Source organism: Aethalodelphis obliquidens, unplaced genomic scaffold, assembly GCF_003676395.1.
Source record: "Aethalodelphis obliquidens isolate GAN/ISIS:26980383/991018 unplaced genomic scaffold, ASM367639v1 scaffold3, whole genome shotgun sequence".
Taxonomy (NCBI): Eukaryota; Metazoa; Chordata; class Mammalia; order Artiodactyla; family Delphinidae; genus Aethalodelphis; species Aethalodelphis obliquidens.
Genome location: NW_020837947.1, coordinates 17011165 through 17083253, shown reverse-complemented (window position 1 = coordinate 17083253; position 72089 = coordinate 17011165).

Below are 72089 nucleotides of genomic sequence, written 5' to 3'. Positions count from 1 at the left end.
AACTAAAAATAGAACTGCCGTATGATCCAACAGTCCCACTTCTGGGTATATATCCAGAAAAGATGAAAACTCGAATTCAAAAAGATACACACACCCCAGTGTTCATAGCAGCACTATTTACAACAGCCAAGACATGGAAGCAACCAAAGTGTCCACCAACAGATGAATGGTTAAAAAAAGTAGATAAAGAAGATATATATATATGATGGAATATTACTCAGCCATAAAGAAGAATGAAATAATGCCATTTGCAGCAACATGGGTGGACCTAGAGATTATCATACTAAGTGAAGTAAGTCAGGCAGAGAAAGACAAATATCATATGATTATCACTTATATGTGGAATATAAAAAATAGTACAAATGAACTTATTTACAAAACAGAAACAGACTCACAGACATAGAAAACAAACTTATGGTTACCAAAGAGGAAGGCGTAGGGGATAAACTGGGAGTATGAGATTAACAGATGCACACTACCATATATAAAATAGATAAACAACAAGGATTTACTGTATAGCAAAGGGAACTATATTCAGTATCTTATAATAAGCTATAATGGAAAAGAATTTTTAAGAAAAATATAGATATATACGTATATATGTGTAACCAAATCAGTTTACTGTACACCTGAAACTAACACAATATTGTAAATCAACTATACTTCAGTTTAAAGAAAAAAGGAATTAACTTAGAAGCTGGAAAAAGTACACAGCTTCCAGCCCCTGCCCCTTTGCTCCTGTGTCTGGTAGAGAAGACCAAGATGGTTGAGCTGACTTTCAACAGTGTAAACATGGCCAGTGGTCTCACTCTCACCTTTGGGTAGGTAGGGAGGGATGTAATCAGGCATAGAGTTAGATGGTGTTTCCTTTTCTCTTTTTAAATCATAAAATGCACATTTAGAAGAATGTATAAAATATATTTGTCAAATGTTAAGGAAGACTTGAAAGCAAATACCTGTGTGACTGCTACCCGTTCAAGAACTAGATTCATGCCAACCCCGCCTATGTGCACCTCTTCAGTCCCCCAAAGTGGTTTTCATTAGAAATACTTTCTAGAAGCTTCAAAGGAATGATGACTTAATTCCCCCCTTTTAAACCATGCTCCCACTACAAGTCCTTGCTGAGCTAGAGATAGTATCTAAATGGGGCAGCACTGAGAAAAAATAAAACCATGTATTCTTCCCTTAATGGCAAAAATTCAAAGATTTACTGAGAATTAATCCTTTTAGGAATAGTCTTTGGGAGCAAATCATTGTGAGACCACAGAGAAACCTGGTAAGGTGTATACATAAGGAGTATATTAGAGGAATTCAGACAGAGCTAATGTTTACCAATTCAAATTCCCAGGCAATTATTGAGCACCAGCTGAATGCAAGACAGCATACTAGGTGCTCTGGAACACGTGAGTAGTGGCTATTAAAATAACCACTACTGGCTAATAAGTTTCTGTGGACAAATACATTAAAAAGTCTTTTTCTCAAAGAGAAACTTTCATTTCTAAAAGAGGTACGTTGCATAAAATGATTCCCCAAGTTTTTTGACTGAAGATGGCTTTTTTTGGAGGATGACTCAAAAAGACATGTTTTATAGACACACTTAGATAAATTCTGTCCAAGGATATCAATATAGATTATCAATCAAGTGTTTATAGATCCCCAAACCCAATTTGAAGTAGGCTAGGACATTAGAAATCAGAAAAAGATTTTTCTAAAGTCTGAAGATCTTTTGAGTCATCAAGAGTAATCTGCAGTATGGTTGGGGCATTGCTGCCCCATTAGAACTGGTGGCCTCTTCCTTAATTCAGTGGCATTGGCAGCATACTTGGGTAGAAAGAGCCTTGGCCTGGTAACCTGACATCAAGGTGACCTTGCACAGGTAATCAACCTTTTAGGTCACCAGTTTTCCCATAGGTAAAATAAAGGGTTCAGATGGGATTATCCTAAATTACCTAAATCAATGTCCTTGATTGCCACTCAATATCAGAAAAACAAACAACCCAATCCAAAAATGGGCAGAAGACCTAAATAAACATTTCTCCAAAGAAGACATACAGATTGCCAACAAACACATGAAAGGATGCTCCACATCACTAATCATTAGATAAATGCAAATCAAAACTACAATGAGGTATCACCTCACACCAGTCAGAATGGCCATCATCAAAAAATCTACAAACAATCAATGCTGCAGAGGGTGTGGAGTAAAGGGAACCCTCTTGCATTGTTGGTGGGAATGTAAATTGATACAGCCACTATGGAGAACAGTATGGAGGTTTTAATTTTCTTTTTAACAGCTTTATTGGAGTATAATTGCTTTATAATGATGTGTTAGTTTCTGCTTTATAATAGAGTGAATCAGCTATACAAATATATATATCCCCATATCTCCTCCCTCCTGCGTCTCCCTCCCACCCACCCTATCCCACCCCTCTAGGTGGTCACAAAGCACTGAGCTGATCTCCCTGTGCTATGCAGCTGCTTCCCACTAGCTGTCTATTTTACATTTGGTAGTGTATATACGTCCATGCCACTCTCTTACTTTGCCCAGCTTACCCTTCCCCCTCCCCGTGTCCTCAAGTCCATTCTCTACATCTGTGTCTTTATTCCTGTCCTGCCCCTAGGTTCTTCAGAACCATTTTTTAAATTTTTTAGATTCCATATATATGTGTTAGCATATAGTATTTGTTTTCCTCTTTCTGACTTACTTCACTCTATGACAGGCTCTAGGTCCATCCACCTCACTACAAATAACTCAGTTTCATTTCTTTTTAAGGTTGAGTAATATTCCATTGTATATATGTGCCACATCTTCTTTATCCATTCATCTGTTGATGGGCACTTAGGTTGCTTCCATGTCCTGGCTGTTGTAAACAGAGCTGCAATGAACATTGTGGTACATGACTCTTTTTGAATTATGGTTGTCTCAGGGTATATGCCCAGTAGTGGGATCACTGGGTCGTATGGTAATTCTATTTTTAGTTTTTTAAGGAACCTCCATACTGTTCTCCATAGTGGCTGTATCAGTTTACGTTCCCACCAGCAGTGCAAGAGGGTTCCCTTTTCTCCACACCCTCTGCAGCATTGATTGTAGATTTTTTGGTGATGGCCATTCTGACTGGTGTGAGGTGATACCTCATTGTAGTTTTGATTTGCATTTCTCTAATGATTAGTGATGTGGAGCATCCTTTCAAGTGTTTGTTGACAATCTGTATATCTTCTTTGGAAAAATGTCTATTTAGGTCTTCTTCCCATTTTTGGATTGGGTTGTTTGTTTTCTTGATGTTGAGCTGCATGAGCTTCTTGTAAATTTTTGAGATTAATCCTTTGTCAGTTGCTTCATTTGAAAATATTTTCTCCCATTCTGAGGGTTGTCTTTTCGTCTTGTTTATAGTTTCCTTTGCTGTGAAAAAGCTTTTAAGTTTCATTAGGTCCCATTTGTTTATTTTTGTTTTTATTTTCACTTCTCTAGGAGGTGCGTCAAAAAGGATCTTGCTGTGATTTATGTCATAGAGTGTTCTGCCTATGTTTTCCTCTAGGAGTTTTAGAGTCTCTGGCCTTATATTTAGGTCTTTAATCCATTTTGAGTTTGTTTTTGTGTATGGTGTTAGGGAGTGTCCTAATTTCATTCTTTTACATGTAGCTGTCCAGTTTTCCCAGCACCACTTATTGAAGAGGCTGTCTATCCTCCATTGTATATTCTTGCCTCCTTTATCAAAGATAAGGTGACCATATGTGCGTGGGTTTATCTCTGGGCTTTCTATCCTGTTCCATTGATCAATATTTCTCTTTTTGTGCCAGTACCATACTGTCTTGATTACTGTAGCTTGGTAGTATAGTCTGAAGTCTGGGAGCCTGATTCCCCCAGCTCCGTTTTTTCCCTCAAGATTGGTTTGGCTATTCGGGGTCTTTTGTGTTTCCATACAAATTGTGAAATTTTTTGTTCTAGTTCTGTGAAAAATGGCATTGGTGGTTTGATAGGGATTGCATTGAATATGTAGATTGCTTTGGGTAGTATAGTCATTTTCACAGTGTTGATTCTTCCAATCCAAGAACATGGTATATCTCTCCATCTGTTTGTATCATCTTTATTTTCTTTCATCAGTGTCATAGTTTTCGGCCTACAGGTCTTTTGTCTCCTTAGGTAGGTTTATTCCTAGGTATTTTATTCTTTTTGTTGCAATGGTAAATGGGAGTGTTTCCTTAATTTTTCATTCAGACTTTTCATCATTAGCGTATAGAAATGCAAGAGATTTCTGTCCATTAATTTTGTATCCTGATACTTTACCAAATTCATTGATTAGCTCTAGTATTTTTCTGGTAACATCTTTAGGATTCTCTATCTATAGTATCATGTCATCTAACCAAACCAAAAGAGGTAAGCTTTACTTCTGCTTTTCCAATTTGGATTCCTTCTATTTCTTTTTCTTCTCTCATTGCTGTGGCTAAAACGTCCAAAACTACGTTGAATAATAGTGGTGAGAGTGGACAACCTTGTCTTGTTCCTGATCTTAGAGGAAATGGTTTCAGTTTTTCACCATTCAGAATGATGTTGGCTGTGGGTTTGTCATATATGACCTTTATTATGTTGAGGTAAGTTCCCTCTATGCCTACTTTCTGGAGGACTTTTATCATAAATTGGCATTGAATTTTGTCAAGAGCTTTTCTGCATCTATTGAGATGATCACCTGGTTTTTCTCCTTCAATTTGTTAATATGGTGTATCACATTGATTGATTTGTATATATTGAAGAATGCTTGCATTCCTGGGATAAACCCCACTTGATGATGGTTTATGATCCTTTTAATGTGTTGTTGGATTCTGTTTGGTAGTATTTTGTTGAGGATTTTTGCATCTATGTTCATCAGTGATATTGGCCTGTAGTTTTCTTTCTTTGTGACATCTTTGTCTGGTTTTGATATCAGGGTGATGGTGGCCTCGTAGAATGAGTCTGAGGGTGTTCCTCCCTCTACTATATTTTGGAAGAGTTTGAGAATGATAGGTGTTAGCTCTTCTCTAATTGTTTGATAGAATTTGCCTGTGAAGCCATCTGATCCTGGGCTTTTGTTGTTGGAAGGTTTTTAATCACAGTCTCAATTTCTGTGCTTGTGATTGGTCTGTTTATATTTTCTATTTCTTCCTGGTTCAGTCTCGGAAGATTGCGGTTTTCTAAGAATTTGTCCACTTCTTCCAGGTTGTCCAATTTATTGGCATATAGTTGCTTGTAGTAATCTCTCATGATCCTTTGTCTTTCTGCAGTGTCCGTTGTTACTTCTCCTTTTTCATTTCCAATTCTATTGCTTTGAGTCTTCTCCCTTTTTTTCTTGATGAGTCTGGCTAACAGTTTATCAGTATTTTTATCTTCTGAAAGAACCAGCTTTTAGTATTATTGATCTTTGCTATTGTTTCCTTCATTTCTTTTTCATTTATTTCTGATCTGATCTTTATGATTTCTTTCCTTATGCTACCTTTGGGGGTTTTTTGTTCTTCTTTCTCTAATTACTTTAGGTGTAAGGTTAGGTTGTTTATTTGAGATGTTTCTTGTTTCTTGAGGTAGGATTGTATTGCTATAAACTTCCCTCTTAGAACTGCTTTTGCTGCATCTCATAGGTTTTCAGTCATCGTGCTTTCGTTGTCATTTGTTTCTAGGTATTTTTTTATTTCCTCTTTGATTTCTTCAGTGATCTCCTGGTTATTTAGCAGTGTATTGTTTCGCCTCCATGTGTTTGTATCTTTTACAGATTTTTTCCTGTAATTGATATCTAGTCTCATAGTGTTGTGGTCGGAAAAGATACTTGATACGATTTCAGTTTTCTTAAGTTTACCAAGGCTTGCTTTGTGACCCAAGATATGATCTGTCCTGGAGAATGTTCCATGAGTCCTTGAGAAGAAAGTGTATTCTGTTGTTTTTGGATGGAATGTTCTATAAATTTCAGTTAAGCCCATCTTGTTTAATGTATCATTTAAAGCTTGTGTTTCCTTATTTATTTTCATTTTGGATGATCCGTCCATTGGTGAAAGTGGGGTGTCAAAGTCCCCTACTATGATTGCGTTACTGTCAATTTCTCCTTTTATGGCTGTTAGCATTTGCCTTATGTATTGAGGTGCTCCTATGTTGGGTGAATAAATATTTACAATTGTTATATCTTCTTCTTGGGTTGATCCCTTGATCTCTATGTAGTGTCCTTCTTTGTCACTTATAATAGTCTTTATTTTAAAGTTTATTTTGTCTGATATGAGAATTGCTACTCCAGCTTTCTTTTGATTTCCATTTTCATGGAATATCTTTTTCCATCCTCTCACTTTCAGTCTGTATGTGTCCCTAGGTCTGAAGTGGGTCTCTTGAAGACAGCGTATATATGGGTCTTTTTTTTGTATCCATTCAGCCAGTCTATGTCTTTTGGTTAGAGCATTTAATCCATTACCTTTAAGGTAGTTATCGATATGTATGTTCCTATTACCATTTTCTTAATTGTTTTGGATTTGTTATTGTAGATCTTTTCCTTCTCTTGTGTTTCCTGCCTAGAGATGTTCCTTTAGCATTTGTTGTAAAGCTGGTTTAGTGGTGTTGAATTCTTTTATCCTTTGCTTCTCTGTAAAAGTTTTAATTTCTCTGTCGAATCTGAATGAGATCCTTGCTGGCTAGAGTAATCTTGGTTGTAGGTTTTTCCCTTTCATCACTTTCAGTATGTCCTGCCACTCCCTTCTGGCTTGCAGAGTTTCTGCTGGAAGTTAAGCTGTTAACTTTATGGGGATTCCCTTGTATGTTATTTGTTGTTTTTCCCTTGCTGCTTTTAATATTTTTTCTTTGTATTTAATTTTTAATAGTGTGATGTGTATCTTGACATGTTTCTCCTTGGATTTATCCTGTATGGGACTCTCTGTGCTTCCTGGACTTGACTGACTATTTCCTTTCCCATATTAGGGAAGTTTTCAACTATAATCTCTTCAAATATTTTCTCAGTCCCTTTCTTTTTCTCTTCTTTATCTGGGACCCCTATAATTCAAATGTTGGTGTGTTTAATATTGTCCCAGAGGTCTCTGAAATTGTCCTCAATTCTTTTCATTCTTTTTTCTTTATTCTGCTTGGCAGTAGTTTTTTCCACTATTTTATCTTCCAGGTCACTTATCTGTTCTTCTGCCTCAGTTATTCTGCTATTGACTCCTTCTAGAGAATTTTTAATTTCATTTATTGTGTTGTTCATTATTGTTTGTTTGCTCTTTAGTTCTTCTAGGTCCTTGTTAAACATTTCTTGTATTGTCTCCATTCTATTTCCAAGATTTTGGATCATCTTTACTATCATTATTCTGAATTCTTTTTCAGGTAGGGTACCTATTTCCTCTTCATTTGTTTGGTCTGGTGGGGTTTTACCTTGCTCCTTCATCTGCTGTGTGTTTCTCTGTCTTTTCATTTTCCTTAACCTACTCTGTTTTTGGCCTCCTTTTCGCAGGCTGCAGGTTCGTAGTTCCTGTTGTTTTTGGTGTTTGCCCCCAGTGGCTAATGTTGGTTCAGTGGGTTGTGTAGGCTTCCTGGTGGAGGGGACTGTTGCCTGTGTTCTGGTGGATGAGGCTGGATCTTGTCTTTCTGGTGGGCGGGACCACGTCCAGTGCTGTGTTTTGGGGTGTCTGTGACCTTATTATGATTTTAGGCAGCCTCTCTGCTAGTGGGTGGGTTTGTGTTCCTGTCTTGCTAGTTGTTTGGCATAGGGTGTCCAGCACTGTAGCTTGCTGGTCATTGAGTAGAGCTGGGTCTTAGCATTGAGACTGAGATCTCCGGGAGAGCTTTCACCATTCGATATTACATGGAGCCAGGAGGTCTCTGGTGGACCAATGTCCTGAATTCAGCTCTCCCACCTCAGAGGCACAGACCTGACACCCGCCTGGAGCACCAAGACCGTGTCAGCCGCACGGTCTTTTTTGAGGGAGGTCCTGGTTCTCTTCAAGCTCAGCCAAGGGAAGCTGCAGGGAAGGCCTCCAAACTACAGAACTCCACACTCTAGAGGCCCTCCTTGGACATGTTACCTATCCACTTTCAGGCAGGTCCTAAACAGAGGCCCCGTGATCTTTTTTTAAGAGTTGAAATATTTCAGAAAAACTGGCCTTGATCTCAAAGTAAATGATCTAAAGTACAAGAAAATCATGCAACAATCTTATGACATTTTAATGTTGTATCTTTTTTTTTTTTTTGTCCTACTGATTGTTTAATCAAATGTCAGCACCTTCTCCCAACCTCAGAGAAATCAGCACCCGGTGGAATTTTCTGTAAGCCAGTGTGTTGTTTTGCTGGTCATTCCTAGAAGGTGTGAGATGAATTGGAACCAAATTTGAGCATGTTTAGCAAGGCTGAGTGTACTTGTTTACGAGATTGCTCTTCCCTGTACATAAATAATTAGTTAAGCCTTATCAGACCCTGAGGGTAATTTGTCAAAATAATGTGTGTTTTTCTATTTCAGTGTTAACTCCCATTGCATATTATTAATAGATTATTAACTTAGTATAAATAGCTTAGGGAAAACCATTTGGTTAGATTTGTTTGTTTTCTAATATTTTAATGGGGCAAGAGAAAGTGATCTTAAACTACTGGGCAATTATACATAGTACACAAAGTTTAAAGCATAAAAAGATCTAGCTCATCTCATAAGCTGACCAAAAAGGGCATTATTAATCAATTATAAATTATGAACTCCAAGAAATAATATTCTAAATGGAATACAGTAGCAGTATCCCATGGAGAATATATTTGGAAAATATGGAAATGGAAAAAGAAAATATGAATTTGACTGCATCATTTAGTTAGAACAAAGGAATAAAAGCACCATGTTTCCTCTGCTCTGAGTTATTAGAAGACCTCTAGATATTCTGGCCTTTCAGAAATCCTAGTCCTACCTTAGCTGGGAGAAGAATGGAAAGTGTAATTTTGCATTTAACTGAAATATTCAATTACTGTTTTTCTTTCTTGAGAACTGTGGTCTGAGCATCATGTGCTTTGGGGACAAGAAAATACCAGGGCAATTAGCAATAAAGGTCTGCTTTTATGCTAGAGTCATGACTTTGGGGAATAAGGAGGAGATCAAGATGCATTTTCACAGTTGAGCACAGACAAGCAAGACAGATTGCTCTGGGATGGTTGATGGCTCTGTAAATAGAAATGTGAAAAAAAAAAGAAAGAAAGAAGGAGCAATGACATTCCAGGAGTGGATATTTACAAATGTAAATGCATTTTGCTTTGCTTGTGAGCACAGAGCACCTGGCACTAATACTATTTGCTTCTTTGGATAAAGATCACTAGAGTATATTATTAAGAGGAAAATATCAGAGAAACTACATGAATTAGTGATCTGAAATGAATTAAGAAAATACGTTGTGGGGAATTCCCTGGTGGTCCAGTGGTTAAGACTCCATGCTTCCAATGCAGGGGGCATAGTTTCGATCCCTGGTTGGGGAACTAAGATCCCACATGCTGCGCAGCACAACAAAAAAAAAAAAAAAAAGGAAAGAAAGAAAATGTATTGTGTTTACAAAGCTTTCAGCAAGTGATCTTTCAATACTTCAACAACAAGATTGTCCAGAGGCTGTGAAAGAAGAAATGAACACTGTATGAGTCAGGGTTCTCCAGAGAAACAGACCCAATAGGATATACGTGGAGCTTTATTATGAGGAATTGGCTCATGTGATGATGGAAGCCAGGAAGTGCCACAATCTGCTCTCTGCAAGCTGGAGACCAGTGGTGTAATTCAGTCCCAGACTGAAGGCCTAAGAACCGGGGTGGCCAAAGGTGAAATTCCAGTCCAAGAGCAGGAGAAGAGGAAATGAGACGTCCCAGCTCAAGTAGTAGTGAGGCAGGAAAAAAAAAAAAGGTGCGGGGCTTCCCTGCTGGCGCAGCTGTTGAGAGTCCGCTTGCCGATGCAGGGGACACGGGTTCGTGCCCCGGTCCGGGAAGATCCCACATGCTGCGGAGCGGCTGGGCCCGTGAGCCATGGCCGCTGAGCCTGCGCGTCCGGAGCCTGTGCTCTGCAACGGGAGAGGCCACAACAGTGAGAGGCCCTCGTAAAAAAAAAAAAAAAAAAAAAAAAGGTGCGAATTCTTCTTTCCTCTGCTTCTTTCCTCTTTTCTGCTCAGGCCTTCAACACATTGGATGCTGTTTACTCACATTGGGGAGGGCAACCAACTTTATGGAGTCTACTGGTTCAAACGCTCATCTTATCCAGAAACACCCTCACAGGCATATCCAGAAATAATGTTTAATCTGGGCATCTTGTGGCCAGTCAAATTGACACGTGAAATTAACCATTACAAATACCAAGAAGTGAAATTCATATTCCAGTGATAGTATAAACCAAAGAAAGTGGTTAATAGAATCTGGACTCTTCTAATTTGGACTCTGATTTGCTGCAAATTTCTACTTCCATAATGGCATAAATAGGAAAATCTGTAATTTCAGTTCTAGATTTTTAGCCACAGGTCTCTTTCCTGAAAATTGAAAAGAAAAAAACAGAAAGAAAGAAAGAAATGATGTCTGTTTTATACATTGAGGGACCATAATCACACAAATAATTTATGAAGTCACCTGGGGTGACTAAGCATGGGATGCACTGGTGAGCAGGTCAGGCTGAGGATGACCCAGAATCACCTGGAAATAAATGGTCATCATACTAAGCTATGAGCTTAGAGACCTGATTAGTATGTTGTCATCATTTTCTAACAGCATAACATATGTTTGCTTTTTAATTGTTTGACAAAATAGATTCTACGTTGAAGGTACAGTATAAAAAGCCAAAGTGTCAAATCTGGTATCTTTAAAAAACTGGGCATTGATTTCTTGGGTTGGTTCTTAATGATAAAACCTGGAGCTTGTTTGGAGGAGGGGTTGCAGCAGTTGTGTCATCACTCATTTTTCAAACTGTTGATAAACTTGACTGTGACTGTAGCGAGTAAGTTGAGTCCTAGGTCTGTGTTTTAGGAGATGCTTTTATAATATATTAAATTTGCGTTCTGATACTGCACGTGATTTCTATCACTGACTACAGAAGGAAAAACATCCTTATCGTGTGGTGGCAGGTTGTCTTGTTATATCTACAATTGGAGATAGATGTAAGAAACATTATTCTTTGAGATTTCTTCCAGGATTGGTGAAAATTGGAATGCCAGCCTTCATGGAAAACAAAACAAAAGAAAACAATCTTGTGCAGAACTGTTAGCAGTTTCAGAAAGTGAATGTTTTACATCCTTTTGAAGATAGAGGAAAACTGCTACTGGAAGTCAATTTAACATGGATACCCTGTTTATAACAAAGCCATCTGCCGTAACTCAGCATGAGCAGCCTTTATTGTCTTTAGTCATCTAGTAATCAACAGAGTAGAGATCTCCTGGAAATTTGAATATAATTTTTCAAAAGTGTATACATCAATCTCTATTTTTTTTTCTCTTTGTCTTCATTATAAAACTTGAAATGACTAACTCAAGTTAAAAAAAATCACCCCTAGCTCACGGCCTTAGCGCCATCTTCTGAGAAACCTCCCCGCCAATAAGAGCCGAGTGGAGGAAGAAACGAATGCACAGGCTAAAGTGCAGAAACAGAAAGATGAGGCAGAGGTCCCAGGAGACTGCCGGCTTGTGTACTGTTGGAAGCCACAGGAGCAGAAACAAGGAAAGCCAGAGGCCGGGGATGCTGGCACCAAGTGTTGGACTGCATGCCGACTGTCTAGAACTTGTCTCAGTGGATCTAGAACATCCATTGCCTCCACCACCTTTGAGAGACCCACCTTGCTCATATCAAAATGGTCCCTTTGGTCCTTTGCCTTGGACCTGTGACTTTCTGGGCCAGTTCTGTACTGAGTTGTGGCTGCATGTACAACATGCACAATAAATCACCTCTTCTGCCGTCTTAGCTGAAGAAAAAATACTGGCCCCTATATAACAAAGTCACACATAAGAACGAAGCTAGATCATTAAAAACATGTACATTTTTAAAGAATATAAGTTGTGGAACAACATTAAAAATTTTTGAAAGGAGGAAAAAAAAATTACCTGTCTCTCTAATCACTATTCACACTTTAATTTCTCTTATTTTTATAGTGTTTGATAGGTGTGATCAAAGTATATACGCTTGTCTCTATATTTTCCAATAACACTGTAACTTAAGTTTTTCTGGATTGCAACTAGTATTCATAACCATTTCTTTAGTGGCAACCCTGAGTGGATTAATGCATTCATCATTTCTTTGTTGTTGAACATATAGGTAGACATAACCAGGCCTTTTAAGATGCATATTTAAATGAGAATCAGTCGTTACTGGAAAATGTACTGCATTTACTAAATAACAAAATGAACATCCTGCCTCCAGGATACCACAACCAGCCCTCTCCCCGTCAGGTAGTTTAGCATAAGCAAGCATCTTGCTTCACGTTCCCACAGCACCTGCTACTCATGTTGGATTGATATGAATTGCATTTTCATCTGTCAGGCTCTGTTACCAGCTGAGGAGTAAAGAAGGAGGCTTTTTCTATCTCACATTTCATTTTTGTTTCCCCTCCCTTTTTGAAACTCCACTATAGTACCCTATCTTCTTCGCCTTTCCCTTACAGAATCTTTCTCCACTATTGAACAGCATACTAAATAGTTACAGTCCAAAAAATATATTTTTAATGTGAAAAAATTTGGAGGTAAACTTGGCATTGATTTTTCTGCCATACATACACGAATTGCTCTCGTGGAAAATTAAAGGTGGAGCCTACGCCAGCCAGGTAGCTGGGCGCTCTTTCCTGGGGTAGTGCTACTGGCCTGGTCCCACCAACGTGAATGAGAGGATCTAAAATCCTGTGTCCATCAGTTTAAGGCAACAGACAGTTAATTCCTTCTGTGAGTTGGAAGCTTTTTTAGTGCAACCCTTCTCAAATATCTTACAGAAGAAGCAGATTCTGCCAATAACAAGCTTGGGAATCACTGAATACTATCGTCATCTCGCAGAGATCCAAGTTGTGAGCAGTCCCTACAGTGACATAAAAAAAGCCCTTCTTGAACCCTCCTGCACTGCTGGTGGGAATGTAAACTGATACAGCCCCTATGGAGAACAGTACGGAGGTTCCTTAAAAAACTACAAATAGAACTACCATACGACCCAGCAATCCCACTAATCCCTGAGAAAACCATAATTCAAAAACAGTCATGTACCAAAATGTTCATTGCAGCTCTATTTACAATAGCCCAGAGATGGAAACAACCTAAGTGTCCATCATTGGATGAATTGGATAAAGAAGATGTGGCACATATATACAATGGAATATTACTCAGCCATAAAAAGAAACGAAATTGACATATTTGTAATGAGGTGGATGGACCTAGAGTCTGTCATACAGAGTGAAGTAAGTCAGAAAGAGAAAGACAAATACCGTATGCTAACACATATATATGGAATTTAAGGGAAAAAAATGTCATGAAGAACCTAGGGGTAAGACAGGAATAAAGACACAGACCTACTAGAGAATGGACTTGAGAATATGGGGAGGGGGAAGGGTAAGATGTGACAAAGCGAGAGAGTGGCATGGACATATATACACTACCAAAGGTAAAATAGATAGCTAGTGGGAAGCAGCCACATAGCACAGGGAGATCAGCTCGGTGCTTTGTGACCACCTAGAGGGGTGGGATAGGGAGGGTGGGAGGGAGGGAGACGCAAGAGGGAAGAGATATGGGAACATATGTATATGTATAACTGATTCACTTTGTTATAAAGCAGAAACTAACACACCATTGTAAAGCAATTATACTCCAATAAAGATGTAAAAAAAAAAAGCCCTTCTCGTTTAACCCAGCATTTACCACATTTATTTCACTCAGGAATTCTGTTTTCATGTCAAAACCAATTATTTCATTTATTGTAGAACTAGTGAACCTAAAACCTGCAATAGAGAACATGGATATAGTGTAATTCCATATTTTGAGTTGACATTTTAAAAAAAGTGACAGCTTTATCCTCATTGCTTCATTTTTATTCCACAGTATTAAGCACCTACTGTTTACAAGGTCCTAGGTTTCACTTGACCTTCCTCTACAACCTCATCCATGTAGTCGTCAGTCAGGGAAGCGCTAATAGTAAGAAAAATGTTGTAACAACCCTACAGGCACCTTTGACAAGGTGATTTATCATTGAAAGGGAGAGGAGAGAATTGTTTATCAGCAACACCTCCCTGTTGGATGTGCCCTAGGGAATGAGGCAATAAATGGAGCTCTCCCCACCCACCTTCAGGGTCTCTTACTTCTCTTTAGGAGAGTTTTAGATTATTAATCATGAAGAGGAGGACTTTCCTCTCCTTTCATCCATCCCCAAGGGGACCACCAGCTGCTAGGTATCAGACCAAGCATTGCTTTCAACACAGGGGATTAAGGGGCACTTGGCAAGAGGATCTATTTCAAAGAGCTGGTAGAAGATGATCAATGATCTAGGAAATCAGAGTTGAAGAAGGGACATCGGTGCCTTGAAATGTTCCCTAGAGCTCTGACCCCATGAGGGTTTTAACTAAATGGCTACTTAGTTTATTGGATTTACCCACAGCACATATTTAAATGAAATGGATGGAGGAAAGAACCTCTAAGCTACATGACAGAAAAATGACGAAAAGCTTTTGAAGGTCAGGGAACATCGAACAATCACTTTAGACGAGTGGGCAAATGAAATTCTTCTTGGGACCTTGTAGACCTGATGGTACTATCAATTTTAAAATGGATATAGTGCTTGAGAAGGCATATGTTTCATACTAAGTGACTATGTACTGAATTATAATAGCTTTGGGTCTCCACTTGAGAAGTTAATGAATGAGTTACATGAAATGTTAATATCATTAATACCAGAGGAATTATTTATTTATTACTATCATCACATAATACAAAGCAGAGCTTCCAAAATCCTTGGCAAAAAAATAAAAAGAGAGAGAGGGAGAGTTCTTAATCTTGTTTCAGTGATTCTCTTGAACATAAGACAATCCAGCAACACTGATCTCAAAGGAGAAGGTATCTAATCATAGAATTAAATTTATATCTCCCGATTTTTTCTGTTCAATTGTTAGCAGTCTCATCATCTCTATATCATCCTACATAGCAGGAAACAGTATTTGAATTTTCTTAGCAAACTGGATAGACAAGAAGGGGCTTGTATCTCATGATGTGATTTTAAAAACAAATAGGATATTTTCCCAGTTCAACTTACATATTTTACTATAAGATGAAAACATCCATTCATACATCATAATGCACTAAATTCCTAAATAACTTGATGAGGTGGCATTCTTGCTGTTTGCGAATGATATGTTTAGAAGCTTTAAATTGAAGAAGGTAATAATCTCTGAGGGTGTGTGTGTGTGTGTGTGAGAATGGATAGCTAGACATGTCCTTTTCTATAGTGTATGTATGTGTATATATGTACATGTAAACATAGTGCATTAGTTTTCCAGGGCTGCCTTAAGAAAATACCACAGACTGGGTGGCTTAAATAACAGAAACTTATTTTCTCACAGTTCTGGAGGCTGGAAGTCTAAGATCAAGGTGTCAGCAGGTTGGGTTTCTTCTCCTTGGCTAGCAGATGACCATCTTCTCACTGTGACCTGACCTGGTATTTCTTATGTGTGCTCGAATCCCTGGTGTCTCTTTCTGTGTCCAAGTTTTCTTTAAAAGACACCTGTCAGATTGGATCAGGGCCCTCCCTAATAGTCTAAATTTAACTTAGTCACATCTTATAGGCTGTATCTCCAAATACCAGCACATTCTGAGGTACTGGGGGTTAGGGCTTCAACGTATAAATTTGGGGGACACAATTCAGCCCATAACACATAGTGTATATGGCAGTGCATCACTGGGGGGAAACTTCTGTTTCTGTCACCAGTGTTTATATTTTTCCTGGACCCTGCCACTGTATGGGCACCATCACTCATGCTGCTCAAGTGAGATGCCAGTGGAAGAAGTAGTAAATGCATTTCCTTCCTAAAATTGAATGGCTACCACCAGTCCGCCAGAAAATCTCTGTGATCAGCAGTAGATGAAAACTGTGATTCCAGAGAACCTTTTGTATTCTTCCCTATTAAAAAGTTTTGAGAGCTCTGGGGGGTCGGGGGGAACTCGGCGGCCTCAGGTGGAGGCGGGAGCCCACAGGCATCATGGTAAAGAAAACTGCATGTCGGGACCTAAGACTGCAGTTCCTCTTGGCGATGATCCAGAACGTGTTCCCATGACTCAGCAGTTTCCTTCGCAGAATCTGGTATCTGCAAACAGTGCCAGGCTCAGTGGGTCTTCTGCCCTTCAGATTTCCCCCAGCTCATTCCTTCCCCAGCACAAAAGCTTGTCTGCAGCCAGAAACCAAAACAAGAATCTGAAGCAGAATCAGTTGCCTAACCAGTGTCCCCTGTCCTGTCTACAGGTCACTGAGTAACAGCCCCCCGCCAAAAAAGTTGTGAAATAATTTACCACCTAAACATGGTTAATTAGTAAATGGAGATTAAAAACATAAATATAATTTGAAAAGAAAATGTTACCTTGAGATGGGGCAGAAATTCTAATAAGCATACGGATTTAGCTTTGGAACAAGCATTGTAGCATTTCCTTTTCTGTGGATCCTTTTTAAGAAACTAAAATATCACATGGAAATGTTAATAATTTTTCATCCGCCAAAAAATCATATTTACCTTTGTTAATGATTTTAGAAACAGTTTTGACCTTAGATTTATTTAGGCATGAATAAATATTTAGGGTTCTAGAGCTGATAAATCTTGAGCAGTTCTAGGTTAGGGATTCTAAAACCCTGCTATTCCATGAGAGACTTCACTGTGGGAGGAATGCTGGGCCTGTGGAACTCTGAGTTCCTCTCTTGCCTTTGTTTCAACAAGAGCTGTTCCACTCTTACCTATGTGCTTTGAAACATTAAAGGAAACCTCTGACGTGGTAGTCAGTTCCAATTGTGTAGTCAGGAAACTGAGGCCCAGACAGGTTAAATGACCCGCCCAGGGTCACACAGTTAGGTTTCCTGATTCCCAGATCAATTTTCTTCTAACCATGCCAATTACTCAAATACTATTTGATAAATTCCCGTGCCATCCATACAAATGGGATTTCACTGTGGTTTTGCTTGACAGGTAAAAAAGTCAAGGTTGAGATTATGGTCATTTAGGGATATTGACAGAAAGCCAGGATAAGACTAGGTCTCCTGTTACTTTATTTTATTTTTCGGTGAATATCATCTTAAGTGCTTTTCTTAGTTCTATATTATCCACAAATGAAATTTTGTTTCTTCTTCACTGGCAGTTTTTTAAGTTGATTTAGACTGGACTCAGATTCAGGAAACTGCTCAGATGGCGGGGCTTCCTCTAGCTCACCAGAGCACACGTCTGTTTTGTTCGGCACTTTTTGAGACTTGTATTGCTTTATTCTCTAGGTCTAGGACTGGTACTTTCGATACTGCCTGCCTGTGAGGTACGATGAAACCTACATAATGAATCAAATATGCTTGAGCAAAAGTCCTTCCGGGGAAGTGGCACCACTTATGACCCTGGGAAGTAGCTACATGTTTTATTATGTTTGTTTTAATTAAATGTTTCAAGAGAGATAAGCTTTACCTTTGGTTCTGCTACCTTGGCATGCTCCCGCCCACCAACCCCTTTCCTGTTTGAAGACCTCCTTTTACTGGGCTGTGAGTGGGAAACAGAACAGGGAAACCTGGACAAGATTAGCATATCCTAAAGAGGAATTCTCCTAAGCCTCGCCTTGTAACACTGAACTCAGAATGTCTATCTTTTTTTCCTACCCTAGACAACTTGAAAACTCCCCCCACTGTAAAAGCAGAGAATGTTTTACTGAGCATTCATTTAGCAAATATTTTTGAGATCTACTCTTTGCTAGGCATTAAGCCCCATGACAGGAAATCCTGTGTAATTTATCAGTAACAATTCGAAAATGAAATATCTCAAGCAATGAAAATAAAATTGACATTGTAAAAAGAGGGTGGGGATAGATGCAACAAGATTGGGAAAACCATGATGGTTGAAACTCAGTGATGAGTTCGTGGAGACTCATTGTATTGATATAATGAAAGTGAATCATTCATTGAATCATGAATCAAATTCAACTTTGTGCACATTTGGCAACTTCCTAAATTAAAAAAAAATTAAACACATTATTTAGTTGGTGACATCTGGGTAGGGTCCAAGACCAGAAGACAATAGCAGCAATGAGACTTTAGAGGGAGGAGTCAGATCAGAATAATTTTTTTTAAAGGGGAAAAAAAGAATACAAATAAGAGCCCAAACAGACGTTAGAGGAGCCTCGCTAGGGTTTTCCAGCTCCTGTAGTAAGATGAAGCTGGTGGCTTGAGGCAGAACCAGGCTATAAAGTTGTGCCTTTGTGTCATTTCTAGTGCTGAGTGCATGTTTATGAGTAAGATAACTGCTCCATAATTTTTATTCCATTCTCTTCAAAGTATTTGATACTTCTTTTCTTTCCAGACTTTTTTTAATCTCCTAAAAATCAGAGGACCGATTTTGCTCACCTTTTGAACCCAACTAATTAGATCAACAAGTGGCACATACTAGATATTTTAAAATAATTGTTGAATAAATGTTTTTTATGCCCCTATTTAGAGGTTCTCGCTCTCATTTTTTCTGGAGAGCAGCCTGAATGGTGACCCCATCATCATCTGTAGGTATGATTCTGGAAACCCATATGGCTAGGGTGGGTTTGCGGGGACCCACGGAGAATATGCCGCAGTAACTGTCAGATTATAGCATTCTTCGCATCTAACCTCCAAATTAATTTTTTTCTTATCATGTCTTTTTCCCTTCTGGTTCTTGGACTGATGATATGACAATGCTGAATCACAATGTCCACGTGTTTGATTTTTGACAGCAAGCCAGAGATTTTCTCTGTGAAAATTTAGCAACTCTTAATCCCTTTACACGAGGTTTGTGAGTATGTCCAGTTGCTGACATCATTATGGGATGAGTTTATGATTACTGGGCAGGGAGCCTCATAGGATATTCTAACGTGGAACTTGAATTAAATGACATTTCTATGATTTTTTTAGCAGACTCTTGCAAGTCCGTCTGTAAGATTTACGGAATACTGACAGTGCAGAGCCCTATTCAATGCTCTGAGTGCATACAGAGAAATAAGAGAAACAGGCCTTTCTTGCGTAGGACTTACCATCCGGTTTGGAATTTTAAGCCTGTCTAGTGTCAGTCAAAATTATGCCCTCTCCTTGGATGCTGTTTTCTTGTGTTAATTCAAACTGTGATTAAAATAGTTTGGTAACTGGTTCATAGCCTCCTTTATAGAATTTTCATTGTAGCTCAAGAGCTAGAAATAGCAATTTAATTAGAGACTTACTGTCATGCATTTCATAGTGATAAATGTCTTGTGAATATTTAGACTATTAGTGAAGGTGAAGTACTTTTGGCTTTCCTTTAACTTATTTAATATTTTCCTTTTCTGGAATCTATTTCCCAAGCAGATGTCAAACTCTTATTTCAGATGAAAATAGAGCCAGTGATGCCTTATTGTGAGGCTAATTCTAATAACCTACTATGTATTAAAAGTTCACTGCTACATTTCTTCCCTAGAAATCATCAACAGTAGAAAACCTTAAAGAGAAACATTCTCTTTGCTCTTAAGTATTAAGGGCTTAATTGATGTATAACAGTTATATCTATATACACATACACACACACATATAAACACATAGGTGTATATATATACATATATACATACATCTATATGAATTTTATTTGAGAAAAATATATTTAAAAATCCACCCATTGGGGTTCCCTGGTGGCACAGTGGTTGAGAGTCCGCCTGCCGATGCAGGGGACACGGGTTCATGTCCTGGTCCGGGAAGATCCCACATGCCGCGGAGCGGCTGGGCCCGTGAGCCATGGCTGCTGAGCCTGCGCGTCCAGAGCCTGTGCTCCGCAACGGGAGAGGCCGCAACAGTGAGAGGCCCGCGTACCACAAAAAAAAAAAAAAAAATCCACCCATTATGCAATATTTGGATTTAATGTATTTCTTTTACATAAATTTATATTGCTCTACAGAGTATTTTTAGCATTTTATTCCAACTGTTTAAGTAAAAGAAGTTGTGACCAAGGGGTAATATTTCAGCAGGAACTGGTACCACAGCCACTCTCTGCTTAGGCCTTGCAGCAAGGGAGTAAACCCTGGGTCACAAATTTAGTAACTAGGGCTCTGCCTGTGGCTTTGGCTGCACCAGAAACTGCAGCAACCTCAGGTCTCCGGAGTTTACACACACACACACACACACACACACACACACACACACACGTGCAATGTCCAGAGTCCCCATGTGATGCTCACATGTGCTTATACATAGGCTTCTCTGCAACCAATTAGTCCCCTCTGCTCTCTTCCTCTCTGTCTGCTGCTGTGCCCCTAATGCCCTGACGGTGTGTCTGAGCTGTTCTCAGGCCTGGGAGACCAGCTCTGCCTCTGCTCAAGCCATGGGTGCCGCCTCCTGGGCGGTCTGGGCACTGCCTTCCCAGCAGCCGAAGGGCCTGTCCTCTCCTTGGTCCAGACGCAGGCCTATCCTGCCCACTCAGCTACATGCTGCCCAAACCAAGTTCAACAATCATCCTAAAACACTCTCCACCTCCCACCCCCTCCCTGACACAGAACAACAAAAGCAAAAACAAAAAACAGGACTACATTCCATAATGGAGAGCCTTCAAAGCTCCCAATATCTTACCAAAGTTTTTGTAGAGCAACCATTTAATTTTTACCTGCTGTTGTATTTTAGCTCCGTCACCTTAAGATTGATGCATGAGCCCTAGGGGAACTAAACCTACAGTTTTTGGTATCCAATTTGAACTGCACAGTTCGGTATTTTCCTATATTTGAAATTTAAATTGAGAACACATCAGTCTTGGAAATGTGTCCTTTCATTGCCTTATCATCACCGGAGTCTGTGTGCTGTGCACAGGAGTTCTTACTTACCCTCTGGGCCCTTCTAGGGTGACTGCCCCAGAGACAAGCGTGTGGGCCTCACTGGCGTGTCGTGGGGAACACGGCCCAGCGCTGTCCTACAAACACGCCCTTCAGCCCAGCCCCAAATCCACACTGATTTTACACCCTAACCAGCCAGTCTGCAGCTAAGAGGAATGGGGACTGTTTTGTTGCATACATGTACAATTCAATTGGGGTTCACCTTGCCCTGTTTCCACCTTTCCCAAATATCCTGGCAAGCTTTCAAGCTAAGGGCTACTTGGCAACTTATTCAATACACTGGCTGCCTTAAATAAAGATTTTTCTTAATTCCAGATTTCCTTGAGGAAGAGTCTGTCGTTAAGTTTTTCAGAATAAAAATTACATTTACTTTATAAAAGAAATATTTACTCTATCATGTGGATAATGTATTTGCCTTTAAAACACTGGATATAAACAGTTCAGAAATTAAACCTGTTGCTTCCTTGAAGGTTTGAGTTTTGCTAGTTGTGAGAATTCTTTTTCTTTTGATGAATCTGGGTGTTTTCGCGGAGGAAAACCCAGCTCCCTCCAAATCCTGTTTCTGAGAAAGTCACTGGCCTGGACATGTTTGGGTCCCTTGAGACGACATTTCTTCAGAAGTGGAAAGACTTGTTCAAGAAAAAAAATCTATGTGTCTAAATTTGTTACATTCATTTTCATATTGTTTCAACTTCAGTAAGAAATGCCTGGGTAGAAGGAATTTTTGTTTCATGGGTAGCTTTTGGATTTATGGCTAAAATGAGTCTCTGAGTAATAAATTTCATGGACTTTTAAATGTACGTTTCACTGGTTTTAAAGCAAAACATTTTTTTTGAGATATTTTGGTAAAGCCCTACAGTCTCAGGGGAAGGAGACAATGTTGTATAAATTGCCATTGATAAATTCCCTATAAAATATGTAAGTACTATAGAAATAGTTACGGCTATTGACACATCTTAGCAGGTGTGATTTATAATTAAGTCCAAATGACAGGCATCTCGCTCTACACAGAAGCGGTGCCCCTTGCCAAGGCCCTGTCCTTGTATATCTCCTTCTTCCCTCAGTATTAATTCTTGCCCTGGGGGCTTCTCAGTCTCACAAAAGGACCTTTTGTCAAGCTATCACACAGGCACCTCCAGGCATACCTGAATCCTAATCTGAAGGAAACTCTTGTTCAAATGGAGACCCTACTCCATATGTTATACAGGTCATCCTGTCACCATAAGCAGTTGAACTATTTCCCAGGTAAGTAAGTGTGGAAGATCTGAGCTATTAACGAGCGTCAGTAATAATACAGTGCTGGCTTTGCTGTTTCTTTGTAAATAACAATCTTTATAGCCTTCTTCTTAGTTGTCTGTATCCAGAAAGGCAGAAAGTGGTCCTGACTCTCTTCGGAAGAATGAGTTTGCAGCATGGGCCATTTATGATCCTAACAAGGCGTTTTGCATCCCCCTCACCTTAAATACCAAGGTTTTGAGCTTCTTCCTCAGCAGATATGATTCGTTATATACTTTGTGTGACCAGAACAGCTTTAATTCATTTTCTGTTGTACTAACCGTATTTGTTACCTTTTAATAATTACACTCAAACCCTCTTTGGAATAATCTTTTCCCTTTTGAAGATGCGTATTGAGTTTTTACAAATTAAAAAAAAATGATCGGTTCCCGCCAGCAGCATCCCTGTCTTTGAATGCTTGGTTTGGTCATCCATGTTCAGTAGCAGACCTGAGCCTTGTCTCCAAGATCACACCACTCAACGTGGCTATTGTGTCTTCAGTTATTTCTAAGCGGAAGTTAAATAATTCCCTTATGTTCTGGGGGCATTATTTTTTATTCCCATCATGGTTCATAATTCTTCAAGGAAAAGACACAGAAGGTTTGTCCTACGGCTTCAACAGCAAGGGCTTTGGGTTTCTACACATCTCCCACATGCTTTCTTTGTGTGTCACCTGGGAAGACATTGAGTTTTTAAAATTTTATTGTTAATGGTAGGAAAAAGTTTGAACAACATTGTTTAGTTTTTCGGGGCTGCTGTAACGAAGTACCACAAACTGGGTAGCTTGAAATGACCGAAATGTTGTCTCTCAGAGTTGTGGCAGTTAGAAATACAAAATCAAAGTGTTGGCAGGGCCATGACCCCTCTGAAGCTTCAAGGGGAGGGTCCTTTCCTGCCTCTCCCTGCTTTTATTTATATCCCACCTGCTTTAGACAAATCTATCTCACTCTGCTGTTCTCCCCATCTACACAAACGTAAAGGAAGTGTGGATTCTGTAAGAGTTGGAATTCCTACAGAGAGCTATGCCATCTAGATTTAAAGCAGAGCTTCTATTTTCCTAATAGCTGTAATAACAAAATGATGGTGAAATGGTTTGTGTGAGCTCTTTCCCAGCATATTAACATTCTGTCTGAAAGGCAGAATGTCTCCTTTCCAACCCTGGGAACTGCTTACCATCCAAGTTGCCGCCCGGAAAGTAGCTGGGATGCATGAAGAGGTGAAGCTGAATCACCTCCTTGCCACCGCCCGTGTGTCACCTGCTGTCTTAGTCCATTACTTGGCTGAGAAGGCTTCTGGGAATTCCTTTTCTGCTTGCCAAAGGAATAGTATAGCTACGGAAGAACAATTTCCTAGCCTCAAACCCTAGCATTAACCACGAGATTAAATGCTACTTTTCAGGCCGTGCGCCACTTATTTATTATTTACTTGCGAAAAAATTAAAAGTCGGTTGACCTTCAGGATCTGGAGGAGGACATGGGGAAGCGGTGCTGAGTTTAATTTAATGTCTGTAACAAACAAGGGGAAAAGATATAGAGATACCGATTTTGCAGGGAATGTTAATTATCTAAAGCTTAATTACAGATAACATCATGAGGAGAATACATAAAAGGCTTGAAATGCAGCCAAGGCATTTCCCTAAGAACATTAAAAAAATGATCGTTGTTTACAATTCACAAATCGCACAGACGTAAAGCTGAGATGGGAAAAAGAGAGTCAGGCTTGAAGGAAGAAGCCAACCTGCTCTTTTAAAACCAGTTCAGAAGAGAAGTGATAATATTGCAGTTAGCTCATGTTTTAAAAGCAAATGAGATTCTGTACATGTTTCCCCTTTAAAATAAAAATTAACAGATCCCTGGCAAACACACTGAAGTAAAATCCTAGGAGACGACACAACCCAAATAAAAATAAATAATTTATGAGGTCTCAAAATGGGAACTACAAATCAAATAGAAATCACAGACATTTATCTCCATGTAAGTACAATAGAAATAAAGGAAGTTAGATTTTTACGTTCCTGTCCCTTCATTCCTGAATCCAATTATATGAAAATCTACCTTTTCACTCATACGTAATTTTCATTCATTGCAGCAAAGAATGGCTTGTATTTATTTAGTCTCCTCTTTAGAGATGCTTGTTGGTCTTTTCTGTACAATTGGTATCTATTAATAGTCAATTACCTTTAAAGGTGCGTTTCAGGATAATGGAACTTGACATTTTGGAAGAAGTTTGCATTTAAGGAGGTTATAAGAAACGAGTACCTGGCAGTCTCTTTTTGCCTAAAGCCAATGAGACATGATGTTCTTGGGAAGGATCAGTCTTGGGTTCCAGGGCCTTGGGTGTGGCAGCCAGGGCTCCTGGTTCTGGCAGGCTGGACCTCAATGGTGTTGCATTAGCTGTTACAGGAGAGGTATTGGGGATGCTTCCAGAAATAGTAGAGTTGCAACTAGAGGTCTCAACACTTGGTACTTTTTCAAAGCAATGGGAATGTAGTGAATTTTTATGTGTGTCTGAGGGATTTGTAAACATTTGGGTGAGCGACAGGAGAGAGCAGGGTTATCACAGGGGAAAGAGAGAGAATGATGAGCCCGTTAAGTCACATGTTTACCAGGAGAATAATTAGAGATGCGGTGATGCTGGCTTGCTGAGTGTGGAGAGAAGAAGCAAAAAAAAAAAAATTGTATTAACATGATAAACATTTATTGAATGAATGAATGACGAAAGAGATTGGAAGTCTCTGTTTGCTGACAGCTACTAAGTAGAAGTTGTTTTGTCCTGTTTCTTCCTGTAGTTTTTCTTTTTTCTCGCCTTAATTCCCTTTTCTTTAGTTGAGGCGAAATTCATATAAAGTTCACCGTTTTAAAATGAAGGATTCAGTGGCATTTAGTACGTTCACAATGGTATGCCACCAGCACTTATGTTTAGTTCCAAAACACTTTCTTCATCTCAGGGTTTTTAATTCGGAATGCTTTCAGCAGCTTTTCCAAACAGGGCTTTAGAATTCCGCAGATCATTTGACAATCGAAAATAGCCCCTGCTTGTCTGGCAGAATATCAGTGTGGTTTCAGGGACTGACACAGGAACCTTCCAAGTGAGGCCCCACTCAGTAAAATCATGGGACCCCCCCCGTCTCCAGCTGGGGGTCCTGGTGACCCAGTGCTGTCCTTGGCGGCCATCAAAGCAGCGATACAACTGCCCCAACTTGCCAGCTGCTCTCACGCGAGTGGGGAAGGACCCTCGGCCCACCTCTACCACAGCGTCCGTATCCTAAGAGGGTGCCCGAGTCATCTCGTCTCTATAGCCCCGTCTCTTGAGGAACTAAGGGGTACGGTACGCAGAATCATCAGAACCTCCCCAATGCTACCCCCAGCCCCCATCCTCTATGCAGTAACCAGTCAGGGCTGCAGGGCTATCCAGATAAGCCTCCTTGAGGAAACTTCTCTGTATCCTGGGCCTTCTCCACAACATTTGGGACAGTCTTTGCTTCCATTTGTTTAAAAAAAATTTGGGCGGGGGGGTTACATATAATTGACATGACATTATATTAGTTTCAAGTGAACTGCTTCCATGTATTTATTTATTTTTTGTTTTTGTTTCCATTTATTTTTAAAAGAGGCTTAATCTAGGTTCCTGTCAAAGCTGTCCCCCAGATCCCACGTAGTCATGCAGTAAGGATTCTGGGCAGCCTGCCTTGGTGCCCTGGTCCCACGGGGGCTCTGGGCCAGGGTACCAGCCACTCCCTAGCTCAAACTACATTAGCTTTCACTGCTTCGTAGTCTTTTTCATAAAAATTTAAATTAAACACTTTAATTAAAACTTTAAATGGAAAGTAAAACAAATTAAGAGTTTACTTACATGTATTAAAAATAAGTTTTAAATGAAATTAGAAATTTAAATTTGAAAAACTCGTGTCCGAGGAAGACATTTACAACTGTCTTCAGGAAGCTGTTGATGGGTTCTGAATGGCCTGGCAGCTCTTGCTTAGGCCTGACTACAACTGTCCTTCACTCTTTAGGTCCGGTGCTTCCTGCCTGGTCTTCAGGTTTCCTCATAGAAGACCTTTTCCCCTAAATGCAGTGGCTAGGAGTGCAGACTGGGGTGGAGAGTGAAACTGAAGAGGACCTCCGAGTCACTCAATCTGTCCCTGCCTTTTAAGCACAGATGCCTGGGCCGTGTGTCCTTACATCCACAGCTGACTCCTTCTACCGTTCCTTCAGCAAATAATTAGTGGGAATCTCATTTCTCACAGGCCTATTTTGGATCTGTGATCACTCACTCTGTACCTATGATCTTCTGGTCCAGTTATAAATCCTTGGGGTTTTTGTTTTGTTTATTTGCAAGGTTTTCCTGCATATAACAAAGAAGCATATTGCAGAAGGCTGGAGTGAATTTTGCTCATAGGTTAGAAACTGCAAGGAAAGGGGCCTGAGTTAACTGAATTACTTGTTACTATGGAAAAATGACTATTTACAAATGTTAAAAAGCAAAAATAATTTTTCATCAGTTCTAAAATCAGAACTGCCTTCGTCAAGAAATTGTTATTTAAGCCTGAATTAGAATCACATGGAGAAATGAACTATCAGTTTCATACTTTCTCATGTAGAGATGTAAGGAAGTTCATGGATGATCGCACAAACACAGCCCTTTTGAGGTCTTTTAACGGAGACATGTAGTGTTACTTATCTTGTGAAAATTGCTGAACAATCATCCCCTGTAAAAAAGTTGAATGAGCCTACGTGGGTATATTCAGAGTAGGCAGCACAGTACAGGCTGCGTTCCTCTGCAATCTGGAAATTGGTTCAAATTAAAACCCGGTGACAGGGCAACATTTAAGCCCTTGTTTTAAATAGGCCCATGTGGAAACAAATGAAAACCAACCTAATGAGAAAAGCAAAGGCTGTTTATTCAGAGCTTGCTAGAGCATGGGAGTCAGCCGCCATCACTCACATTTGAACAGACTCAAGGCAGCCAGAGGAGTGGGAAAGCTTCATGGTGGTGGAAGGGGAGGCTTCAGGTGTGCCCTGATGGAGGCTGTGACATGGGGAAGCTGCACGTGACTAACTAGAATCCTGTGTGATGGATTAGAGGTACATATCTGGCTTTCTCTGGTTGGTCCTAAGCTAGAAGCAGGGACGAAAATTAGGAAAGCTGTCAGTTATTAATCAGGTCCCAGCCATTTTGAGGCCATTGTTACAGGGGTGATTGTTTGGCTCCCTGGATTCTTACGAGAGATAGTGGTCTGGCTTCCTACAAGTCTAAGGTATAGCAGGCTGACTTCCTGGGCTGGTTACTATAGACGATGGGCCAGGTGCTGCAGCCTGTGGGTCAGAGCTCTACCTTTATGCATGGTCTGGCCATTGTCTGTTTGTATATTCAGTCTCTCATCATTCAGCTGAGTTCACATGTGCTCACCTACCTTTCTGGAGAGCACCTTCATCCACTTTGTGCTTTGAGCCTTTCAGCCGGCCAGGAGCAGGTTCTACAGTAGCCAGTCCCACCAAGAGTACCTCCATTGGCGTTGGGTGCACTTACCAAGCAAGGGCTCCATCATCTGTGAGCAGAGCTGCTGCCTTGCTGCTCTGCCAGACATGGTGCACCATCCACTGTGCTCCGGACATAACCATCTTAGATATAAGTGGCCCTGCGCTTCCTTCACAGAGTTACAGTAGGTATCACATACTGAATGCTACTACATGCATCGTGATAAATATTTAAGTATATTTTCTCACGTATTCCTCACAGAAAAACTATGCAGTAGGTAGATACTACTGTTGTTACCATCAATGTGTAAGTGGTGAAACTGAGACTGGGAGAGATTAAATAAGTTGTCAGTGGCCACATGGCTAGGAAATGGTGGGGCTAGAATTTGAACCAAAGTGGCTTTAATCCACATTGAGCCATTGTGCTACCGTGGGAGTGAAGGTAGGCAAAATGTGCCTTTTCATGTGCTGAGCATCTGAGAAGGAGAGTCTCATCACACAGTGCTTGAATAAGTAAAGGAAGATGTGGATATCTTCTAAAGTCTCTAAGGAAAATTCATGACAATGATTACTAATCAGTCAGGGCTCCAAGAGTTTCCCATGGGGCCAGCACTCCAAGGATACAAAGAGGTGTAAGAAATAATTCTTGCCTTCTTTTATTGTCCGGCAGGGGAGCCCGAAATGGAACACGGGAAACTATTGTTGAAAAATTTAGGTGTTATCCTTTGTGTATATAGTGAGTAAAACAGGAACTAGAAAAATGAGAATAGATAAGGGCCGAGTAGAGAAGATTTCATAAAAATGGGCAGGACTGAGCTTTAAAGGGCAAGCAGAGTAGACAGGCATGCTGGGGATGGAGGGATGTTCCAGAGAAGGCTTGGCATGCTCATGAGTATGGCCTGGGCAGGATCAGAGACTACCCTGAGTGACTAGAGGGTTGCAGAGCAGTGGGGAGTATGTTTGCATAGCATGAGATTGGCTGAGAATTATTATTTTGAGGACCTTGAAAGCCAAACAAAGAAAACTGGAAGGTATACATATTATGAAATAGAGAACAAATACAGATTCTTTAAATAGAAATAATATAATAAAAGTCACGGCTCAAGTGCATTAATGATCTTGTCAGTGGTATGTGAAAAGTATTAATAGGGAGAAACATGAAACCCAAAGCCCATCTAGGAAGCTGCTAGAGTAACTTGGGTGTGAACTTCTGCATGGGGCAAAAAGGGAAGGGAGATGGCCATGGGTTTAGAGAAAAAATATATATATATATGTATTTGAAACACTTTTTGGAGGAACAAACAAGAAGCTTGGTGATAGATTTGATCAAGAAAAGAGGTGATTTCAGTTGTCTCCCAGTTTTCTAGCCAGGGAGACAAGAGGAGGAAGACACTGTAGTGAGCCCCCGTCAGGAAGGAAGGTTTTGCTTCTCCATCTCCAGCAACAGCGGGCAGGCAGCCCTCAAGTGTCAAGTCCCACTGGGCGTCGTCTCAGCAGAGGGGAGCCACCTGCACAAGATGGCACCCACTCCTGGGCGGCTGCGTCCAGTGACTGACGAGGGGCTGCCGAAGATTCGGCTCTCCTGCCCCGATCAGCTACAGCTTGGAGGAGTCATCCCGTTGTCAGAGCTCCCGCTAAGGTGGCCGAGGCTTCCATCGCAGCTCAACTTCTCAGGTTGTCCGGTTCTGCTTTTCTCTCTCCTCCCTTTCCATGGGTGCTGACCACAGTGAAACCCTAAGAAACCTCCAGCATGCTAATTTCCATCTCAGAGCCTGCTTTCCTGGGGAACCCAACCAGTGACGCTAAAAGCATGGGCATATCATGGATAGAAAACAGGGAATTGAGAATTATGCAGCTTTGGTGGTAGAAAATAGATTGGCACATTCCTTCCTAAAAAGGAGCCTCTGGTAATGATCAAGAGACATCCAGAACACCATCGCTATGGATCGTGAATTGTATCTTCTTTTTTTCAAGAGACGAAAATAAAAATTGCTTGTTTTTTTTTTTTTTTTTGCTTGTTTAATGAAACAAAGTATATATAATCAACCATGTAGATCCCTTAATACCTGGTTTATACTTGTAAAAATAGTACTTCATATATACAAGATCAAACCTATCTAGCATGCATAATTATTTGATGCTTTATGTATTTTTTAAAGCCAATTAGAGACAGTAAAAGGGTAGACTATCTTCATAGGGAACTGTGGTGTTTGGCAGTCAGGACTGTCTTCCAAATTTTCAGAGAAAATTAAAGTCATGTTTTAGACAATTATTTAGTGATCTGGAGAAGGTTTGTTACATATTAAATAAAAGTGAAGATTTAAAGGATATATCGCATGATTCCAATTTAGAAACAAATAAATATATCTTTTCATCCACATGGGAATAAAGACTGAGGTGACATGTTGACATCAATATGTCAACAGTGATTATCTCTGAATGATAGGATTGTGGATAACTTTTATTTTCTTTTCTATGCTTTCTATATTTTTCAAAAATTCAAGAATCAGCATGTGTGATTCTATTAGCAGAGATAAATTTTAATGTAACAAAGGTTAATCTCTAAATTTAGCGTACAGATGTAGCAGAAATATCAATATAGAAGAAGTTAGGAGATTTCACCATTGTGTAGTGCTTTTTTTTTTTTAATTTTTTTTAACATCTTTATTGAGGTATAATTGCTTTACAGTGGTGTGTTAGTTTCTGCTTTATAACAAAGTGAATCAGTTATACATATACATATGTTCCCATATGTCTTCCCTCTTGCGTCTCCCTGCCTCCCACCCTCATGTGTAATGCTTTAAGTCACCTACATAAATATATTTTTTTAACTGCAAAAGTTGTTTCCATTACAATTATTTGAAAACTGTAGCCTCATGTCTCTCACTTTCCTAGAAATTTCATAGGTTGTTTTTTTTTTTTTTTTTCCTGTTTTCTTTCTGTTCCAAAAAAAATCTTCTCTGCTGTTCTGAAAATTGTAGTTTCAGAATGAAAAAAATATTTCTATTTCGTTTTTGGAAAATGGGGCCTTTTGTCAAATTAATTGAAGTGGCTGAACTTCTGAGTTTTTTTCTGAAATTACAGTTAATCCTTATTTGAACAACAGAGACAAAAACTTTTCTTCTTCAACAGCTTTTCTTCTTGAGCTTAAAGTTCAGAAATATTGTTCGTTCTTCATCTAGCAAACCACGTTGTTTTACATCTCATCCACGTCACTGGGAGACCTTTGGCAATCAACTTTTCTATGCCTCTTTATCCACTCTTTAAAATGGAAAAATCGGAGGTGGATGGGTCAGACAAGTGCTAAGCCGCTGTTCTGAAGATAGAATCAGAAAGAGCAGTGGCACCGAAACATGTGCAAATGAAAATAACAGAAGTGTCTTTGTTTATTTTAATCTCAATTGCTTTCTTCTACTAAAAAAATCAATACATATGTAGCGGGGAACTTTCAGCTTTCTTTATTTTCGTCAAAATTAACAATAAGGCAAAGATTATATTATCCTACTTAAAAAATTCAAAACATTGAACTTGTGTATTATGAATTAAGTAAAATTAAAAAACAAGTGATTCTCTTGCCAACATTTGATAAAGTGTGACACGGTAAACCATTCTTCAAAGTGGCTTTTGTTAACTTGCAATAGTTACAAAGTGACAACTCCTTGCTGATGCCACTAGATTGCCTTTTTTTTTTTTTTTTTAGACTGCCCATTTTAAATGCCGCTATTGTAAAAACCAACTATTTTTATGTTTAAATGTTCCTTTTACATAGTTAGTATTCAAAGAATTGACACAACTTTATTGTCTGTATTTTATACCATAAGCATATTCCACATTGCTGACATAGTTCCTTTTTCATTTAATTTTTATATTTATCAAAGCAATGCATGTAGATAGTTTCAGTAGATCAATGGTGCTATCCGCCTGATAAAGAAAACAAGTGTTCCATGTCTCATCCTTCCTCACTCCTAATTTCCCACTCTTCAGAGACAACCACATTCAACTCCTTTAGATACTTAACCCCACATGAGTACATAATGAGATTAACTGGATATATCTCTATTTTTAAATTACAGACATTATTTATTGACTTCCGTTTTCCCAATCTTAGCCTTCTTGCCCTCCTCTTACATACACATTTCTTTCCATCGTACTTCCAATGAAGTTTCAATTACAGTTTTTATTTATATCAGTGTTCTCATGATAACTATCATGTAAATACTATTCCACAGCTGAGCCCTGTAGATTACTCTAATATTATTACCTGTCTTATTCAATGTTTTGTTTTCTCTGGAGTTAATAATTATTTGGTCTCTTAACTTTGTTTCTTTACATAGTTTTCCTTGTACTCATCACTAATTCAACCCGAACTTTTCCAAAAGAACTATAAAAACTTCCTCATGTTGTCAAAAAATAAAATTACTTCCACTTTTTTTGGAGGGAGCACTGTTTCTGGACCTCTTGCTCTTGTTCTAACCCCCATGTTTGCTCTAGAAGTACCATCACTATTATTCTGGGAACTCCCTTCATTTCTTTCCTGTGTCAGATCTCCTGTTTCCTGGATCCCATATCTTTCTCTTACTTGATTTACTCTCTCATTTGGGTGAAGCGCATTATTCAGTGGCTTCCTGAGAATGGTTACAATGGGGTAAACTTTTTGTGACTTTTTTCTGTCTAAATGACTTTTTTTTTAACATATATTTATTTATTTATTTTTGGCTATGTTGGGTCTTTGTTGCTGCATGTGGGCTTTCTCTAGTTGTGGTGAGTGGGGGCTACTCTTCGTTGCGGAGCACGGGCTTCTCATTGCGGTGGCTTCTCTTGTTGCAGAGCATGGGCTCTAGGCACGTGGGCTTCAGTAGTTGTGGCACACGGGTTCAGTAGTTGTGGCTTGCGGGCTCCAGAGCGCAGGCCCCGTAGTTGTGGTGCATGGCCTTAGTTGCTCCGCTGCATGTGGGATCTTCCCAGACCAGGGCTCAGACCCGTGTCCCCTGCATTGGCAGGCGGATTCTTAACCACTGCGCCACCAGGGAAGTCCCTAAACGACTTTTCTTTATTATCACACTTGATAGTTTAGATGAGCATTATATTCTAGACGGCAAATGATTTTCTCTAAGATTTATTGAAGTCTGTGCCCTATCGTTTTAAGTTTTCTAGTGATACTCTTATTCAGGGCCATTCTGATACCCAGTTCCTTACATATGATATAGTTTCCCAAAAAAAAAACTGTTTTAAGAAGTTCTCTATAACCTTAAAATTTTACAATGCTGTGCCTTTGTATAAATCTTTTCTATTTATTGTACTGGGAGCATTGTGGGCCTTTTCAATCTGTAAATTTCTGTTCTTCATAAATTCTTGCAATTTGTTGTATATTATTGATTGGATAAATTCATTCTCTCTCCTTTATCTGCCTTTTGAAACTCCTCTTAGTTCAATGTATGTTCCTATTTGATATACTATTCTGGTCTTCTTATCTCTCCCCTATTTTCCATCTCTTCAGGATTTTGTTTGTTTATTTGTTTTACTATCTGGAAGATATACTGTATTTTATCTTCCAACTTTTCTATTGAAATTTTTTAAAATTATTATTAAATTTGCTTTCATTTCCTTTTTAATTTCTAAGAGCTCTTTTTTATTTTCTAAATACCCCCTTTTTTGCTTCTCAACTTTAAAAGATATTAATGATAGTCTTTTAGGAATATTTTTCTGCTGCCTGAATTAATCTGTTTCCTTGGAGTTCCATCCTCCATGTTTTGGGTTTTCTCACAGTCCCATGATGTTTGATGGCCCGTTCATATCTGAGTGAAGGGCTAAATATCTGGTCAGAAGCTTTTTGTATACAAATGAAGCTTGTGTCTGGCCAGGGGACCTGGACATTGCTTTGGCAGACTCCAAATATTAATCAGGCCCCCGCCTTTTGTTGATCAGTTTCCCCAGAGAAGAATCACCTAATCTCTCCTGCCTGGAGGTGATAAACATGGGTAACAGTGTTCTGAGGAGTAAAGGGGGCACAGGGAGGAGGGGCTGGTAGAATGCACTCTTTCCTCTAACTCCACGTTTTCGCCATCCTGTCTCCTGGCCATCTTCAGCCAGAGCCTCTGTGATTCATCCTCTCTGGAGAGCAAACTGGCTTCTGCTGGGAGGTGAAAGGGAAGGTGCCTGGATTCGTAGGCTGGACGAGGGGATCCAGGGGCCCCACTACACTTTATACAGCTAGTTCTTCAGTTTCAGCTCCAGGTACCTCCAGCAGGCAATTCCTAAGGCCTTCTGGGGTTCTGTGGTGCAAATCACAGGGTTTCTTGTTGGCACCCTGCTGACAGCCTGGAGTTTTGGGTCTCTTCTCTCTGCTAAGTCTGTTACCACCTGTCATCAGCCGTCCACGAATTTAATCAACATCTCTTGTCTGCCCTCTCACTCTGTCTTAGCCCTTGTGTGTTTATAGCATTTTTGTTATTAACTTTATTACCTTTATAGAGATATTTGGACAGATAGCCAATGTGCTAACCTGACTTAACTAAAATTTCTCTGTCTCTTGAATTTATACACTGATTTTCCATACCAGAATATCCTTGAATTTTGTTCAGTGTCACAGTTGTGCTCTGAAAGATGTGAGGGGCTATTCCACGGGGGGAAACGGGGCTCCATTCATTTAGCTCTTGCTTCTAGTTCCCTTTGTGAATATTATGCTCTCGATTCTGATTTCATTTCCAGTTATGTTTATTATACATCCCCAATGATACTCTAAGACCCCTTGAACTTATATTCTATGCTTCCTTGTATAATATATTATGTTCACTGTAGTATATAATAACATCTATCTAGATACCTGTCGCTCCTGATTAGAATGTAAGGCTTTTGGGTAAGAAGTGTGGCTTAGTCATCTCTGTATCCCAGCACCTGGCAGAGTCATCACAGGGATCAATAAATGGAACATCACAGGGATCAATAAATGCCTGCTGATGAGTGAGTGGGTGAGGGACGTGCTTTCTAATACAATCCATAATCCCTTTGCACTGCATACCTATGGACAGTTCCTGAAAGCACAATAGATGCCGTAATATCTTTCAGATGAAGTCTTTGTGTGCTCCTAAATGAAAAAGACGGGTAATACTGGGAGTATTTTTACGAGATTAGGGCAGGGATAGGGTAGGGATTTGGGGAAGGGACATAACGTTCTCCCCTTCTCCACACCAGGCACATGCCTGCCCCTGCCTAGTACCTGTCCCCAGGGAGTACCTGCCTAGTCATCCCATGCAAACCCTTTGCAGCCCCCAATCAGAAGGTAGGTGGGTCTCCTGCTCTGAAGGAGAGGAGGTGTGTTTCTGACAGTCCTGCGGCAGACCTCAGAATTCATTTTCCCAGAGAAAAAGTTTCATAAATAGTGACCTAGTACAAATGGTACTGTTAGTAAAATACTTCCAATTCAGTATGAGTTAAACTGATTTTAGCGGTTACCCTTGAAAACTAATTATCATTTTTTTTAAAAACTGATTCTGTGGGAAAATGCATTTTGAGTTGCAAACGCATATATAAACTTCTGGAACACTGCTCACTCGTATGCTGGGGACTGATTATATGTGTTTGTAGTCCACTTGGAACTGTGAGAACAAAAGGAAAATCAATTTATCAACTGGATAATACCACTACTGGGATCAACAAATCTAAAGTTACAAAACAGCCTATAATATGGAATATCACATCAGAATAAACATGACCGTTTTGCACAGTTTGTGATATTTGTGGGCAGGCTTGGTGTCCACAAAAAGGAATATCTTATAAAATTGTAGTGCATGGGTCTAATGAAGTTATGTTTGAGTCTGCCTTAGGCCCTGAGATAATATAACTTAATTCTGAGTCTGGAAAAAGGATGAATGGGCACCGTGGTATATACCCCCTTTACAGTGGTCCGAGTGAATACTCAATACATTTTTTTAAATCTTTGGAGCCTTATGAATGGACTGGGATTGGCTTGGAAGTGGAAGAAAGGATCCCAGAGGTTAAGAGATCCTTTCCTGAGTGAATCCTCAGATTCACTCTCTGAATTTGGAACTGTTACTTTTTTATTTATATCATAATAATATGACCGTTTTAGTAGTCAACTCAGTGGTTCGAAGCAAAATGTGGAATTCAGAACACTCAGAACTTTGTGATGGAACTACACAACACCAGCAGTGGAGCCACTGCTTTTTACACCAAACTATTGTAAGTTTCCTAAAAGAACATTGCATTGCAAAAGCAATGAGTGGTAGGAACAGAAGAAAAATGAAATGAGGGAATGTTTCATAAAAATAAAGTCTACAAAAAAAATAAAATAAAGTCTAAACAGAGACTACTTTCTCCTAAAATTAAAATTATACTGCCAAAGTATATGTCTAATTATTTATTACTGGGGTAGCCTGAATCCTTTTCATTTTATAGGTCCAAATATATATACTGAGTATATGTTTTGCTAAAGCCTTTAAAAATCCATTTAAAGTTATTGTAAAATTATTAATGATGATGGGCAGGGTCTACAAAAAACAACACATTCAGTTTTCATTCAGGGAACAGATATTGATTGAGTGGTCTATTTGGGCCAGACACTGGACTAGGTGCAAACTTTAGATTAGATATTGGGCTACAGGGTTTAATAATACTGTTTCATAATCTGTTACTGTTGGGCTACAAAATATTGAGTGACTCTGCTGAATTAAGTATCTCTATAATTGTTAGTATTTATTTTATTCAATATATTGTTTCCTAAATAGGCCTAATATATGAGTTTTTTAAATTTTTATATTGTATCTGCATTTTTGATTAAAGGAAATTTTGTGGTCTTTTACTTTTAAAACTAAAGCTAAAGTGCAAATACACTCAGCAGGTTATTGCTGTCAAATTTTCAAGTCAGAATTAATCAAAGTTGATTAATTTCATTTAATAAATGAAGAAGAAAGGGTAAAAGACTATTAAGTTACTAACTAAATATGTCCTAAAAAGTAAATGGTAGCTTTAAAAACATAAAATATCCTTGACCCTCGCTACCCTACGGAAGCATGAAATCTCACGGTGGTTTGTAGATGGTGCTAATCATCATCATCGGTTTTTTCTTGGCAGCTCTAAGAACATATTACCTACCATAGTGGTTGTGTAATGTTAGTAAAGGAAAAAAAATTTAAAGAATATGCAAAAAAAAAAAAGAAAGCAAATCTCATCAAGAGCTAACATTTTCAAGTATTAAGTAGGAAAAGTTGAGCTGGTAATGTCCCCATTTTCCAAGAGGAGACGTGAGTTGAGTGAGTGCCTAGCTCTGACCTTCACATGACCTTGTGCATGAACTTAACTCCTCCAAATCTGTTTCTTCATTCTTAAATTGAGGACACCAATCTTCTCTGCCCCCGAGGTAAGGGTCAATTAAAAGGTGAGACTAGGGCTTCCCTGGTGGCGCAGTGGTTGAGGGTCCGCCTGCCAATGCAGGGGATACGGGTTCGTGCCCTGGTCCGGGAGGATCCCACATGCCGTGGAACAGCTGGGCCCGTGAGCCATGGCCGCTGAGCTTGCGCATCCAGAGCCTGTGTTCCGCAACGGGAGAGGCCACAACAGTAAAAGGCCCGTGTACCACAAAAAAAAAAAAAAAAGTGAGATTACCTGTGTGTAAGCATTTTGTAAAGTGAAGGACATTTTATTTTTCTTCTCATCATTATTATTCCCCTGACTCATTTCCTGTTGTGTCCCTGAAGGTGGGTGGCACCTGTGGAAGCCTTATATTCCACTGGCATTCCAGTGACTGGAATTGTCACTGGCTCAGTTTCTGTAGGTGCTTCTGGGTAACCTTGCTCACTCCTGCATGGAAGGATAGACGTGGGTCAGACAGGATGCCAGGCTCCGTGTTGTGTTTTCTTTCCCCCTCACCAGTCCTGCCTGTTCTTAGAACTGAGTAGCCCCTGATCATTCTTACAAGCGCAGGAAGATGCAGGGTACCTCAGTGTGTCCACCTTTACACGCCGACACATTCCGACTCTCACACCTCATTCATAGTTTTGAGAGTTGCCTTGAATCAGGGCAGACCAGAGCGAAGCAAGGGGTGAGAGGCTGCGGTCGGTACATCGAGGCTCCGACCGCAGCATGTTCTCGTCAAGGTTGACCAGCTCTGCTGTGCTGCATCCTTCACACTGATGAGCTCAGAAGGTATTTGCTCCGAAGTATGTCAGTTACGCGTAGTAATTATTTCTCTTGGAAGGGAAAAAGGCAGTAAGCAGTGTGTGCTCACTCACCAACATTATAGCTTGTGCTCCCTGATCACAACAATAGATTTGGGCTGATTTCCTATTCTCAGGCAATCAGTGATGGGAGGAGAGAGAGCGATTAGCAGGGTGCCCTAGTTGACCTTCAGCTAAATTTATTGTTCCTTTCCCCTCCTGCCTTTCTTTCAGTATAAGAGAGAAGGGAGTAGCTCTCCATTAAAAAAATAAATAAAAGCAGAAGAAGAAGAAAAGGAAAGAAAACAGGTGCATGGCCAGAGCTGCCTAGCAAAGGGATTTAATTGATGGTGACAACAGCATTCTTAGTCTGACAGCTGTTTTGGTTGTCGCACCCCTTGGTGTCAGCAAATAGGAAACTAACTTATTAGAGCTATTCATGTCAGAGATATAGTCCGTAAATATTTGTTGGGCTGTAAGTACTGAATATTGCTTTAAGTTATTTTTATTTTTAAAAATATTTTTAAATATCCAAAAATATTAAAGGCAAAGATGCAATCTAATTCGTTATGGCAGTAGCTTTGCCCTGTACAAATAAAGCACTAATGCCAAATGACAATCAGCAGGTTTCAAATACATAGCTTTGCCGTGTCAGAGATGTCCTATCCAAAGAAAAGATGCAAATCAGAAATACTGAAAGCTCAATGCAATGGCATCCCACATAAATGTCTCTCAGTCTGTGCAAATGAGTACCAGTAAGTACAGTTTGAAACTTGGGTGAAAGTACATTACTGTCCAACAATTGGTATTGAAGGTAAAGCTACTGACAACTAGAGCCATTTGGGGAGATTGGATGTTCTCTGGTTATAAGTTTTGGAGTGTTTTCTGTCACTTGGGGAAACCTTAGAGGTGTTTTTCAGCAGTGCTGTGTAAGATGTAATTCTCCTAACAGTCTATCTCATTGTTATTACAGACAAGTTCAGCATGAGTAGTCAAGAAGGGAATATGACTGCTAAGGGCACTTGGTGCTAATGGGTAGTGGAGTAGCTTAGGTGACCATAAAAAGCAGTTAGGAAAGGTGTGGGACTGGCCACAATTAATCTCAAGTAGAACCCAAATAAAGACAAAAACCATAAACATAAATCATGGCATTCTCTAGTTAGTTCAAAGGGAGATAAGTTGAGAATTATTTTTGTTAAATTCTTTGAACCAAAATATGGGAAATCCTCATGTAGTTAAGTTCTTGATGTTAGTTGACTGATATAAGTCTATTTCCTGACACTGTCTACATATAATAGTCAACTCTGTGAACTTTCTAAATTTACTACTAAAGGCTGAAATCAAGCTATAGATAAAAAGGAAATCAATATTCTGTAAGTTTTTATGAATGCATTATGCAAAGGCAGCATATTTTGTTTTTATATAATGTTTGATATATAAAAATTAATCTATTTAGAATTTATATATGCTCAAAGGAACCCATTACTCAACTTAAGAAAGAGAACTTTACTAATATTGTTGAGTCTGTCTGGAGGTTCCTCCCCCATCCTTATCCCTCCACTCCAGCTAATGTTATCCTCGTGTTTTGGGTTTTTAAAAAAAATTTATCTATTTTGTCATTCATTTTATCATTTCCTCTATGATCTTCCACAGCTGTATGCATTCCTAAGTGATACATTATTTAGTTCTGTACTTTATAAAATATTTTATACTGTATATATTCCACTGTTACTTATTTTTTTAATTTAGTTATTTTTATCTGTATTACACAAACATATAAGGAGGCAAGTAGTACCACGTCTTGATACATTAAAAAAAAATCAGTTCCCACCCAAACATCTACTTCCAATTTCAGCCTTTTTAATGGATTTTATAAATACTTACCTATATATCTTTAAATAACACAACGCTTACATTGTTACTAGTAGGTTTTTTTCAGTTTTTGAAAAATACCTATTTTCTTCTCACTTTGAAATATCGAAACTTAGCTCGTTCATAGACCTCCCATTTCCCCGCACGCATACTCACACTTCTCATCCTCCTCACCCTCCCAGTAATCTTATATCATATTTGGTTATATCGTTAGTCAGAGCTTATGTAATGATGACTATGTGAACACCATTCACAGCCTGGCCACGTGGTACATATGATTACTTTTTATTTTCTGTGCATTTTCCTTATAACTAATAATTAACTTATTTTTTCATTCATGTAGTTTTCTATGTGCCCATCATGAATTCAACCCCAAATTTCCCCCAGTTATGTAAATCTCCTTTCAAAATGTTCACATATATTAGTTTATTCTTTTTACCTTCTTGACGAAATCGTCTGACCTGTTCTAATCCGGACTGTCAGCAGCTATCATTAGGGACCTCATTCTAGGGACTGTCATTCTAGGGAATTCATTCAAGGGACTGCTATTGTTTCTGTGTTGCAGTAGATCTCCTGTTTCCTGGCCTCCAGGTCTTCCTTTCTCTTGGTTTACACTCTTGTTTTGGTGGAGCACATGTGCCAGTAGCTCTGTGAGAAAGGATGCACGAATGATAAATTTTTGGTTCGTGAACATCCAAAAGTGTCTATGTATTTTTTATTTATTTTTGGCTGCGTTGGGTCTTCGTTGCGGTGTGCGGGCTCTCTCTAGTTGCGGAGAGTAGGGGCTACTCTTCGTTGCGGTGCGCAGGCTTCTCATTGCGGTGGCTTCTCATTGCGGAGCACGGGTTCTAGGCGCGAGGGCTTCAGTAGTGTGTCACACTTCAGTAGTGTGAGAGCAGGCTCAGTAGTTGTGGCACACGGGCTTAGTTGCTCCACGGCATGTGGGATCTTCCCGGACCAGGGCTCGAACCCGTGTCCCCTGCATTGGCAGGCAGATTCTTAACCACTGCACCACCAGGGATGTCCCGCAAAAGTGTCTTTATTGACTGGTGACAGATGTAGGTTGGAAATCATCTTCCTTTGGAATTTTGAAAACATCAGCTTCTAGTCCTCCTATTGAAAAGTCTAAAGCCATTCTTGATCCTTTGTATGAAAGCTGTATTTTTCTTTCTGCAAGACTGTAAATCTACTTTTTGTTGCAAATGGTCTGAAATTTCATGACAATGTGCCATTCCAGGATAGGGGCTGTTTTCATCCATTCTGCTGGGTACTTCTTGAGTCTTTCAATCTGGAAAATCATGTTTGGTTCTGAAGAATTTCCCTTCAACTCTTCATTAATAGTTTTCTTCTGTTTAATTTCTCTGACCTCTTCTTATAGGATGATTATTATTCAGATGTTGGATTTCCTGGTCTAATCCTTGTGTTTTCTCATTTACTTCTCCTATTTTCCATCCCTTTGTCATTTTCTCTATTTTCTGGGAGTTTTCTTCAACTTTATCTTCTTATCCTTCAAGTTCGTTTCTCATTTCTGCCATTAAGCTTTAACTTCCTCCAAGAGCTCCTTTTTATCTTAGAATTTTTCTTTTGTGTAACATCCTGTTATTTAATAGATACAGTGCTTTGCATACTCGAGGATTTCAAAGTTTTCTTCTTCTAACATATTCTCTACATGCTCCAAGTTGTTTTACTTTCCTTTTTGCTGCAGTAATCTTTGTTTTTCACATTTAATGCTTTCCTCAAAGCCTGGAGATCCTTTTCTGCCTGTTTATGTTTGAGAGTGGTGTGCTAAATAGCATATTAGAATCCTAGTTGCATGTGTTAAAGATATCTTTCCCAAGTTCATGGTTTGTCTTTTCACTTTCTTTATGCTATAGTTCCATGAACAGACTTTCTTAATTTTAATATAGCATATTTCAACTTTTTCCCTTTAGGTTTTTTGCTTTTTTATTTCTTATGTAATAAATCCCTCTTGGTCATAAAGATATTTTCCTCTATTGTCTTTTAAAAGTCTCATACTAATAGTTGTTCTTGTTACATTTAAATCTTTAATTCACCTGGAATTAAATATTGTGTGTGGTGAAAGATAGGCATACAATTTCACTCTTTTCCCATATGGATAACCAACTGCCCCAGCACCATTTACTGAAAAGGCCATTCTTTGCTCACTGATAACGAATGTCATTACTCAAGTTTGTGGTTGGGACCGTTTGGGGCTCTCTCTTCTCTTCCATTGTTCTAATTGTCGAGTTCTTTGTCAATACTATGTAGTTTTATAAGAAGAGCTGATAGGACAGGCTTTCCTACGTTTCTCCTTATCTAGAATAGGAATATGAAAATAAAAGGATAAAAACACTCCTAATGTGAAGGAAATGATGGGTTTGACTTCAGTCATCCATTCACTCATTCATCAAAAAGTAGTAAGTACCAACTATGTTTCAGACAAGCTCTAGAAATTGAAAAATAAATGAGACACAATCCCTCCCCTAAAGGAGTAAGCAACCTAGGAGGGGAGACTAATAAAGAGTTACATTTTAATTCTCTTATAAGCAAGAATAAAGAATGCATAAGATGCTGTGTGTGTGCACAAAGAGAAAGGAAGTAATTATGCCCAGGAGTAGACAGGAAGGTCTTGACAGGTTTGACCAATAAAGGGTAGAATCAGCTTGGTCTCAGAAGATAAATTGGCATTCAATAGGAGAGCCGGGGAAGGAATTCCAGGCAGAGGAAACTCCATGGAGACATGAAGGTGCATGATCTGTTTCAAAATAAAGGGTCAAGCAAAGGGAGAGATAGGTTAGAAAGGCAGTTAAGGCCAGATGGGGAAAGACACTGTCTACCCAGCTGAGAAGTTTGAACTTTACCCTGTAGACAGAAATAGACTGAGAGGGTTTGAAGTAGGAAGGTAATATCACTTCTGCTGTGCATTTGGCAGTGGGAAAACCAGAGCTTATTGGGGGGGCGGGGGCACTATGTATGGAAAGGCCAGTTCCAGTTAAGTTGTCCGTGGGAGAGATGGTGACGTCTGAACTCAGGCGGGAGAGATGGTGACATCTGAACTCAGGCAGGAGAGAAGGAGATGGAGAAAAGGTAAGGACAGATCCAGAGACATTGGAAAGGAGAACGAACAGGGCACGGTGGAAGTGGCTGCCCCGGAAGGGGAAGAGGGGAGTAAATGACGGCCAGGTTCCGAGCTTGGGTAACTAAGTGGATGGGGGCATCACTGGCTGACCTTCGGAAACAGAAGTCTCTGTGCTGGAGGAATATGACAGGGGTCTGACAGAGGAGAGGGATAATCTGTGACTTTACATTTGATCATGTCAAGTTTAAGGGGCCCCTGGACATCTGTGTGGAGAGATAGGGAGGCGCTTGGCACTTAAGAGCTGTCCCCCATCAAAACCCTGAACATGCCCAGTGTCCTTCTCATTCCCTGAATAACCTGGATCCTCAAATATACCAAATCCTTTTTCCACATCCTGCAGTTGTTAAAGACAGATTTTCCAAATGAATATACTTAGAGTTTCAGGGTATTTATCCTCTGTGCATTTTCAGCCTTAAGACTTAGATAGAACAATAACTTGCTCTGCTTTTCATGGGGAGGGTGGTTGCTCAGTGACTCTCTGGGGACTTAGTAAGACTAATTTTCAAGAGGTGCTGCCATGGGAAGGAGTCTCCCTGATGGGGACATCCAATTCCTCAACTCTTACAGAATCTCTGCCACCGTGTCAGGAGAGGAGGTGTCATTTAATCCTGCACCTTGCACCTCACTTGCTACAAAGTTTCTGCCAGCATCCTTTAGAGTACTTTGGGGGCCCAGAATTAATCATGGACGGAATGATACTGCCATGACAAAGAGCCCTCGGGTGCAGGAAGCTGAGGCATTCTTGTATTTAAATCATAGGCTATTAATAAATGTGTCTATTTGTCTCTCTTGTGATTAGAGTGTGAGGATTATGTTTCCAGAGGAAAGTAGAATAATTAAAAGAGGATGATTTCTAGCTATTTATAAAACACTTAAATATATGATGTTTTCTTTATTTCTTCAAATATCAATGGTACTTTTCTAATGATTGCCATTAATATTAAATTTTAAAAGTGCACTGACATCCCACAGGAATTAATTAGTCACTGCCCTTGCCTTAGACACACACTTCAGACACGATGTGTGAACATCATCTCCCACTTCAGGCTTGAACTCATCAATGCTGTGCTGTGGATACAACAAATTTTAAGCTATAAGGTATGGAATGGTTACTACAAATCCAGGTCCGTTCTCATTCTGGCCAACACTAAGGATATGTCTGTTGCCTTATGGTGTGGGAGTTTAAAAGTACCCTATTGTTTGGCGTGAGCAACCCATCAGCTGAGCATTATAAAACCTGTTCTTATACCATTATTTACACTGGGATATATTGGTTAAATGTGATTCACATCGTCAAGAGAGATGAAACCAGAAAATGTTAAGATGTATCTGTAGGCTGAACACATTTATATCCATCACACTCTACTTTAGGCTTCTTCCTAATCAAATCACCAAAAGGACAAAATGTTATGCAAAGAGATCAGGAAACCTACTCCTTGAAAATCTTGATTGACAATTCCTCTTAAAACAAGCCTTTTTCTCCAAGTTTGGCTGCTAAGAGGTACATGAGTGCTCTGATATCAAACAACATTGAGTCATATTTAAACTTTGCCCTTGTTTTTTGAGTTTGATGAGCAGCTGATCAGGAGGGGTAGGCGTTTTGAGAAAGACTCCTGAGCAATTCCTGGCAAATTCAGTGCTGGGTTCAACCCTCCTGCAGCAGCTTGCTCACATCTCCAGAACAGCACCTCCTACCTGGCTTTACAATGTATCAGTATATGGTAACACACATCTCCATCCTAGAGTGTGCGTGTGCGCCATCATGGCAGACCTGGGGCTCCTGCCTCAGTGTGTCGTCAGTGTTGGGGCCACTGTGAGGATCTCAGAGTGTGCTAGATGCTGGGCCTCCCACATGCTGACTCACCTGCTGTTCAACTAGCCTGTTATGGGTTGAACTGTGTCCCCCCAGAATGCACGTTGAAGTCCTAACCTCCAGGACATTAGAATGTGACCTTACTTGAAAATAGGGTCATTGCAGATGTAATTAGTTAAGTAGGTAGGATGACTGGTGTAGGGGGTTGGAGCCCTAATCCAGTGCGACTGGGGTCCTTATAAATTTGGGCACAGACACACAGGCAGAGAGAATGCCATGAGAACACAAAGGCAGAGATCAGTGATGTGTCAATAAGCCAAGAATGTCAAAGATTGCCAGCAAACCAGCAGAAGCTAGGAGAGAAGCATGGAACAGATTCTCCCTACGTCCTCAGAAGAAACTACCCCTGCTGACCTTGATCTCAGACTTCTAGCTTCCAGAACTGAGACAATAAATTCCTGGTATTTAAGCCATCCAGTTTGTGGTTCTTTGTTATGGCAGCCCTAGCAAATTAATACATAGCCTCTATCCTAGAAAAGAAGCAGGGCAATGACAAGGTTATTATTATCAGTTCATAAGAACAGAAATGACAGCTTTCTAACAGAGCAAAGTTAATCATTTTGGGATTGTTCACTTTATAGCCTTCTGATTCTTAAACTTGTAATTGCCATATGCACTGTTACCGCCTATGGAGTGAGAAAAGGTCTGATGGAAATGTGTTCTTAAATGGGTGATGTATATTACACTGATGGATGGTTGATGGGTATGTGTGAGAGAATGAGGCCCTGTTATAGTAAAACAGGCTCAGAGCTATACATAATCTAAATATATTGGTACCAAGGGCCCAATACATAAAGCTTCTGCTTTGGTATTAAACTGATGCATGTGTTATAAAGGTACTAAAGAAAAATGTGCACAAATAATCCTAGACCAGTTTTTCATTAGTAAAGAGGAGACGCATGACTTCGCGTATTTTGCTCCCACATAACTATGATCACAATTGAACATGAAATATCGATACTGCTGGAAGGTGAAACTGACAATAGAATATTCTCTACTCTGGAGGCTCAGGGTAGAGGATGGAAAGAGCACACATTTTAGAGTCAAACAGAGCTGGGTTCTAGCCCCAGTTCTACTATCTCCTAGTTATATGACCTTAAGCAAGTCATTTAACCCTCTAGGACTCTGTTTCATAACCTGGAAAGTGAGGATAATAATACCTCTCCAGAGAGCTGACCTGAGGATCCAGGAAGATAATATCAGTGCAGCGACCAGCACAGTGCCTGGTAGTATGCTCAGTGATAATGTTCAGTAACTAGAAGCTGTAAATTTCATATTCATCCTTGCTATTACTTGATGTGACAGTTCTGCAGTCTGGCACAAATCATTTGGGGAATCCCAGACTAGGAGTTCCATTTACTGGAGTCTAAATGGTAATGACCCTGGTGAGGCCTAGCAGAATCACTGAAGTTGCTACTAACCTTTCCCTTTTCTTTCCTCCTTCTTAACCACAGAGAGTACCCAGATTGGGAGCTGAAACCCTAGAGTACACTGGCATAGCGTACACTGGGTTTGAATGAGCCCTACTTAAAGTTAATCCAGGTGAATCCTCAGTCCAAAAAAACCCCTCATTCTAAAGGACAAATTAAAAATAAAATCGGGAGCTTCCCTGGTGGCGCAGTGGTTGAGAGTCCACCTGCCGATGCAGGGGACACGGGTTCGTGCCCCGGTCCGGGAAGATCCCACATGCCGCGGAGCGGCTGGGCCCGTGAGCCATGGCCGCTGAGCCTGCGCGTCCGGAGCCTGTGCTCCGCAACGGGAGAGGCCACAACAGTGAGAGGACCGCGTACCGCAAAAAAATAAATAAATAAATAAATAAATAAAATCGACTCTGTATTAAAAGGAAAGATGATTAGGAGGTAAAGTTTTAGAAAATTGAGACTGCACAGCAGGCTCTCCTTAACTTCAAGGCAGTCTTTCTTTAACTCACTCAAATATAGGCGATGCTTTTAAACTTGATTCCAATCAGTGTAGCCTTTGTATGTAGTCTCTGAAGGAGGTGGGCAGTAAGACAAGGAAATACAAAGCAGGGAAAAGGCCTCAGGGAGCAAAATGTATTTTCTGACCATCTCCAGTGCATCCCTGGGCAACCTTTTTCTGCAAGGGAAGTCAGTATGCTCCATTTTGATGTGCAGTCAGCAGGCTGGAAATTATTCTGGGTAGTTTGAGGTTTAAAATAACAATTTTATTGAGAAGGAACCAGCCAACAGACTCATGTGATGTCAAGGCACCACTTACCGAAGGGCTGTGTAGTGAAGCTTCTGTTACAAGTGCCTCTTGTCTTCACCAAGCTCCGTGTTTCAGTCCCCTTGGTATTTGAACTAAGTTCGGCATTGCCATGTGTTTTCCTAAAACGAGGTTAATATTTTCCGATTTGAATTTAGTGAATTACTGCAGGTAATATTCATCCGTCCCCTTCTGCCAACCCTCTCTACCACCATGTTCCCTGTTGTAATTGCCCATTAATCAGCCTTGAGTTTGCCAAGAGGAAAACTCCTCCACAGGGCTAGGAGCTTGAGGGGACTAGAATGAATTAGCCTTGTGACACGCAGTGACAGGTTCAGGTTGTTTGGCAAGCCTGGAATGCACAATCTGGTGGGTGGAAAAACATCCTTTAGTGAAAGGGCTGCAGCAAAGCTGTTGGTGTGAAATGTCCATCTGTCTTGAACAGAGAGATACAAAATGAAATCTGAACAGCTTCTTCACTAATAGATAAAACAGAATTTGGATAGTTTTTACATTTAGCACTCCCAAACCAGAGACATTTAGAAAGTTTAAGAGTTAGACGAGACCTTAAGCATATCTAACCTATCTAACCTAAGTCCCTCGTTTTATAGATGGATAAACTGAAATCCACACTGGGAAAGTTACCATGTGTGAAGTGAGGGCAGAGCTAAAACCCAACTCTCCTCCTTCCTAGCTTAGGAAGTTGATCCAGGTTATCAGTGTAGGAAATAGATCATTTGAAGTGTGCCTAGGTTCTAATGTTGCCTTGCAAATAAGTTACCCATCCACTAGCCCAGTGAGAGAGGAGGTCCAGACTTAACGGAGCATCTCAGGGCTGTGCCTCAGTCGCTTCCTTACTTTGCCTGGAACAGGGCACTTGCTCAGTATCAGAGACCTTCGAAGTTCTTGCTTCCCCTAAAGAAGGACTTCAGGCTCTGTCTTCACTTCACCTGCTGGAATCCGAGCTGCCAGTCATCCCCAGCACCTAGCACGCCTTGAAGGGGGACATTATCAACTCCCAGAAAACTGGCTGGTGGTTGTTTCTCTCGCGGAATAGCAAGTGGTAATGGAAATGGGCGAAGAGAAAGGAGTTTGAAATGACAGAGCCAGCTGAGGCAAAGGAAGTGCTCCTCTGATAAGAAACAGTCTTAGCTTGGGCTGCTGTAACACAGTACCATAGTCTGGGGGGCTTCAACAACAGACATTTATTTCTCACAGATGTGGAGCCTGAAAGTTTAAGATCAGGGTGTCGGCCTGGTTGCATTCAGAGTGAGGGCCCTCCTCCTGGTTCACAGATGACCATCTTCTCCTTGTATCCTCACATGGCGGAGAGGAAGGAAGCTCTAGTATCTCTTCGTCTTCTTATAAGAATGCTAATCCCATCCTGGGAACTCTACCCTCAAGACCTCACCTAAACCTAATCACCTCCAAAAATCCCCACCTCCAGACACCATCCCACTGGGGGTTATGGTCCCAACATGTGAAATCTCTGGGGGGTCACAAACACGCGGTCCATAGTGGCAGCTTACAGGCAGCATTGTGAAACCTTCCCTGCAGACCTTCAAAGAGAGTTTATTGCTAGTACTTATTTGTCTTGATTATGAAAGTAAAATTCTACCTGGAGTTGGAGGGAGGAACAGATAACACCCTGAAGTTTCTGCCAAACTTGAGATTGAATTTCTTTCATGTTAAACAGTAAGATGGTTGGGGGAGCAGGGGCCCCTCGAGGCCACCAGCAGCTATGGAGGAAGGCACCTGGTCAGGGCGTCGGGGCTGGTGAAGAACATTGCCAGCCCTCCCTTTCATCTCTCTCTGTCTGGAACATCTGGCTGCCAATTTCAGGTTTCCCAGAGGTGGAGGCAACATTTCTTCTTTTTTTTTTTGCGGTACGCGGGCCTCTCTCTGTTGTGCCCTCTCCCGTTGCGGAGCACAGGCTCCGGACGCGCAGGCTCAGCGGCCATGGCTCACGGGACCAGCCGCTCCGCGGCATGTGGGATCTTCCCGGACCGGGGCACGAACCCGTGTCCCCTGCATCGGCAGGCGGACTCTCAACCACTGCGCCACCAGGGAAGCCCCTGAGGCAACATTGCTTAAATAAATTTACTTGACGCACACAATCAATGACATACGTGTACATCCTTAGGACCCCTCCATCCTCTCTTTCCCCATGGCAGTCAGTTGGTAGCCCTGTTACTGGGCCTCTGCTCCTCACATTCTGCAATGTAGAATCGCTTCTTTACATGCCTGTCTCCTAGGAGACAGGAAAGCCTTTGAGGATAGAAATGACACGATAATAGTTCATGGATCCCAACCTTTATTTATTACAACCTGCCGTCCTTTGTGTGATTTCACTTCTGGAGAAAGAAATTCCACTCGAATGTTTTCAGGATTTGAATGGAATTTTAGAATGTACTCTTGCACATTTAGATTTTGAATGTTTCTTAGAATGCAACCTTGCTAGCACCCTGCCCTAAATTTCATGAAATTTGTTTGCAGGTGTGTTTGTGACATTTACTGCTTAAAGAAGTAGTCACCAGGATATTAGAGGCACTAGGAACCCTCTTATATGTCCATACGACGTCCGCAGCTTTGAGAGCCAACATCCTACCTACCGTGGAGGCCACACTGCAGCATGCAGTCTATCCTGGCCAGCAGCTTGCTTGGCACAGGCTTGTTTGCAGTTGGCTCTCCATGTGCATGGCCCTATACTTACACAGCCCGGACGCTGACCTCTTTTTTACATTGTGTGCCCTGGACAGGCACCTCACTTGCCCCACTCTAGTGTCAGGCCTGACCTGTGTTAATTTCCAATTCATGTTGAGCCTTCTGTCCTCATCTGGTGCTGCATCTCAGCATCATCCCATTGTCTACAGCAGTGATTCTCCAAGTGTGTTCCCAGACCAGCAGAGCCAGCATCACTTGGGAAGTTTCTGGAAATTCAATATCTCACGTCTCAGCTCAGACCTGCTGGAAAATCTGGGGGTGGAGACCAGCCATCTGTGTTCCCCTCTGGGAGATTCTGATGCAGGCTTGTTTGAGAAAGGCAGAGGCTGGTGCTAATTGTTTTTCCAGTGTCTGTATAAGAATCTCCCACAGTTTCTGCCTCCCACTCCCTCAAGCATCCCACAGACTGTTGCCTGCAAACAGCTGGAAGCAGCGCCCCCCATCCAGGCCTTGTTCAGCTTCCCGGAATATGGTGACATCATCACTAGCATCAGATCCCTAAGCTCCCACATGTCTGGAAGGAAGGTCCAGATATACAAAGAGTAACGAGGGGAGAAAGAAAAAAAGTTCAGCCTTACAATCTTAATCTTTGGATTAAGATTTGTAATCCAAAGATGACAAATCTTAATCCAAAGATTAAGAACGGACATGATGCACGACTTCAGATATCTTAAGGACCTTGATGTAGAAGACTTAAAATTATTTTTTATTTATAGGTTAGAAGCAGGAGCGATAAATAGAAGTTACAGGGACCAAGATTTGTGCCGAATAGTAAAGAAGAACATCCTGATACGTAATCATGGGTTTACACACAGAATGGGCTGCCTGCAGCCATAATGGTTTACCACCGTTGCTGGTGTTCAGGCAGAGGCCACAGGACTCTTACCAAGGCTATGGTAGAGCTGCTTCATGATAAGGCAAGGGTTGCCCTGGATCACCTTCAGGTTTCCCCTGACATTCTATAATCTTAGTGCCTTACAGATAATAGATACTAACACACATAGGAAGGAAGGAAAGGAGGGAGGGAAGAAGGGATAGTGAGAATAACCCCCAAATTATTTACGATTATTATATTTGATTATAATTTGATGTTATATTTGATGTTACAAATGTAACATCAAGTTCACCCTCCTACTATGTGCTGTGTTGGTGTGGTGTTACTTTTTGTAGTTAATATGCATCTGTTAGCCCATGTAGAATAAGATTGGAGAAGCAAAGGGGTGACTCAGTGACTTATGCAGCATGTGCAATGCGCCCCATGCACCAGGCACCAGCAAAGTAGGGGGTGAGGATGCAGGAAAGACTGAAGATGTGGTTTCTGCGCTGAGGTTCTCGGGCTGGTTTGGGACACAACCGGGTAGACAGGTCCCTAAAAAGGGAGGCCCCAAATGGATGAGAACATAGAGGGGGGCTGGGTTCAGAAAGGTTCAGTGGTTAATCCCAAGGCAGAATATTAAACACACTAACTAAACTAAATTACTAATTCCTTTCACACTTGAGAAAACATTGCTTTTAACCATTAAATTATTTTTTTTTAAATAAGAAGGAAAGGTAGGTTTAAGAAAGGAGGAGAAAGAGAAAATTGTGCAGTACTTTTTAAAAATTGTTGGTACTAAGGAATAGTTAATATTTTAATCATTACATGTTGAGGACCTATATGGGAAAAGAATCTAGAAAAGATTGGATATATGTGTATGTATAGCTGATTCACTTTGCTGTACATCTGAAACTAACACAACATTGTAAATCAACTATACTCCAATAAAAATAAAACAAACAAGTTGAGGAACTTCCTAGTGTCTCCAAAAGCTGTCATTTGTCCTCAGTTTTCCAGCCCCTGATGTTTGGGCCACTCCAGACTCTCAGGGAAAAAGCACTTTAGGTTTTTAGAAAGTTTGGAAATCAAATGCAGATTCATCCACAGTTCCAAATACAAACTGCATTTAAGGATGGTCAGAGTGCCAGTAATAATTGGTTTTTTTTGTAAAAATCTACCTGGTTAAGAATCTTTTAGCTTCATTTTTAAGGAGCATAAATTCCTGTCTTAAAGATTACGTGTGTGTGTGTGTGTGTGTGTGTGTGTGTGTGTGTGTGTGTGTCACTATATAGCAAATGTCTGTTTATGCAGAAAGGTCAAGGAAGTGATGTGCTGATGAAGTGAACATTCTGGAAATGAATTTCCAGCACACTAACTGAAAACGTCCATTCCACATTCCCCTCACAGCCCTGAGCGGCAGCAAACAGACTTTAATCTCTGCTGATTTGGAGCTACATGCCAGTCCTTCCCTTCCGCTAATCCACCCTTCTGGGCATCAGTCTTGCTTGTACAGTGTTGTGGTCCAGGAGATGAGCCTGAAACTGTCCGATCTCACCCTGTGACAGCCCTGGAAATTGCACTCTTTGAATCACTCCCTGATACCTCTTTGTCGGCTTCACATTTGCCCTTTTCCCACAAATGTCTGCTCGGAATTGGGTGGAGAGTTGCCTCACCACTGGGTTGTTCCCGCTGTTGAGATAACATCGGACTGAGGATTGTTCTTCTGTGATGACGCAGCCGGTGCCTCTTCCACCCTGTCCTTCGTGTGCTTGTCACTCTGTGAGTGTTCATGGGTGGCTTGGTCCTCGGGCTGCATCACGAGCAGGAGAGGAGCTCCCAGCTCAGTTCCCACAAGGCGGGTCCAGGGCGCCATCTTTGTACACAAAGATCTGCCTATTTTGCTTCTGTTTCAATATTACCTTTAAAAGTCTTTCTTCTCTAACAATGTTATATGTGCTGAATTTATTAAGAGGGAAAGAATGGAAACATTTATAATAGTCATTCTATCTCTCTGTTCAGATAATTTATCCAAATATTCAGGTTAATTTAAACAATCCCTTTGTCCATGATTTCTATACTACAGATAGTTCCCGTGTACCAGTACGTTCAAAGCTGAGAGTGTATTTTTCACAGAGCTGGTGTTGCTTTTTTCTACTTAGGCCCCCACTGTCTTTCTAGGCAACCAGCTGCATGAACTGTATTCCTCCCTCCCTCTCTCTGCTCCCCTCCTGCCAACATCCCATCCCCACATCCCTCTATTCACTCTCCACTCAGAGGCCAGGTGCTTTTTGCCTGCCTTGCTAATCTCTCTTGTATTTATTCCCCTGTCCCTACACCCCTGCTATTATCCTAGCAAGGCCTGTGGTTTTTGGAGCTGAAAACAACCACCTGGCCCAACCTTTTGCTTTTTGTAGAAGGAAAAGGACCTAAAGAAATGAAGTTAATGGTCTGGGCCGTAGGATGAAGCTTAGCTAGGACCACCCAACTGCCTCTCTCCAGAATTACACACATTGCACAGCAAGTTTCTCTCCATTTCCATCCATCCTGTGCAGATTCCAGGCTCTTCTTTCTGAAGACCCCTCCTCAGCTCAAAAACCTTCAGTGCCTCCAGAATAAATCCAAACTTCTGAACCTAGCATTCAACATCGAGCTGCCTTTATTGCCAGTCCTCCTTCTATATACACTTCACAGCCAAGCCAGCTGCCCTGACCGTCCCTGGGTGCTCCTCATCTGCCCTAGGTGTGCCTTTACTCCCATACCTATATGCATGCGGTTTGCAAATCTGGATCCCACGCATCCTTCAGGGCAATTGTTGAGTGTCCTTCTTCCCAAAAGGCCTTCCCTGATCCCTCCCCCCGCCCCCCAGTTAAAAGCAATCTCTCCACCACTGTAGTGTCACGGCTTTTCATCCATAACCCCTTCTGTCACCCATTACCTTGTATAACAACTAGGTGAATACACGTTGATATTTTCTGCTGGTCTCAAGCTTCTTGAGAAGAAGACCCTAGTGTGCTGGACTTTTGCATCACCCAAAACCCTCGCACATAGCATTCACTCACGTAGGATTCAGAAATAAACCAATGTGTTCATATATTTTTCAGGTTATTAGCCAGTATACATAGAATGCTATAATTTCTCCAAGCCAAATGTTAATTTTTTATTCATCTTTTTTGTTACCTATAGTTGAGGTGGATCACAGTTATGTTATTTTTTGTTATGATGCACAGCTTAACTGTTACGATAAACGATGCCACCCACTCGAAAGCATTTTAAATCAATTGTATGCTACTGGATTTATTTGACACAAAAATATAAAACATCAAATAAATAAAAATTTTCTCTAGACCAAGTCTCACTCCCCTTTCCACAGCCCTCCCCACTCCACAGCACCCCATTCAGGCACAAAAGACTAAAATAACCCTAGAAACTCTGCAAACGTTTACTGCCATCTTGTGGACAGAGACACACCTAAATGGAAAGGTCCTTTGCTTTCCCAGGCAGCCTCTGCTTAAATGCTGCATGATTAAACCAGAGGAATTAGCCTCTTCATGAATTAAAACGTTTGCCCAGAAAGCGGTTAGTTGAAGCCAGAGAAGCCTTTGCTAATTGTTCTTTATCATTACAGAACCCTAAAATGGTTGTCAGAAATGTGCACACAAATTATCTTAATTTTCTCATTCCTAACATGCAGGAAGAAGGGGGTTGGTGGGGGATGGGGGGCGTGGGGAGAGTCGGGGAAAGGTGACGGGGTGATTTTTATAGGCTTTGCTTCTTGAAGCAAAAAAGCCCAAGAGTTGTATTAATTAATGCATTAGCAGTTAGCTGTTTGCACCCCAAAGTGTACACAATTCTCTGTTGATGATTCAATAGTCTTCTTGCCAGATTTCTCCCAAACAAGTTGATGTCGAAGCTGAAGAAATGCATTTTTCTCCACGTGACTATAAAATCGATGTTTCACAGAAGGGACAACCAGAAGCCCATGTCATGGCCACTCACGTATAGGAATTCAAATTAATTCCTATGAAATGGGCATGAAATAGGGAGAATGAAATGAAACGTTAAACAAGAGTCATTTCACTTTCTGTGGGAGGAGAGGACCCCATCCCTACAAACCTTGCTTTCCTTTGAGTTTTACTGGTACAGTGATCTCCTATTCCAAATGACATAGGTGCTCAGAGTGTTTTCCTTCTGTATTAAATATAGTCCTTATTCAAATACTGAGCCAGGCCATATCTACAATATGTTCATGCTATTATTATGTCTCCAGGGTGCTATATTGCCTTCTATTTGGCCTGTAATGAAACTCGTATGTGGCACTGAACTTGTCTTAAAGAAATGATCTCTTATATGCATAGAATTAGACCCGAAAGGGGATCCGTACACTTCAAGCAAAGCTGGTTCATGTGGGTGGCACTTTCCCCAGCATGTGCTTCATCTCTCTGTTCCCTTCCCCGCCCGGGCTCCCTGGGGGTCAGGATCGCCTGTGTTTTGCATTTCTTTCTTTCATCCTTGCCTGCCTTTGTTAATCACTCCCGAAAGATTGTTCAGATATTAGCTGTCAGTTAAGGCCCTGCGACAGAAGAGCATGCATATTAATTTATTTATTCACTGAACTAAAATTTATTGACCACTTACTATCTACCAGATTCTCTGGTAGCCATAGAGGTATAAAGATGCAAAACCTCTCCCCTCCAGCAGGTCAGTCTGAGAGGGAACTAGTAAACTGTTACAAAACCACCTGAGAAGTGCAATGCCAGAGGTATAGAGACGCAGTGACAAGGACCTCGCAGTTGCCAGGTGTAAGGTGCACCAGATGGAAATAAGGGTGATGGTCATGGAAAAGGAGAGGGAAACCATATGGTAGAGAAACTTTGGTCAAGACTGGAATCAGGCTAATTATGAAAGCCTTCCATTAATCTCAGCTACAGTGATCAAACCCTGAGCTAAGCAGTGGGAATGGACAAGAGGGGACAGATACTCAGCTCCTAAAGAGGTAGAAATAGCAAGAGTTGGTGACAGCGTCTAGAATCTGAAGACACAGTGTTGACAGCGATTCCCTGGTTTCCAGCTTCGGTGAGTATGTGAAGCAGGATGCCATTTGAATGAGTGAGGAAATAGCAGTTTCGAGAAACAAGCATGAAGGTTGGAGTGATGGCAGTCAAGTGTCCAGAAGCCAGAAGTAGGGAAGTTTCAAGGTCACCAAAAAGGAGACCTGAAAAATATTTATGGACTTTTGTCATTAGACTCTGAAAGTGAAAGGGTTTGAGGAATTAATAGAAACAAAGATAAACCAGTAGTTCTGTACTTTGACTGCATATTAGAATCAACTGAGGATCTTTAGGAGTTACCAATGGCCAGGCTGCATCCCAGACCAATCGAAGCTCCCCGGGTGGTTACAACGTGCCTCCAAGGAGAGACCAATGCTATAGACGCTTCCTTATAGAAGCTGTAATAGAAAAGAAATGAGCGAGACTAAAGAATACCGTGTTTCTAAGATGAGAGAAATTTGAGAATAAACTAAGGGGGCAAATACTAGTTGAGACAGAGAAAAAGAAACAGGAAAGGGAATCGTTGGTGGTGAAAGCTCTAAAAGGAAGTGAGAAGAACAAGAGGGTTTGTAAGATTAGCTCTGGACAGGAAAGAAAGATAACTGGAAGTGAAGTTAGTAAGAAGAGATGGGTGTACGTACGATGTATTTCATCATCAACATGATAGTAATTAAATGCATCCTCAGACAGATCAGTTTGAAACATCTCCTGCTGTGAATAAACAAACTTGTTAAGAAAACATTTCAGGAGACTCATGGCAAGAAGTCTGGGGATGGGGGCGGGCAAGGTGGATGCACGGAATCCTTCAGTCCTTCTAGTTTTTGCCTCGTCTGTATTTTCCTAACTCTCACCCTGCCCCCAGTGTTGAACTCTTCTCAGTGCACAGCAGATCTTGCAGAGGTAGGTAGTGTTCTCTTTCTATATCCATTACCATAGTTGTCTCCTTCACCACCTTCATTAATAGAAATTTTCATGAGCGTGTGACCATATTAGGTTTTGGGAGAACCCATTTAGGCCATATTTTGCCCTCTGTACCTTTGAGATCTGACAGAGAACAGTGGTATAGATGGAGGAGCTAAACATCCAACACGTGACAATGCTGGCCAGCAGTGAGCTCAGTCAGTTTACTCTCTGTCTTTGTGTGTGTGTGTGTGTGTGTGTGTGTGTGCGCGTGCGTGCGCGCGCAGTGCTTGAAGAGCCCAGCCCTATATTTGTCTCTGTGTTTTGTCCCATTAACAGTTTTGCCAAACAGACCAATTGTAGTTCCTTTTAAGGCATTACATTCTGACATGTTGGCTGATAATACTGCGTAGAAACGTGTCTTTCTTGAAGCTGCCTCTACACTGTTCTCATAGCATTCTCGGCCGTGAAAGATAGGATGCTGTCCTCTGTCCCTTTCCCCTTTCTAACCAGTGAAGCTACGCTGTGCAACACACCACGTGCAATGTCAGTCCTATAGGTGTGACGGGTCTAGGACCTATGGATGAAGGGCCAACCTGGCTCCCTCCTAAACTGTCTTATTGGCCAGACTTCCACGCTCGGAATCATCCCTTGATTGTTTCAGTTCTGTTGAACCTGAAATTGAGAAGTTCAAATCAGAGCGAAGTGGAGCCTCTTGCATTTGCGTATGTTGAACACGAAGGCTCTCAGGTCTATTTTAGGCTTTCATTTCATGAAAAAAAATATGGTACACAATAAACATTTTTTTATCTTTTTTTTTTTTTTTTTTTTTTTGCAGTACGTGGGCCTCTCACTGTTGTGGCCTCTCCCGTTGCGGAGCACGGGCTCCAGACACACAGGCTCAGCGGCCATGGCTCACGGGCCCAGCCGCTCCGCGGCATGTGGGATCTTCCCAGACCGGGGCACGAACCCGCGTCCCCTGCATCGGCAGGCGGACTCTCAACCACTGCGCCACCAGGGAAGACCCACAATAAACTTTTATGATCCCACCCATGATCTGTTAATCAGATTATCATCTCGTTTTCCTGATGGAATCAGCAGAAACAATCTGGGCCTTTGCGGAAATGCTTTAAGGAAATATACCCGTAATAGAAAAAACCTAGAGATGTGTTCTTGGTTATCTCTCAGCCTCTTCTTTAAAAGCTGTTTATTGCAGCAGGTGAGGACAGGAGCTTTGGAGTCCAACAGATCCACTGATCCACTGGCTCTGTCACTCCTGCCCCAAGCCAATCTTCATCTGTGAAGCGACCATCTTATCTGCCAGCCGGGCAGATGTTTGTGGTCCTGAGGACTGAAATACTGTGAGTAGAGTGATTTAGCACAGTGCCCACCTCCCCGGCAGGGCTTGGTAAACACGCAGTATGTTGTTTTCGTTACTACTAGGAAAAGACTTCTGTTTGGGAAGACAAAAGGGAGGAGGTGTGGGATATCCATCCCACAGAGGGAGGAGCAGAGGCTTTTCTTTCTATTCCATCCCTGAAGTGCCACCGCATTGAGGGAAAATTCCTTTCTCATCTCTACATAAGGCAGTTCTTCTTCACTTGAACCAAAGGGTTTTTGTTTGTTTCTCTCTTTGTTTGTGTTTTCTATATAAAAACCCACTCTTGGAACTGACCATGTTTTCCTCTTCATATTTCATGCTAGAAAATATCTAGGACTATAGGACATGCTTTTTTAAGACTAATCTCACACCTGGCACCCTCTGATTTTCATGCACTTTATTTTCTCTTTGCCTCATTTTTTTGTTTTTATTTTAAACCTCTTGAGGTAGCTGTATTATTATGTGCAACTGTGTAGCTTCTTTAAATCATTTTTTTGGATAAAGGACATCCTTGATCAAAAATAAATAATGGGTAACCATATATATTTTTCCCCATTTGGGTTCTGGCTTTGAGTAATCCATTATTTATCCCAGAAATCATCAAGTCAGACTCTTGCTCCCAGCCCACCAAATCATCCAGGAGTGTGCTCCAGAATTACTGCAGAGGTCACCTTTAGGCGTGAATGGACAGTGTATTTAAAATGGCCCATTCATTCTGCCCTTGGCACAGCTGCTGTAGTGGTTAATTATTCTGATGCTAATGTATGTGCATATCTTTTTTAATGTGGGTACCAGACTGAAAATTTGGATTGAAACCAGTAATCAACAGATGGCCATCACTCGGGTGTCCTGGGCTAGGTTTTCACTCTCAATATAAGCCCCAACCTGGCCAAGCAGTAACTCCCTCCATGTCTGTCTCCCCACCCAGAACCGTCTCACTGGGCAAGTCTGTGACTGTTCTCCTTAAAGGAGAAAAAAATGTCCTGTATGCGCTGACACAGTGTCCCAAAGTGGAGATTATAGAAATATTTTCACCATCAATGAACTTAAAATGTCCAATACTTTTATTTCTTAGTGTTAAGTGATATTTCTAAAGCTATCCTTCTTAAAAGTATCTGTCTCATAGTCATTTGGGAATAGCCATGAAGAAAGAATGGTTGATAATTGCAAAAACAGAGTTGACCTGTGTCAGTAATATTTAAATGATTCGATTTAATTTCACACTTCCCTGTTGAATACATATTCTTTTCAAGTCACTGTGTGTGCCCCAGAATGACCTCTCTGAAAGCATCCACAATCCATGTAGTTGTGATATAGTATGTTGTAGAACATAGTGATGAAGAATTTTTTTCCATATTTCTCTTTACTGTTTTGAGCCATATTTATGCAGTAACAGGAACCAGCTGATTGCAGCTCTTACCCCAAAAGTAGCTCAATCATGCCCAAAATCTCAGATGCCAAGTAACTTGGTTGGGACCATGTGAGTGAGCGAGAGAATAGCCAAGTCAATCTGGATTAAGCAAACAAAAAAAAAGAGGGGGCAGGGATTTATTGGCCACTGAAACTGAAAACGCAAGACCAAGAAGCTGCTTCAAAATGTTTTAGTCCTGTAGCTCAAACAATGTCATCGGAACCACTTTCCTCGCTCAGGGTTCATAGCTCTGCCCAGATGTCCTGGCTCCAGCCTCAGATAAGATCTGTCTACTTAGCATCCCCAGAAGCTCCAGTCTTGTTTCCTCACACCTGCAAAGGAAAGATCTTGTCTTTCCCAGTTGCTTCCATGAAAATCCTGAGGTTCATTCTGATTGGCTTGGCTGGAGTCACATGATCACTCCTGTAATCCTTTGCTAGGGCTGTAGTAAGAAAGTATGGCAGACTGTGGGGCTTAAACAATAGAAATGTATCCTCTCACGGTTCTGGAGGCCGGAAGTCCAAGATCAAGGTGTCGTTAGCTTCTTGGGAGGATGCTGAGCAAAAACCTCTTCCATCCTCTCTCCCAGCTTCCGGGAGCCTTGGCTCGTGGATGGCGTTCTCCCCGTGTCTGCTCAGCGTCTTCCCTCTATGGTGTCTCAGTGTCCACATTTCCCCTTTTATAGGACCCCAGTCACATTGGATTAGGGCCCACCCTAAGAACCACATTTTAACCTGATTGCCTATCTCCTAATAAGGTCACCTTCTGAAGTACTGAGGGTTAGGACTTCAGCCTATCTTCTCAGGGGAAACAGTTCAATTCCTAACAGTCCCTAAATCAAACACAATGATGAAGGGACAAAAAGGATTGATGGGCCAGTTCGGGGTCACTTGAGCATCCCGGATCTGGGAATGGCGTCACCTCCATAAACATAGTGGTAAGAGTGAGAAATGGCTGATTCTACAGGGAGAATGGCTTGTGGGCAGATAAAAATAATAGTCATTACACTGAGTATCATTAAATCAAAATAAAGGCCAAGATCCTATGCACGTGCCTACATATGAACAGCTAAATAAATTACCAAGTAAGTGTATATACAGTGATATTATTCAAATGGAATCGTGGCATTCAAATTTCTCTCCAGTACCCCATGGGTTAGGAAAATATTAATTTTAGCATCACTCTAATAAAGTGAAATCTCATCTGGCTGTTTAGATGCCAGCGTGGAGGAGAATAAATCTAACTACAAGAAGATAATATTGGGCTTCCCTGGTGGCGCAGTGGTTGAGAGTCCGCCTGCCAATGCGGTTTCGTGCCGTAGTCCGGGAGGATCCCACATGCCGCGGAGCGGCTGGGCCCGTGAGCCATGGCCACTGAGCCTGCGCGTCCAGAGCCTGTGCTCCGCAATGGGAGAGGCCACAACAGTGTGAGGCCCGCGTACCGCAAAACAAACAAACAAACAAAAAGATAATATTGATGCCCCATTCCCATCAGTTTCCACAGAACAAAGATGCTGCAGTTGCAGCCTAGGGAAGGACATGGTGTCACTCTTGGTTGGTGTCTGACCGCAGATGAAAGCAGGAAGGACCAGCTGTAGAGCAGGGATGTGTAAAACATAATAGGCGTCTTCCCCTTCCTCCTCTCGTGTCACAGTAAACATAACGGATCAGTCAAGACAATTGTTCCCACGGAGCCTTGGGAAGGCTCAGAATCCAGGTTACATAGTGTGTGTCTGTGTGACCAACACACTCAGGAGTTGTGCAGTACACACCTCTGTGCCCACACCTGGCAGCCTTGTACAAAACCTCCTCAGGTCAGACTCCAGGCAGCCTGTACCACAATCGGAATTGGCTCAAGAAATCTGAGCCACTTGCCCTCCTGGCCTTAAAGCCTCCACTGGGTTTCTGGGATACCTGTGCTAAGACAATTTCCTAATCTGATCTACCCTCTTTGATCTACCATCTTTGTCGATGCTTATTTCTATACATACAAATATGCACAAGCTACATATTCACTATTAAATACTAATGATTTAATATATAGTAAGTTCCGTGGCTTGGTGCACCTCTTGTGTAAATTAGAAGCAGGCTTCTTTATGGTAGGCAATGCTGCCATACCCCCCTAGTTTCTAGAGGCTGAAGAATACATTTTTCTGACAATGGTTCAGGATACAGGCTGGTCTTTTGCCAGCTTTCTTGCTATTAGTTCATTTCTTTAACAGCATCGTGGGGAAAGTCTTTTCAGAATCCAGGCTCTCCAGCCTCAACCCTTTCTGTTAACTAAAAAACCCGGAATAACCCTCCATGTGGTGCAGCCATGACGTTTGATAAATACCTTGCTGATTATTTATATGGCTTTATGCTTATTTTGACAAGATGATCACATTAGTCTGTCTTGCAACCAAACTTTTATCATAAGCGTCTTCCCACAGCTCTCTATCGCTGGGTTAAGTGGTCTACTGAATTTCTACCACGCCAAACGTGGGGGAGATGAGACAAAGGAAAGTACAGTCTAAAACTAAAGCAGACAAAAGCAATCCTGAAGAACAAGAAAAGGCACAAAACTCTACTGAGGTCCTGGTGGATAGATCTATACCTTCTGTCAGCACGGCTCTTGACTGTAAACTGCCTTAACACCAGGATCGATAAAGGGCAGAGCCTGGAGATGGTAATTATGCTAATTGGTAGTGACTAGGAAACAGGCAGGCAGCAGGATAAGCAGACAGCATCTTGGGAGGAACAGACACATTTGTTAAGAAGGGCAAGATGTGGTGTGGTACCCTCGCTGAAGTTTTTTTCTATAATCAGTTTTCTAAGAAATACCAAATGCGGCACTTCCCTGGTGGCGCAGTGGTTAAGAATCCGCCTGCCAATGCAGGGGACATGGGTTCGATCCCTGGTCCGGGAAGATCCCATGTGCCACAGAGCAACTAAGCCTGTGCGCCACAACTACTGAGCCCACACACTGCAACTACTGAAGTCCACACACCGCAATTCCTGAAGCCCATGCGCTCTGGGGCCTGCGTACAGCAAGTACTGAGCCTGCATGCTGCAACTACTGAAGCCCACGCGCCTAGGGCCTGTGCTCCGCAACGAAGGGTAGCTCCCGCTCACCGCAACTAGAGAAAGCCCGTGCGCAGCAATGAAGACCCAACGCAGCCAAAAACTGAAAAATAAAAAAAATTTTTAAAAGAAGTTTGTTACCACAGTAAAGCAAAGCAAAAAGACTGATGAGATGAACTGTCCCCCCCCCCCACGAAAAAAAAGAAATGTCAGATGCATTTGGTCAACATCATTTGGGTTCTTACCTTGGTAGAAGGTTATAGCAGGCACTTCTGGACAATATCAAAGAAATGAAAGACTCAGCACCTGCCTTCAGAAAGCATACAGCTTAGCTCAGTCTACAACAGCACACTAGCACATGTGTGTGCACACACATGCACACACGCACAGAAAGCCATTTTCACTGTAAAAACATGTCAAGAGCTGAGACCATAAATTCCAAGGTACTATCAAGAGGAGAGGAACCAAAGTCAGATGGGATGAGTCACAGAAAGCCTCTTGTAGGCACCATGTTTGGGATGAGGCTTTGACCAGAGAAAGGATGAAGGCATCTCAAGGCCATAGACTTTGCTCTTGGTAAAGGAAGTTAAGAATCTCTAATCACAGGGCTTCCCTGGTGGCACAGTGGTTGAGAGTCCGCCTGCCGATGCAGGGGACACGGGTTCGTGCCCCGGTCCGGGAGGATCCCACATGCCACGGAGCGGCTGGGCCCGTGAGCCATGGCCGCTGAGCCTGCGCGTCCGGAGCCTGTGCTCCACAACGGGAGAGACCACAACAGTGAGAGGCCTGCGTACCACCAAAAAAAAAAAGAATCTCTAACCACAAAATCTGCCCAGTTGTCATTATATTATAGTTGTGGAAAACATCTTACTAGATGTGGACGTGTAAAAGCGCTCCATATATGTGTAACGTCTTCATGAATGTAACATGGACACAATCTTGGAACTAGTGACCAAACCAGTTAACCCAAGTGTGTGTAGGTACCAAAAGAATAGACGAACCAGTTGAAATTTTAAATTAATTACCCCGCCGGGCTGCTGTGAGATTCTGAACTTTCTAATAAACTTTGACCAGTAAAATTTTACATGCAATTTTTTGATCATCTGAATTATACTTAAGGCTTAAATATTAATAAAGTCTAAGTAAAACGTAGCCAAATGCATGAATATTTAGAAAGACGGTTCTAAAGACGGTCTGGCTCTGTAAATATCAAATTTACTTCTTTTCATTCCATCTTAAATCACTGGCTCTAGTTATGAAAGAATCTTTTCCCCCAGAAACTAGACTACAGAATAGTAACAAAAATTTTCTATGATTTTTATTTCAGGAAAGAGATGTAGGGAATCATAAGTACCACATATATCCGAGGAATCATATTTCAGCATTTAAGAAAAATCTGATAGTTTTAGTTAAATGGGTCAGATCTGAAGGATAATATTCACCATAGAGCACAAGACTATTTTTTAAAAAAAAGAATATATTTACACACAGCACAGTGAGGTTAAGCACTGTCTATTTTGGAACTGTGAATTCCAGGTGTTGGGTGTTCCATGAAGCTAGGCAGTATAGAAAGAGACCTGAACTAAAACTGTGATAATGAATAGGTCATTTCCCCTCCAAAGGCTGGCTGCAGCTTCCACTGAGCACAAGGGGTGGTGTGACAAGGGTAGTGTGACCTGGATCATCTCTGAGAGCTTTAGAGCTCTAAACATTTCCCAGCAGATAACTAGAAACTGGGACAGAGGAAACGTCTGTTTGCAGGGTTGCATAACCACTACCAGCAGGGGGCAGCACTGCTTAGATAATCACTGTATTTTTGCCCTTCCTCATTTAGGAAAACTGTGGGGAGAAAGGGATTTATCCCCTCAGCTCTTAGCAGCCCAGTAACATATAAGTGAGCCAAAGCCAAGGAACGCCCTTGCCCCCAAAGATTACATGTCCAAGGCACCAACACCTACAGCAGCAGATGTGCTGACGACCCACATTTCCCGTGGACACTTTCACTCATGGTATGGCTTATGGTTGATTTTCCTTTTTATCTTTGTCTTCTCTTTATGTCCTACTTGTTTCTTGTCGGGGAGGAATAATTGTACAAGGAATTTTAAAATTTAAGAAACATGGGAATCTTTTACCAATCTTTCTCTCCCTAAAATAAAATCCCCCATTTGAAGTGGAGTTTGAGATAAGGACTTCTCAAGAAGGGACACTTCATGCAATAAAGAGCAGAGATGATGACATTTCAGCGAAGGAAACGATTCTCCCCTTTTTGTTAGGAAAGGACAAACACACACACACAAAAGCCATCCACTGACCAGCGCTGCCCCCTGTGGCTGAAAGGAAATGAGGCTGAAACAAGTGAGTGCCTGTTCCCTGAGTCATGTTTTATTTTAATGATATAAATGTTTCTTTAAAAATTCAACTAGCTTATAGCATAATACTAAATCACATTTTCTAATTAATTTTTAAAGCTCAGGTTTGATAGTAAGATTAATGTTAGCCTTATTTTCAAGATAATTTAAAAATTACTAGACAACATTCGTTCCATTTAATAAGAATGTATTACTCTGCAGTAAATTTTAATTCTGATTATACGTGGGGCTTTCTTTTTTTTTTTTTTTTTTTTCGCGGTACGTGGGCCTCTCACTGCTGTGGCCTCCCCTGCCACGGAGCCCAGGCTCCGGACGTGCAGGCTCAGCAGCCATGGCTCACGGGCCCAGCCGCCCCGCGGCATGTGGGATCCTCCCGGACCGGGGCACGAACCCGTGTCCCCTGCATCGGCAGGCGGACTCTCAACCGCTACGCCACCAGGGAAGCCCAGGGCTTTCATTTTGCTGAAGTATGAACGCTTGAAATGCTTCATTTAAAATTAGAGATAGTTTTTCATAAAACAAGAATGTTTGGGGGCTTGAACATCTAAAACTATTACCTAAAGAGCAACAGAGGTTGTGGTCTAGAGCTTGCTGTCATCAGAGAACTATTGTCACTTACATGAAAGCACTTCTATCCATTTCTTTCTTTTCTCTTTATCTTTCCTTTCCTTGGACATTATTCACACACAGTAATCATTTCAAGCAGCGTTGTATAATGTGAAAAATCTGTGCTTTGAGCCAGACATACCAGGATTTAAAACCCAACTCTGCCGCTTATAATCTGTTTGACCATGAACTAGTCATGCAACCATTTTGAGCCTATTTTGTCTTCTCTAATATAGGGAAACTAATAATACCTGTCTTGTCAGGTCATTGTGAGAATTAATTGAGAAAACATGTAAAGCTGTATAAAGCACAGAGTAACCACTTGATAGCGGTCGCTGGGGAACTTGCCTCAAGGAAGTCTGGGATAGAAAGTCTACAAGATGTCTGCCATCCATTCCTTCCCTCCTTGCATTCACATGGTGCTCCTTACATCAAGAGGTAGAGTCTGATTCTCCTTCTCTGAATCTGGGCTGGCCTTAGTGACTAGTTTGACCAAAAGAATACAGTGGCAGTGACAGTCTGGGATTCCCAAGGCTAGGTCTTAAGAAGCCTTGAAGCTTCCAAGGCTACAAGTCTCTTGTATGCTTGACCTTGTGATGTTCCCTCTTAGAATCCAGCCAGTGGGCCTAAACCACATAGAGGGGCCATATGTAGACATTCTAGTTGACAACCCAGCTGGGCTCCCGGTCAACAGCCAACATCAGCTGCAAACCACGCAAGGGAGCCATATTGGACATCTAGCCCACGTGGGCCTTCAGCCCCTTCCAACACCTGTCGCCACCTGACTGCAGCCATGTGACAGATGCTGGACAAGGACTACCCGGCTGAGCCCAGCAAATCCACTGGACTATGAAGGATAATCATAAATGGTTATTTCAAGCCACTAGATTTGGGGCTGGTTTGTTATGCATGCAATGATAGAAAACTGGAACAAGGCTGCAGGGTAGATGTCTAGTTTAAAGAGCCACTAGTAAAAACCCAGAGAAACAGCGGGGAGGGAGGGACTCTCACTCTAAACATTTATCTGTAATTCGTAATTTTGTTTCTCAAGTCATTGTTTCAAAACTTCCAGAAAAGTCCAATTTTGAAGGAAAAAAGTCGATTTTGAAGGAACATGTGGGGATTGAAGAAATGTTGGTTTGGATGAAAAAGGGAATGAGTGAATGATTGAATGTTTCCTGTGTTATAAGTCCTCTCGTAGAAAGCATCTAATGACCAGCCATCAATCTAGAAGTTTCATTAAGAATCTATTATTTCTAATGCCATTTGCAGCAACATGGTTGGACCTAGAGATTATACTAAGTGAAGCAAGTCAGAGAAAGACAAATGTCCTATGATATCACTTATATGTGGAATCTGAAAACAGTGATGCAGATGAATTTATTTACTAAAACAGAAACAGACTTACAGACATAGAAAACAAACTTATGTTTAACAAAGGGGAAAGGGGCCGAGGGGATAAATTAGGGGTTTAGGATTAGCCAGATACACATTACTATGTATAAAACAGATAAATAACAAGGCCCTACTGAATAGCACAGGGAATATATTCAGTGTCTTGTAATAAACTATAATGGAAAAGAATCTGAAAAAGAAAAACAATATATATATATATGAATCACTTTGCTGTATGCCAGAAATTAACACAACATTGTTTGTTCCCTTGACCTAAAAACTACACACAGGGGCACTCGTACAAGCTAAGGGGGGATCTTGTGGTATGGTGAGGGGGCACCACCATATCTATGTGTTGCCACGGCCATTTTCAGAGCATTTACATTTTCATTGTAATTTCATTAAGCCCTGTGAAGCAGGTTGAATAGAAAACTGCAGTGTGGGTGTGGCCGTCCAAGGTCACCCAACCGGCTGGTGGACAGCCCAGACCCAGGTCTTCCGCCTACCAGTCAGGTTCACACCAAACCCCTCTGCCCTCTCCAGATCTTATTTTGTCCAGGACCCACCAATGTCTTCAAGTGACCTTGTTTACAACACAAAATAAGGCCATAAGGCTGCTTTTTAAAGATGTTTTGAGAAATAATGTTAGAAATAATGGTACTGATTGCTAGACCAAAATAGAGTATGTCTATCACTGAAATAATTCAAAAAGCTATTTTTGTGGGTCACATTCTGTGTGATAAAAACTGTCATCTTAGTTGCCTTTAAAGGACGCCTCCCTCCGTGAATCCATGCAGCGTCTGTATTCTCGGCTGAATGGGACTCCTCCACAAAGAGTATATAAATGACTCTGATTCAGAACGGAGGTAGAAGAGATAAATAAAGTTGACAGTTCAAAGAAGAGGTCTTCATTACTAAATTATTCGGGGAGGTTTTGTAAGTCAGGGAAACTAATCTGCAGCTAATGCCCCCTCGGTGCCACTTCTCCTGTCTTCATGTCCTCACACTGACTAGGAAAGAACAAGAACACGGAGTTTTGCCTCCCCGTCGTCAATTACAAATATGTCCTTTTTTTTTTACCCTCTGTGTGAAATTGTGTTTCTTATAAATTGCCCTGTGCTGGTGCCTCGTGAAGTAAACATCCAAGTTCCTGAGGCATCTTTCTGCCTTAGACAGTGAGGGGCATGTGCCCCGTTGGTGCTCTTACAGCCAGGCTGGCCCTACCTGTGGTCCTCCATGAGTGGGAGGCCAGCGGAAGCTGGGAGACCATGTGCCTGGTTATGAAGCTGTTCGTCCACATTCCACATTATTGAGCTATAACAGCTGCTTGGCTCGCAAGAAGCTGATGGCCACGGACACAAATCAAACCTGTCTCCCTTCTGCCCGAACCCTAGAAAAGCACCTTGCTGAGGCTGTGCGGTAGGAAGGGTTGGGGCTCTGCTGTAGCACGGATGACAGGAGAGCTGGAATGTGCACCCAGAGAAGGCAGGAGCCATCTGTGCATGTTCATTGGAGGCCAGTTGCCTGCTAGGGGACCTTTATGCCTGGCTCCATTGGCTAGGAATGACTGCACACGATTTAAAGATCTGAAAGGATTAACTGTGTGTTTCACTGTCAGTCATCTGCTGGATGACAAAGAGTTGACGTTTACAGGAGAAATCTTTATTCTGAAATCTAAAGGACCACCTGAGAAGGTCTACAGTGATGCTTACCAAAAAATGGACTTATAATCATTTAAACTAATTTTAAACATTTGTAGCTGCATGGTTAGATGGTCCAGAAAAAAAATATGAAGATCCTCTATGTTTTCCCTTTTTATTCTCAAGCATGGCTCCAGACATGTACTCCTGTTAGGGAAACCTATTCAATTTGTTTCCCTACATAAATATTATGTGCATAGTAGAAATGGCTGCGTTACTACACATCAGATTGTTTCTGTCCTGTATGACTAATTCAGTTTGGTTTCATTGTGTTTTAGCAATTCCAGAAAGTAAGGGCAGAGCCAGTCGTACAACATTTTTTTTTTTTTTTTTTTTGGCTGTGTTGGGTCTTCGTTTCTGTGCGAGGGCTTTCTCTAGTTGCGGCAAGACGGGGCCACTATTTATCGCGGTGCGTGGGCCTCTCTTGTTGTGGAGCACAGGCTCCGGACGCGCAGGCTCAGTAGTTGTGGCTCACGGGCCCAGTTGCTCCATGGCATGTGGGATCCTCCCGGACCAGGGCTCGAACCCATGTCCCCTGCATTAGCAGGCAGATTCTCAACCACTGCGCCACCAGGGAAGCCCCAGCCCTACAACATTTTTATGTAACACCTGTGCTGCTTCAAAATGCCTCTGAACTTAGAAGACCGAAGAACTTTATCAACTGTTTGCTCAGGTTATGCTTAAAAGAACATGAATTCTTAAACATTCAGATGACTCAAAACCCCGGTTTTCTGGGAGATCAATGTAGATGTGTTCTAGGCTCAGTGCCTAGAAATGGCTTACCTTTTATGTTTTTTCTAGTGTTCGAGAAAAAAATGTAATGGAATTTTTTGGTGTTTTCTGAATTGGGGGGTGGGGGCGGTCACTGTTGAGGAGATAGAGGATAAGTCTTGGTAGGTGCTGGTTATTGAGTTTAAAAGAAGATGGTGGTGTGTCCTCATGAAAGTTTCGATTATTAGGGCCAGAACTGGTAATCTGCTGTTGACGAGCAGGCTGAGGAATTCCTGTTACCTGCCTTGTCAGGTGCTGCTCTGATATTTCCACATCAACCCCCAGCCTTCCACTAGAGGCAGAGGGAGCAACTGAAAAACAGCATTTGCTCCATGATCATGGAGCTCCAGTCTGGTCTTAGATGGTCTTAGGCGGGGCCAGTTTCAATAAGCCATTCCCTTCCTTCTCTTGCCTCCAAATAGGACTGATCTTAGCATGTCCTTTTAAATAGCCCCTTGCACCTCATATGGGAAGGAGCTGTGGGTCTGATTTAACACCCACAAACTAATGCTTCCACAGACAATGGCTGAGTTTACCAAACTGGGCTTACCAAAGGGGGAGATTGTACATCCTCTAACTGGCTTGCTTAGTTTTTAACTACCAAAAAACCCATATCTTCTCTTGACTATTACCAGGTGTTGGTTTTAAATCAACATATTCAAGAAATGTGTACTGTTAATTAGAACTTTCCAATAATGAACACTAACATCTGATAAAAGCAAGATATTCTCCCTAGAGGATGACCTTTGGCAGTGACAGGCTGACCAATTTAAGGGGTTCTATTTTTATGGTTTAACTGCCCCCCCACTCCATCTTAACTACCTCTGTGATATGTGCTTCATATGTACGTATGGTACTTTAGCACAAACTAAATAGTAAAAGGCCAACAGGAATCAGAGTGGAGCTCAGAGGAAAGGAAGCTTATGTCAGAATTATTTTTGCACATATCAAAGCCTGATTTTGGTGTAAACTTAGCCAGAGGGGTAAATGATGTCTTTGCGGCTCAAATATATTGACACTTTAATTAATGGCCTAAGAAAATACACTGGGTATCAGGATGAAACCAATGGACTATTCTTTTGCCTTAAATGTGCTATGAGAAGGGTCCATGAAAGATGGGGGGGGGGTATCTACATTGCCAAGAGTTAGGAGGGGACTGGAGTTTCCAAATCCTGGCCATCCCTATCTTTGCCCAGCAGAAACTGGGTTAGCATGTAATGCAAAAGCAAGAGAATTGTAGCAACACAAAATGAGGCCATATTTTACACTCTAGGACTCTATATAATTGCGAAGAATGGGTCGTAAATTTGGTGTTACTCTATTAATCAACTATCACCAAGAAATTTAGATCCTGTCACTACGTGCAAAATACTATGTTTTGCTTGACTTTTCATATGGGCAGATTTGATTCCAGAAAAATATTTTGGGATCATCAGAAACAGGCTTCCTAAACAAAAGGTGACTTACTTTATGATTACTTTCCCCTCTTTTCCTTCAGGGGAGGGAATGAGGAGAGAGAACAAGGTAGCAGAGAGATATGCCCAAAGGACTATGACCAGGAGTGGGCCCCAGCACGTCCACGCCTGGCAGGAGTGGCCCAGGAGGCAAGCTCAGGGCTGCTGTGTCTGTCAGAGACCGTCATCCACCTGTAGATCTGGGTTGTGAAGTTCCAGAGACTTATTCTGCATTTGGCAGTGTGTCTGTAGTTTGGGTAAACTGCCTCAGATGGGCCATGGTGCCCAGGACCCCATGTCCTCATACTCTGATTGTCTAGGCAAGAATAACTGAGAGAGATTTTCTTCTCAATCACCTTTTCTGATTTTTTAAATGAATCTGTCACTAATTTTTATATTTTAAACAATAGGATATAGTTGAGAGCAAGATATAAAGAAATATGAATTAATAAGTAAAGAAATATTGGCCAGATGGTATAGGCTACCTATTCTTTTCTGGCTTTCAACTATTGCCAGTTACTATTTATTTAACCATAGCATAGTTTCTGTGTTTATATAAAATAACTCAATTGGACTTTCTAAGAGGTAGGCCTTTCCTGTATCTTCTCAGTGGCTCTAGCACACAGCAACTTTCACCAACTTTTTATCCAAGGCCCTCTTAGTTGTTCTCTGTTTCAACTTTGTTTTTTACCTTCTCTTTATGAAAACAGTATGGTTATTTACAAGTTAAAGAGAAAAGAGCAACGTGATACAATGAACTTTGAAGTAAATTAGCCTGGGTTTAAATCCTGACTTGATATCTGAATAAACATGGTCATGTTATTAAAACATTCTGAGATTCTTTTTTGCGGGACGAGGGGTGAAGTAGAAAAGAATAACTCTATTGCTTTGCCAGGCAAAGGGGGCCACAGCGGGCTAATGCCCTCAAAACTGTGTGTCCCCCAAACATTCTGAGATTCTTAATTTGCAAAATTGGAGTGAGACCTTGCTTGCTTGTTGGACAATTAAATGAAATAAATATGTAAAACTCCTAGCACATATTGAGGTCTTGGTCCTCATTACTGCCACTTCAACCATTTCCACTAATTTCACTATTACAGCAACTGCCAACTGAGTCACCATAGAATCCAGGTAACTCTCTGACCCTCGGTTTCCTCTTCAGCAAAACAAACATACTAATGTCTACCTCCCAGGGTTATGAAGAGAATGAAATGCGAACATTTGTAAAGTGCCCAGCACATGCCATGTATGTTCAATAAGTGTCGTGCAACATCTTTCCCTCTTTCCCCCTCTTCTTAGCAATTGCAAGAAACTCTTCAAGCACTTGTTATTCCCAGGCTGGTAGTTCACTCTGATCCTGAGATTAGATTAGAGCCTGCAGGGTTGCCTTCAATGCACTGTAAATTGAACCTGATGTCTGGATTTGTGT